The sequence below is a fragment of the Zosterops lateralis genome, assembly GCF_965231275.1.
Source record: "Zosterops lateralis genome assembly, chromosome: 10".
Lineage (NCBI taxonomy): Eukaryota > Metazoa > Chordata > Aves > Passeriformes > Zosteropidae > Zosterops > Zosterops lateralis.
The window spans coordinates 7,348,007-7,420,095 of NC_139770.1; the positions used below are offsets into that span (position 1 = coordinate 7,348,007).

At 39.3% G+C, this 72,089-nt stretch overlaps 2 protein-coding genes across 2 annotated transcripts; one reads left to right on the plus strand and one right to left on the minus strand.

Moving 5' to 3' along the window:
- Window positions 1-3,988: 3,988 nt before the first annotated feature.
- Window positions 3,989-12,971, plus strand: TTC14 (tetratricopeptide repeat domain 14; the record flags this gene model as incomplete). The annotated part of the gene is made up of 12 exons (XM_083868189.1): window positions 3,989-4,146; window positions 4,225-4,346; window positions 4,577-4,776; window positions 5,139-5,223; window positions 5,313-5,442; window positions 6,038-6,190; window positions 6,867-6,938; window positions 7,947-8,066; window positions 8,147-8,269; window positions 8,969-9,086; window positions 11,017-11,126; window positions 11,566-12,971. The coding sequence occupies 12 exons, from the start codon at window positions 3,989-3,991 to the stop codon at window positions 12,533-12,535; spliced, it is 2,361 nt and encodes a 786-aa protein (XP_083724315.1). The 3' UTR covers window positions 12,536-12,971.
- A 125-nt stretch (window positions 12,972-13,096) lies between these two features.
- Window positions 13,097-32,227, minus strand: CCDC39 (coiled-coil domain 39 molecular ruler complex subunit; the record flags this gene model as incomplete). The annotated part of the gene is made up of 20 exons (XM_083868188.1): window positions 13,097-13,590; window positions 14,221-14,297; window positions 14,515-14,694; window positions 14,805-14,945; window positions 16,218-16,324; window positions 16,624-16,783; window positions 17,566-17,689; window positions 18,872-19,080; window positions 20,381-20,518; window positions 21,103-21,267; window positions 21,945-22,139; window positions 25,058-25,190; window positions 25,515-25,618; window positions 27,252-27,443; window positions 27,985-28,113; window positions 28,200-28,292; window positions 29,212-29,370; window positions 30,434-30,580; window positions 31,600-31,719; window positions 32,117-32,227. 20 exons carry the CDS (start codon window positions 32,225-32,227, stop codon window positions 13,431-13,433), a joined length of 2,844 nt encoding a protein of 947 aa, XP_083724314.1. The 3' UTR covers window positions 13,097-13,430.
- Between the last annotated feature and the right edge of the window lie 39,862 nt (window positions 32,228-72,089).

A 72,089-nucleotide genomic window follows, 5' to 3' on the forward strand; every position in this document is an offset into this window, starting at 1 on the left:
AGTGTACTCTCTTACAGAGACAATGAACTAGTTACAAAGGGAAATGCTTGAATGGCCATGGGTTGGGTTGCTCCATCACTCTGAGTTTGGAGTTGTCTTTACATGTCTTCCATCATATTCTGTGATTATATCTACAGATATCTTGTTTTCCTCACAGTAGGGCTATTAACTGGCCAGCAGCTATTCTGTGCTGAAGATCTCTTCATCAGTCTTGTGCTAAAATGATATCTTGCATATTGGACAGTGTCTTTGCTGCTTCATAAATTAGCAAGTCTAGGCAGCAGGACTGCTTTTGGCAGAATTTTCCATAAGTCTAACACAGCTGGAAGTACAACTCTTCATGTTCATTTTCATTACTACTATTAGCTTCCTCTTTCATAGCCCAAAGGACATATTTAGTTGAATATTTCACTCCTGTTTGCAACAGACTAAAATTTATCTTCAAGTGTGCCCACAATTTACAGAGAATAATACTTCAACCTGTATGATCTTGGAGAATCTAATCTTTTTGTCAGTGATAAAATGTGGCTCTGGGCACAAAATCCTTTCCTGCCTGAGATTTTCTTGTAAGCTTCACCAGTGATATTGAGTACTTGGAAATATTTAAGAAGCAGCTTGACCTTGTCGCATTCAAGCTGTGCTCACTGGATTTGGATGAAAATCTGCTTAGTATTTCACATACCCACTTTGAAGTTCTATCATGCCTACCAGTGTTTGGGTTGTTCAGGGGCAATATCACTGCGAGTTTGACCCTGGGTTCAAAGCTGGTGTGGTGTAAATTCATCATCTTTTTACTGTGGGAGTTAAAGGCTGCAGGATGGATTTTGTGAGCTGCTTTTTGGTATGCACTGACCTGAACTGTCAGCAGATCTACATTGAGCCTGCTCAGACACGTCTGGTTTCAAAGTATCTGGAGTGTTCCTCCTCCAGCAGGGTGAGATGTTGATTTGTATCCCTTTCTTCTGCAGAAGCAGGACACTCCTGCCCACCCTGTGTTTACTTAGCAGATGGGATCAGGCACTACTCATCCAGGCAGTTCCTAAATCAATGGAACAGAGGATTGACAGCATATGGAGCATGCCCCATCCTCAGCCTGGCATCTCCTGAGCAGTATATACACCCCTGGCTTTATTCCAAATTCTTCCATTTATCATTATTCCTGTATGAACTGTGGTGGCTGCTATTCTCTTTTATCAAAATGATTTCCTGCCGGGCAACTGAAGTAAAACAAGCAAATGAAAAGCAGAAAACTTCCACCACTGAAAAGATGGAGAGATATTTTTAAAATCACAGTGAATATCCAGGAAGCATCTTGCGAGAGAAAAGGATGCAAAAGGCTGTGTGTGCCCTGGATGAGGTGGAACAATGTACAGTATGTCACAGTCTTACAATACTTCTCGGTTCATTACTATAACCTGAAAAATAGGAACAAAAATTACAAGTTCATGGCCACATACTCTGCTCTGGGAAAGCCATTTCTGAAGATGGAATTATTTGGGGTAATTTAGTTTGCTTGATTAAGATAATTTCAGGATGTGTTTGGCGCAGATAAAGAATGGATCACTTTAAATATACGAAGTTAGCCCTTGTGTTCAGCGGCAATTAATCTACCTTCTGTGTATTAATGTGTTATAAATTACTGAATTTCCTGAAACGCAATTGGTTTTATACAAAGAAGAAAATGTCTGTAAGAAGAATCTGTTGTTGTAGGTGGTTGTGCTTTCACAGTGATTTTTTTTGCTGCTGTTTCAAGTCCAAAAGTTGTAACACACTGGAAGTCTTTACTCATAATGCCTAATTTCTTGTACACTGTGTGTGTGTATCTGCATATGAGACTGGAGAAATGCTTACACAAGCAGAGTTCATGCTTCAAACAACATTTTTTTTTTAGCTCTTGTATTTGCTAAGCAACACCAATTAACTCTTACTCAAAATACCATTCCCTCAAATAAAACTGCCACTATTTGCAGTTGTGCCACACGGCTCAGGACACTGCACTTGGCACATAACTCATCCAGGAAAGGCTCCTGTTTGCACTGGATCCATGCAGGTGCATTAACCTTCCCATGTCAAACTGTGTCTAATCAGTCTTAATGTCTAGAAATTTCCATCTGGTGTTGATGCTGTTTCCCCACCATGGTAACCAGCAATCTAAGAGCACACCTGGTCTCATACAGATCAGGAAGACTTTAAATCAAAATCTTGGCAGCTCTTTGGTACACAGTAACTGTTGTGCCTCCTCTATCTTCTTTTGTATTAAAATAGAGGGACATTAAATAAAACTAAAATATAAATTTGCCCTTCCAGTGTCTTCCCCAAGTCTGCTACACCAGTGATATCCGTGCTGGCTTTGAACTGAGCTTCTGAGACCAGAGTCTTTGATATGATCCTTGCCCTCTCAGTCATGCTGCTTCCTAGAGGAGCCCGTGTCCCTGATCTGCTGACAGCCAGATTGCTATTTTTTCTTCAGCATTGTACTGAGGGGAGAAGTGACATTATGCTGTTTGCAGTGGGTTTACTCCCCCACCCACCTCCCCTTTTAAAATTAATTATTAAATATGATGCCAGGGACAAATTATTCTTGGGAAGCTGAAAAACTGTGATCCTTCTAATAGGCTTGGATTATTTCCAGCTGGTTTTAAGCACCTTTCTCCATTAGCTGGAGAGGTGATTAGCATGAAGAGCCTCCTGAATGAAGAGTCTTTTTAGCATCTAAAGTTAGCTCTGGGGAGCAGGGCGGCCGAGCCTGGCGCCAGGCCCGTGGCAGCAGTTTGGTTGTGCCCTCAGCCCATCACCTTCTCCCAAGGAATGGTCTGTATTCCCAGTTTGAGCAAAGCCAGGACGTCCCTGCCTGCACAGTGTCACCTGTGGGCTGTGCCCAGGGGACCCTGCCCAGGGACAGCCCCAGGAATAGGGATTGGGAACACTGAGCCCCAGCCCCGTGCTGCTGGCTCATCCTCTCTCCTTTATTCACAGAATTCACGGAACCAGTTGGGTTGGAAAAGGTTTCTGAGATTATGGAGTCCAGCCTGTGGCCCAACACCACCTTGTCAATTAGACCATGGAACCAAGTGCCACATCCAATCCTTCCCATGTCACCTCCAGGAACGGCGACTCCACCACCTCCCGGGACAGCCCGTTCCCATGTCCGACCACCCTTTCTATGAAGAAATTCTCTCAAGTGTCCAACATAGACCTCCCCTGGAGCAGCTTGAGGCCCTTTCCCCTCGCCCTGTGGCTGGTTCCCTGGGAGCAGAGCCTGACCCACCTGGGCTCCTGTCAGGGAGCTGCAGAAAGTGAGAAGTTCCCCCCCGAGCCTGCTGTTCTCCAGCTGAGCTCCCCCAGCTCCCTCAGCATCTCCTCCCTGCACTTGTGCTCCAGCCCCTTCCCCAGCTCCGTGTCCTTTCTCTGCACTCGATCGCCGTAACTCGGTGCTGGCCGGGCCCGGGCCGAGAGCCGCCTGTGCTGCCCCAGGGTCTCTCCCTCGGAACCGAACGCGCTCCAGGCAGCGCCTCCTCCAGCGGCTCCGGTTGAGGCGGCGCTGCCGGGACCGGGACCCCCCCCGGTTCGGGCTCGGGATATCCCCTGTTTGGGCCCGTGACACACCTCCGGTTCGGGCCCGGGACATCCCCGGTTCGGGCCCCTCTTCTATGGGAGCTCCGGTCTGGGGCTGGCGAGGGCGCAGCGCCCCCTGCCGGCAGCGCCGCGGCGGGCACTGCCTACACGGGCTCCGCTGCCGAGCTGGGCAGGATTCCCGTGGGGAAAATCTGTGTAATTAGATCTGTGTGTTTTAATTATTTTATTTTTAATTACTCTCTGCTTATAAACTAGAGAAGGGCTCCCGAACAGGGCGGGCAGTGCCGCCGGCGCTCAGCGCGGTCCTCCCGCCCGCCGGGGGGCGCTGTGCCCGCCCGGTCCCGCCCTGCCCTGCCGCCGTTGCCCGAGCGGCGGTTCCCGTTCCGGGCGAGGCGGCGGCGTTGGCGCCGGGATGGATCGGGAGCTGCTCCGGCAGGCGCTGAGCCACCACGGCCCCGCGCTGCTGTCGCTGCTCCGCGCCGAGCAGCACGACAACCCCGACTTCCGCGGGCTGCTGCCGCCGCCCGGGGCCGCCCCGGAGCCGCCTCGCGGGGCCCCGCCGGCCGCCTGGTGAGGGGCGCCGGGGCAGCGGCCGGGCGGGCCCTGAGGGGCCGCGGGGCGCCACTCACCGCCTTCTCCTTCCCCCAGGAAAGAGAGGGCGAGCCTCGACACCGAGATAAAGCGCTTCATCGCCAAGAAGGCGGATCTGCTGTTCGCGCACTCGTGGAAACCCAACGGGCCGATCGAGGACAACATCGAGGAGAATGAGGGTGTGTGGGTTAGGGGGGGGGTGTCGCTCTGTAAGGACAGCACTTGAATTTGTGGTATCTTTAAAAACAGGCTTAAAAATTCTGCCGTTGATTTTTATAGGCTATGTGTAACCTCTCTGTTAACACAAAAAAAAAGGAATTCATATTTTCACTTGTTTTGCTGTCGTCAGATATTTAGTGATCTCAGGGTGTAGCTTGGCCGTTTGTAAGTGGCTGTGCCCTCGTTGCAGAGTGTTATGCTGTCATGCCGCCCCTGGAGAGGTTCTTGGAGGTGCCCAGGGAGGAGAGGAGAGAGCTGTTCTTCCGTGACATCGAGCGCGGCGATATCGTGATTGGGAGGATTACGTCTATCCGTGAATTTGGCTTTTTCATGGTGTTGATTTGTCTGGGAAGTGGTGTCATACGGGAAATTGCAGATTTGGAAATCACTGTAAGATACAGCTTTGGTCAATGCTTCATTTTTGACATCTGTTTGTTGGCTCTTGCATCTCTTAATGGAGTGGAAGGTGTAAAGGTGAAACAGCTTTGGGATGATGGGTAGTGTCTGACTTTGTGGGCAGCTTGTGATACTGTGCTCAGCCAGTGTACACATCCTGCTGTAACCCACATTACTGGGTTGAAAAGTCCATAATTTGTGGATGCATGAGGTTTTACTTGAACCAAGCCATGTTTTAAGAATCGCAGTTCTGATGTGCATTAAGCTTAAAATTAGTTTTTTTTGGGCATGATCTTGAGGAGGAAAAAAAAAGCCTATGGCTTTATTTATGACATTCCTGCTCTGTTCTGTTGCAGGCCCTGTGTCCTGTGAGGGATGTGCCTCCTCAAAGCAACCATGGAGATCCTCTGTCATATTATCAAACTGGAGACCTCATTCGAGGTGAGCAGCTGCAGGAGCTGTCAGGAGTTGGTTTGTCTTCGGTTTGAGCCATTTCAGTGATTTTACCCTGCCCTGTTTTATTCCTGCAGCTGCTCTCAAGGACGTTGACCGTTACCACGAGAAGCTGGCGGTGTCACTTTACAGCTCAGCTCTTCCACCCAACCTTTCCAGCACAAAACTGGGCGTGATCACCTCTGATGACTTCCCACTGCATTATAAGTAAGGATGTGCTCCTTGGCTGCACTGCCTGGGTGATGTCAGGGTGTCTGAAGAGCATCCCTGACAGCCTCGCTGTCCCTTAAACTCCTCAGTGGGCTTTCTGATTTTATTGGGTGATCACATCCTCCTTGCTGTTCTCTCTAGCATGCTTGTGTCTGGATATGTAGATGTAGTTGGCTTTTTAGGTTCTTTCCAAAAATAGAAGGAAAGCAAAAGGCGGGGTGAGATATCTGTTGCTTTTCGACTGTGTTAACAAACAAATAAAAAAACCCTCAAAACCTTGGGAGACTGGAAAAGGAATTTTTAGCATTTTAAAATTCCCTTTAGAAGATGGGGACACAGCTGTCTGTAATATTTGTAATTTTTTTGTATATCCTGGCAATAGGAGAGGGGGTGCCCAAATAGTCTTCAGAAGCTCACCTGGGGTTAAGGACATGAGGGTCAGTAAATAGCAGGGAAATACATACCTGTAGAAGAGAACAGTTTGTGAGCAGTAATACAAATGCCATATAGGCATTTTTTTTCTAAACATAAGCTGATGAAATACTGTAGAGAGCCTGAGGTCTCATTTGTGTACGTTGGTGCTGTTTTCAAGGCGAAGCCTGGAAGTTGCCAACACAGGAGAGACATTTGAAGAGGTTTTGCATCGTTCCCCAGGATTTGCTAATCCATCATTAGTTGAATATTTAGCAGAAAAACTGGGACTAAGTGAGTCAAATCCACCGTCTTTGCTGAGAAGTCTTCAAATGTAAGTGATTTTTACATTGTTCCTCTCCTGTAGCTCTGTGGAGATTATTCTAATCCATTGAAATAGACTTGTGAGTGGGAGTCCTAGACTACTTATACTTAAAATTTTACATTTTGACTTGCATGACTGCAGGGTACATGTGCTTAAATATTTAAAAGCAAACTCCTCTAGAGTAAGAAATTTGCATTTGAAATCCTACTGCTCTGAATAAGCAAGACACCTTACCACACACAATGTTTGATGTGTTATGGAATTTATTGTGTAGCTCTTGTGAGCATCTATGGATTGAAATCCAGGGTGCTGAGATTTTAATGTCTTCTGACAGATGTTTATTTTAGAAAAAGGTTTGACTCCTTTTGTAAAATAAAAGTCAAATATATGCAATGATTGATGTTGTAACCCCTACGTATATTAGGCTCAAAGCAGGTATGGACTTTGCATTTTTTTGTTATATGCACTGCAGTTGTACATCCTACAGTTGTAGAAGTTCAGCACTTTTAGAATGGTTTGGGAAAAATTGGTTTCAGAAATATGAAAGAACAGACCTGACTGAGGGAGAGCAGAAAGGCATGGACAAAAAATATTTCAGCTTATTTCAACTGCACTGCATACTGTAAACTTAACTTTGTAGACTTAGACATCCAGCTTGATGTTTTTATTTGTTTGTTCCTTTAAGTAAAAATTTTAGTGAAGAAGATTTTGCCCCTGCCTTGAGGAAAAAGCAGTCTGCATCTTGGGCCTTGAAATGGTATGTGATACTTCTTGTCAAAGCTTGTTGGGTTGCAGATTATATTTCTGCAAAGAAAACACACATTGAAGCAGTTCTTCCACTGCGTGTGTAGCAATGTAACCAGGATCTTACTGAAAATAAACCTTGCTGCCAAGTGGGAATGTGACAGATAAAGTCCTGAGATTCAGTTACAAAGTGTGTGTCAGGTTTCAGGGAGTTGTTCTTAGAATACTTTTAATATCTTGACCCATGCTAGAGTTGAGAGCAAGATTTGTGATAACACCAAGCACACAATTTTCTGTTTTATAACGGAGTGTTGAATGACCTCATACCTGTTAAGTCATTTAAGCCTCAGACTGTAGATGTAACAAGTGCACTTGCTGTCTTTGGAGCAGCAGCCCTGGATATTTACTTTTAGCTTTTACACTATACAGTGTATTTGCAACATTGATTAATTGCAGAAAAGGTTGCTTATAATGTTAAATTAAATTTTGATTGTTTAGAGAAGTCTGTAATAAATTGTTCTGATGATCAACTTACATCAATCCTCTTCTAATAAGTTAATCTCTTGGAAAATGTGCAAGAAATATTCAGGTGATATGAAATGTAAAACCTCAGGATATTTGTGTGAGATGAGCTGGTTTGAGTGTGCACCATCTGCCCAAATCACTTTGTGCCGTTGCTCTAAAGGGGATTTTTAGCTTTGGATATAATTAAGCTTGTTCAAGGTTAATGGTGGTAGGTCACACACAGTGTTGTGCAGAAAATCTATTAAGCAATGATTCCATAAATGAAGAACAATGTAATATAGTAGTACTGTCTGCAGAAATGCTCACAAGTGCCTTAAGATACTGGATTAAAGAAATACATTTTTGTGGAATTAAGTCATTATCACCTAACTGAAGTGCCAGTGTGAAGTACCCTAACAAGATCACGTTTTAACCTGTCCCTTATTTGGAATTTGTGAGTAACAGAACAATCTGTATAGACTAACTGTACATGCTATTTTCTAAATATTTTTTCCAGTGTAAAGGCTGGGGTGGATTATTTTAAGCTTGGGCGCCATGTGGAAGCCATGAATGAGTACAACAAGGCTTTGGAAATTGATCCACAAAATGTTGAAGCTTTGGTGGCACGTGGAGCTCTGTAAGTCTGCTCATTTCACTTTTTTCCCCTTTTGTGAAAGAGAAGCATCACTACTTCATATGCAACTTTCTGTTGTCCAGGTATGCAACCAAAGGAAGTCTGAACAAAGCCATAGGAGATTTTGAAATTGCTTTAGAAAATTGTCCTACCCATAGAAATGCGAGGAAATACCTGTGCCAGACCCTTGTGGAAAGAGGAGGGCAGTAAGTGTTGGGGTTATGAGTTTGGTTGGTTGTTAACAAGTTTTCTCATAATATTTTTTACTACCATTCTAGTGAGGACACAGAATGGCATCTTTCCTTCCTGGCTATGTGTTAAAAAAAAAAATGAAAGTCCTTGAAAATATCCATCCTTGTGTAATTGGTTTACACTTTGTCCTCTATCCCAGTTAAAATCCTGGCAAAATATTTGAGATTTAATCCTTGAAATCCTTTTTAATCTGTGATACCCTTTCACTGGTAGGATACCAGGCTTCCATAAAGTCCTGTGAATTGTTTGAATATATTCCAAAAGGTTGAGGATTGTTGTTTTTTTTAAAAAAAATAAAGTTTTGTAACAAAATTATGTTCTGTTACTCTGCTGAAATGTTGGTGACCTACTGTAATGCAAAATTTTAGTTTTGAATATTCAGGGAATAGGTTTCTTTTAAGCTCTGTGTTAAGAAGAGAGAGAGACAGTATTTTTGAACCTGGAATTGATATTCCAAAGTGGTACAGGTCAGAATTAGGAGATGATAAGGTCAGAAATACCGTTTTGTGTTATTAGTGAGGTGAGCTGAGATGATAGAGAGGGTCTCAGAGGAATGGTGGTACTGTCATAGTGCAAATAAGAAAGCCCTAAAGTAAGAAATAGCTGTCAAAATCTGTGTCCTAACTGTATATGAATTATCACTTGAATTTTAGGTTGGAAGAGGAAGAGAAACTGCTAAATGCTGAAAGTTACTATAAAAAAGCCTTAAGCTTGGATGAGACTTTTCAGGAAGCAGAAGAGGCCTTAACAAAACTCCGTAAGCACATGCAGGTGATTCTTTACTTTCTTTACATATGGTGCTCTTGGTGACAATAAATGAACATGTAAAACCATATTCAATCCTTTGAACAGGGAGGGGTTAAATTAATGGTTTGTCTTATTTTCTGCTTCCCTACTCGACAGTAAATGTTTTCTAGTGAGCATTATGGCTGTACCTACCAGAAGAAAGGTACCCCTTGGTGACTTCACTGTTTTGGGATAGTAAAGAAATGCCAGACAGTGGAGACAGGGAAAGAGCAAAACAGGGATAAGAATGTCCCATCACACAGTGTGATTAATGAAGTTAATTTAAAACAATGTTCAAAGTGTAAAACACTTCCACAAGCCAAATAAAAATTGTTACCCTAAGTCTGGCCAGACCCTTGGTCCTTGGGGTAATTAGAAAGAGTAACACCAGGCAAAGCTGAGGCACAGGGAGCTCACATGAGAGGGAAATTAAAAGGTAATTTAAAGGAGAGCGAGCAGCAGGAGCTGGAGGATGGGTGGGCAGACAGTTTGGGTATCTCAGCTTTCTCCTCTGCTGTCTGGTGGTTTTTTCTCTCTTCCCTTGCACGCAGCATGTTTCCCAGGTGAGCCTGCTGGGTCTCTGTGCTAATCTGAGTTGTCATCTTTTCCCTTTCATTTACCTCCTTTGCTTGTGTTGTCTTCCAGAGTGGGTCAAAGGGTAAAATAGAGCACTGAGGAGTAGGCTTGTGTTGTTCTGTGCTTCTGCATGTGAGGATGTACACAGGCTGGGGTAGATGGCCTTAGTCAGCACTTCTTCAGTTGGTGGAGCCATAATGCTGACAGGATGTGTGGAAACGAGGGGGAAGAGGAGATGGGACAATCTGACAAAACTGAGCAACACCAGAGATAAAGAGGTGTATGTTATTTGAGCAGTACCTGCATTTGGGTGCTTTAGAAAGAGGTACCAGTTAAAACGATGAATATTCTCAGCAAGTAGGAGATGAATCTTGCTCCTTTAACATTCTTCTGCAGTCATTGATGCAGCAGATAAAGAATATGACAGCTGTTGTTTGTTGCTGTGCATGGCCTTGGCTGCGGTGAAGGGTTTCCTTTATTATAGCTGTTAAAATAGTTGCTGAGTTTTGAAAACTACAATCAGACTTCCTGTTCAGTCTGAATAGAGCAACTCTGTAGAGCTGTAAGTGGCAGAAGTCTGATCTCTTATGGACTTAAGTAGTTTAAGGATTATTTATCTGCTTAGATGCTCTCCTGCATTTACCTGTAACTTAGTACTTAAATCTGATACTGTCCCTGCTGTGTTGAATGGCTGAAACAACTGCAGTGTGTTTTCCTGTAATACTGATTATGTGTTTTTCTCCAATGCATTTCCCTCTGAACGGAACTCTTGTTGCTGTGCCTGCTGCCTGGTGCTGCTCATCACCACCAAACCCCTGGAACTTGATTTCTTACGTAAACTATGCATCAAACTGCTCTGTGAAATTGTTACAAAACGGTTTGTATTCAAACATGGCCAACTTGAATTCATCTTCAACTGGGTTCTGCCGTGTTCCCCTTGTAAACTACAATAATGATGACACTTCCCTCAAACTCTTCTCTGTGTTTTGGTTGTTTGGGGGGTTTTTCCTTATTTTTCTACACGTTGGTAATATTGGGGATTTTTTGCATATTCTATCTATAACTTTTGGGCTCTATGCTTCCTGGTGTGCTGGATCATGGGTACCACTGCAATGACTGGTCAAATATATTTTTTAATGGAATAAAAACTGCAATATGGTCCTTAAATATAAACCTGTTACGATGGCCAATATCAAATTCCTGAACTATATTCATTTTTGGTCTGGGAATCCTGGTAAAACATTTCTGGTGTATACATTTGGATGGGGTTGAATGGGGGTTAATACCCATGTTAACACTACTAATGTAATCTTTTTTATGATGCTTGGGTTCAAAAAAGAAATCTTTGGAAATGAGGGAGAAACAAGCTGCCAAAGAAGAGAGACAGAAAGCAAAGAAAATAGAAACAAGTGCAGAAAAATTGCGTAAGCTCTTAAAAGAAGAAAAAAGGTAACTGTTACATTCAGTGTACTGGGTATGTATGGCAGTAAGTGCAGATGAGACTGTGAGCAGTCCATTTCAACAAACAGTAAGCTGGGGAAAACTCCCTGGGTAAGCTGCTTTTCCCTCAGGAGGTTTTTGTGGAGAGTGTCCTTTAGTGCATATAACCTTTAATGGACAAGTGTGTGGAAGAGAAGTTGTTTAAGCAATACTTTGCAATGTGACATTGCAAAGCATAATGCCATGTGAAACTGGGAAAGAGGTCTTTTATAACAAATAGTTCAGTAGATTTAATCTTAATTTTTTGATGAAGAAATGACATTTGAAATTGTCTTGCCAGTCAGGCTCAGTTTCTGTTCCCACCTTACAGTCCAAGCTGGGTTGTGCAGATTTCTTTCTATGTGTAGTTCTTGCCTGACATTATCTCACAGGTTAATTGGTTTTTTAGGTTGAAGAAGAAAAGGAAAGTATCGACTTCCTCCTCCTCCTCTTCTTCTTCTTCATCCTCCTCCTCCTCCTCCTCCTCCTCATCATCATCAAGCGATTCATCATCAGATGTATCAGCTTCTTCTTCCTCCTCTTCCTCTGATCACAAGAAACGTAGAAAAAAGCGTCGGCATAGATCCGAGTCTGCTCGCAGCTCCAAAAAAAGCTCCTCTAGAGCTTCTTCCCATTACAAAGATCAGAATAAGAAAGAGGAGTGGTATTCCCCTCCAGCTGATACCTCTGCTTCCTTTCTTTACCAAAGTTTTGAAGTGGAAAAGCTGCTGGAAAGGCAGGACAGCGTAGCGTGCCCAAAAACGGAGGTAAAAGAGAAAGACAGACACTGTTCTTTTTCGAGGACTTCAGGTGATGATGAAGACACTTTTGGAGGTAGGTCTGAAGATTCAAGAGATTCTTACAGTAGCTCCAGAAGTCAGCCAAGTCATAGCAAAAGTGAAAAATACAATAAACCAGAGAGATTCTTCTCCAGTTGGAGGGGTCCTTCAGGTTCGTATCATAAATCGGATTATAAACCCAGGATGCATTATTACAGGAGATTTGAAAGGGATGGGGAGTGGAGAAGAGAGCAGTTTAAGAGACATGGCTCAGGCCAGGACAGGTATTACACGTCCCCAGGGTCTGATTATTCTGGCAGGTCAGGGGGGAAATACCGGTCACATTCTAGCAGCTGCTCACATGAAGGTGACAAAGGCTATGATAGTGACAGGCAGCATAAAAATGAAAGTGAGTCTAAGAATAGGAAAAGAAGTTACGAAGAGGCTGAAAAAACAAAGGAACCAGAGGAAGAAGTGTCGTTAAATGGTACAGAACAAGCAGAAAGTGGTGTTAAAAGAAACCTGCCTCAGAACTTAGTTAACATATTCAATCAGATAGCTGAGTTTGAGAGGGAAAAAGGAAGTAAGCAGAAGAAATAGTGAAGTACCTGAGAATACACTACTTGGATGAGTGTATTTATGTGAACTTTTAACTTAGTATCTTGTGAGGAAATACACACAAAGAGTGAGAGACGCAGTTTTTCTGCATTTCAGAATGTTAAAAGAATTCTAAAAATCATATGGTGAAAAGAGATGGAAGAATATCTTACATAAAATATCAGTTATTTAAAATACAAGTTTCCTGTGCTCTTAATTTGAGGTGTTCCTGTACAATATTCTGTCTGATGGGCTGAAATCCCTTGATACCCCTGGGTGTAGTTAGCTGTGCTCACATCAAACACACACTTTAACAATTGGTTTTCCTTGTCCCTGGGGTACTACTGACTGTTGATATTCTTCTATCAAACTTAACTTGCAGCTATAGAAAAGGGATAACAGAAAGAAGTCATGTGCCATTGATGTATATAGCCCATTTGATCATTAAATTTTCTTAATTTTTCTTAATTTTTGGTGTCTGGGTTTTTGTGAATGTTGCTGGGATGTTTCATCCTGGTGCACTGTTACCATGTGCTGTCCACTCTATTTAACCCTGCCGTGTCTGTGAAGGCAAGTGTATTGCATGTTCTCTAAGAGTAATGTAAAAAACACCCAAAAGCACAACTTGAAGTAGAAGAGCAAGGTTTACAACACCATTTATTGTCTAGGTAAGCTCAAGTGGGGTTGAGCTTTGGTGGGGACTTGCTTTAAAAGCTCTTGGAGGCAGCAGTTGTGTTGCTGAAGAAAAGGTTAAACAGTTCACAGGGAGATCTGCCAAGGTGGATGGCGGAACTACACAAGGATAACTGTACTTCAGCTGCAAGTTTTCCAGGTAATTCCATGGATATTAGTTGAAAAAACTGAAAAATCTCAACTAGTGTGGCCTTCAAAAAATAACTTAAGGCTTCTTGTGTTTAGAAATGCCAGAGGTGCTGCCTCTGCTGTGTGGCTTTGAGCCAAAAGCTGCTGCTTCCTCAGGGGTGGGCATAGGCAAGGTCAGCTGCACGACTCTGGCTGATGAAGCCGGACTGAAGGCTGAAGCTGTTCTATGGAAGCATCTGAAAGACAAAAATTTACTAATTAGGATACAGAAATCCCTGCATCTCACACAGAGCTGCCAAGGGTGGCTCACAAGGAAGTGACACAGCAGCCATGTTGATTCCAGGTGAAACCCCCTAAAAGATCCCTGCAGCCACCACCAATAAATGGCTTCAGTGACCCCAGGGAATGCTGGATCATGACTGGGTCAGCACGGCACAAACTCTGTTTGAACATACCTTGAACAGGGAAGATGGTACCAATAAAAGCATCAATATCTTCTCTAATTAGGAAAGAGTGTTCACACTACCAAGTGTAAAATGTTGCTCAAAGTTGTGCTTTTATAACATCTAACATCAAACCACCTTTTTTTTTTTTTAGTTAGAGCACAGTAAACAAAAGTAAATGTAATTATTCTGTAATTATTGGGTTTGCTAAACTGTGATGGCAGCTGAAGTAAACTTCCTTATGTGCTAGAAAAATGTAGTAAGCTTAAAGGACAGAGTAAGGAGAAAGTTTTTCTAGAGTTCAGTGAAAAGACAAATGAGATGACCTTCAAGAGTAAAGAATTCCTTCAGTTAGGGACTAATTTTGCTGTTTAAACTTGATCTTTAAAAACCTCAAAGCAACCCAAGAATGTTAGAACTTACCTGGTAGAAGGTAGTGAGCTCTGTAGGGACTGAGGAGTTTTACTGGGAGTAGTAGGTGTAGGAAGCTCCAAATTGTACTAGAAAATTCAAAAAGAAAACAAGTTGACCTGATGGTTGTATAATAGGATTGCGATATCAGGAGTCTTTATAGTTCTTGGCATTTGAAGAGATGTTGAAAGCAGGTGAACACTTCCTTGTTTTCCCATATTGTGTGTTGTCCTTGAGAGACACTCAGTAATAGGCTGGATGGAGCTCTCACTCAAGATTTTGGTAGCAGTTAACTGGGAAGCTCACCTTGGCAAAGTACATTTGGAAGGCTGCAGTTAAACCAGGATTTGCTTCCAGAACATCAACAATCACTTGGTCGATGGTTTTGTTGAAGACTTTCAGTTCACGAATGTGAAGGTCTTTCTCTTCCTCTGTTTCTATTCCATCTTCCCTCTGAGCCTCAATTTGTCTGGACAGTTTGGAACACTTAACACAAATATTATTAAAGCGTTATTCTTATGAAAATACAACACTTTTTCAGAAACCTGCTAAGTTAAAACCACACAGTTTAACCCACAGAGATAACCCACACCAACCTGTTTTAAAACCCTCACTAGTTTTGGCCTCTGTTCTTTAATGTCTTTCTTCAGCTGAAAAACAAGAGCTTCTTTTGCCTTCTTTTGCTCTTCAAAGAGGGCCTGCTGCTTCTGTATTATATCAAAGTGTTGTTGCATGGTCTGGAAATTCATTTGAACAGTAATATTAGTTTATGAAGCAGGTTTGGTATCCTTTCACTTTTTGTATTTGTGGAAGGGTCTCTTGTCATTACTACTTGTTTCTAAATGTAGCTCTAGCAATAAGTGCTAATCTTAACTCAAAACTTTCTGCCAATCCAACTGTTTGTTGGATATAGACCTGGACAAAGAAACTTCCAGGTAATTTATGTCTCTTTAAAAGGTACTGTTAATGAATTTACAGGTATGTCTTTTCAGATGTATCTCAGTGGCTACAAACTATTTACTTGGCATCCTACCAACTTACCAGTGGAAGCTATCCTGAAAAAAAACATTGTTTCCTGTGGGAGAAGTAGTATATCTTTGACTGGAATGAATAAAATCAACTCCATAAGGGCAGCTGAGTTTTTAAACTAAACAGATAAAACTTTAAAAAAAATTAAAAGGCAGGAATGGGTTTGCTGTAACAGCTCATTATATCCCAGGACATACTCCCTGATGAAGATCTGTGTCCCTTTACCTTAAGAAATAACATTTCTGAAATAATAGCTACGTCCTGTGGTGGTAGGAAAAGCAATAGGAATGATGGTTGACTGTAGGCAGTGACTCAGGGCTTAGAACAACCATGTAGAATAGGACCATGTGCCTTTGCTTTCTTCTGCCCAATAAAATTATAACTGAAACATCACATATCAGAAATAAGTGTTCCTCTTTCTTAAGGTCCAAGTGGCTTTTTGATAACCAGGGGAACCATGAGTGACTCCTTGCTATGGAGCCTGAAAACAAGTTTTTGTTTGCCTGCATTTAGTGCTCAGCCTGCTAAGTTGCAAGTCAGCCAATTTAATCCTGTTTAACTGAGGCACCCTCAGTGCTAATAAAAACGAATCTGTTCCAGAAAAATCCTGGGTGTAGATGCCAGAGGTCCCCAACTGTGTGGATTTAAATCTGCAGTGCTGGCCAGGATGGTACAATAGTGGAGTGTGCTGCACATGAACACAGCTGCTTTAGTGGCTGCCAGAACAGCAGCTGTCAGTGCATGTGGGATTCTGAAACTTCCAGCTGGGTGTGACTAAACACCTGAAGTTTTGGTGTGATTTAAAAAGATTCAAATAATCACTTTTAAAAAGGGGATGTAGAGCCTTCTAAGAATCATATCTTAATAAAAGAGCAGGAAAAAAATTGTACCACAATTCCCAGTTACTCCTCTAGGATGACTTGCATGGATTTAGCTGCATGCTGCAGTCTTGTCTGACTGGAACTTTACTTGTATTTTACCTGGACATTTTCCTGAAGTTCCTTGATCCGTCTTTGTTTTTTTCTGTATTTTTCATCAGCATCCCTTTTGTTCTGTTCTAGTTTCAATTTTTCCTCAAGTTCCTCACCTGTGATCCCAAACAATGAAGCAGCATTATTGCTGTGCATAAAACCCAATTTTCATTTGAAAATAACTGCATCTCAGAATATTACTATATTGCTGTTGGCATTATTTCAGTGCCTCAAGGTCTGAGGGGTTTTAAAATACTCCTACTAATTCCAAATCACTGTGAAAAAGTAACAGACTTCATGGGGGAGAATGATTTAAGAGCTACTGGTTTCAGAGCCAGCAGAGGGCACAAAAGTTAAATAATAAGTATTATTTAGAATTAAAGTCTATTTTCTATCTAATTTCTATTTCACATACTTGTCTCAGGGCCTGCCTTGAAAGAGTTTTTGTAGTTTTTGTTCCAGTTTTTAACTACACACAAACTGTTTTCCATAGCTATGATTTCTTTTTGAGCTTTGCAGATCTTTGCATCCAAATCATCACCTTCTTGTTGAAGTGCTTGCTTTTCCTGTGCAGCCTGAAAGCAAACCCAATATTTCAGGTGACTGCAGACATACTGAAAATATTAAGATAATTATACAGAAAGTATTTATTATACAGCAATATTTAGGGGTTATTTTATATACCCACAGTGACCACATGGCTTCTGCAGAGGGTCTTCTCTTGTCCTGGATCTCACAGTAGCACAAATAGCATCATTAAGAAATTTAACATTTAAGAGTAACAAAAAAAAAGAACTTCAGAGCCAAGCTCTCAGCTGGAAGTGTGTTGATTTAACGGGAAATCAGAGAATTTGTGGAGATCAAAATAAACAGATTTTTGTTCAAGAACCAGGGTACTGCATTTTGGATAAAGACTGATTTTCTCTTTTTTTCTAGTGAAAAGCTGAAGTATACATAGGTGATTGGTAAATGAAAGGGAAAAGCAGACATTCTTCAAGGTATAAACCCCTTATGGTAAAATGAATACCTGGAAATAACCTTGACAGTTAGAAGAACTTAAGGTCATGTGAGATTCCAACTAAGTTGTTTCCAGTTGATAGTGGATTATCACTTGACCAGTAATTCTTGTGTATTTTTAAATTAAGGAGCACTGAAGTGAATTTTTCAAACTGCTCAGAATTAAGGCTCCACATAAATTCTTGTGAAATTACTTTTATTACATTTAAATAACCAATGGTGTCAGATAACATGAAACAATTAGACTCAAAGTAGACAGCAGGCAAGGAGGTTGTCTAAGAGCCCAGGGAAATCTACAGCTTAAATAATTAAATTAAAATGAATGATGTTGATAAAATACCTTAATTGCATAGTAGGCCTGACTTTTCATCTCCTCTCCTTCAGGTGGCATCATGGAAAGAGTAAAAATTTCATATCTGCGCTTCAGTTTATCAATTGTCCACAGGCGATCTTGAAATTCAGCACTGATTTGTTTGGGGAGAAAAGAAATGGGTTGAGAAGGTGTTTGTCTGGTAGTGTTTTGTGGGCAGTTTAAATTCCGGGTGTTATTCCAGCAGCCTGTACCAGGACTTGTGCTGCTACAGGTCTTGGTGGTTTTTCCTGTGTTCTCCCAGCCACAAACATCCCTCGCTCTGGTTACCTGTGTGCCTTCTAAATGGAGTCACATCTGCTTGCACATCCCAGATCACTGCATCCTGGGAGGCTGTGCCACACTCCTTTCCCCATAGTTACAGGTTTGGCATTTCACTCTCAGAGCAGCCCCAGCTGCCCCCTACTGATCGTACCTCAACATTCCCCCTGCGGGATGAGTGTGAGGAGCAGCTGGGAACAGCCCCAGATCAGACTCTGTGGAAGTATCCAGCAGCTGGGTGATACCAAAGGCCACAGTTTGTGCTCTCAGCCACAGTAAATCACTCCAATTCCCACTGTGAGGGGTGTGGGCAGCAGGGCAGTTCAGGTGCCTGAAGTGCTCATTTTTGGCTGAGTTTAGATACTGGGGTTTCAGGGCTAAAACCATCCCAGATACTTTGGACTGATTATTACAGGAGGAAAATGTTATTTCTATGTCATTGCTTTATAAGAGGGTGCATATGTAATTAATAAGATGTAATTTGTTATATAGGATACATAATGGAAAGCTCATTAGTTAAAAAGAAGAAAAAACCCAACCAAACAAAATACACCACAAAGCAAGCCAGTCTTACTGTTTGAATCAAAGAAATTAAAGTTTTATCAAGCAGCTGGGAGTAAACCCTCTTTAAAAGCAACTTTTCTGTTTCATATACTTTGGTATACCTCCAGACACATGGTTTCACATGTCCAGATTATTTTTTAAAAGGCAGAGTCACACACACAGTGTTTACTGTAAGAAGCAGCCTGTGGCTGAGGTTTCTCTCACTTCTGCTGAGGCTCCTCACTCACAGCAAGGCCACTGATCTCCTGTTCACCAAGGGGTTAAAGCCTGGGGGTCATGGATGGAGTCTCTTGCTGGCCTCAGATGTCTTGCTAGATAACTTTGAGCAAGATTTATTTAATCTTCCATTTCTCTAATGGTGAAGCTGGGTAAAATGCTTCTCTTTTTAGAAAGTCCCCATAAAAATGCACTCAGTCAAAACTACAAGTTTAATTTCTGTAAGAACAGTTACCTCAAGCGATGTCGTTCTTGATCCAGCAGTCTTATCTGGGAATCCAGCATTGCCTTGTGGATCCTGATTTCCTCAGATCTTTCTGCTATAACTTTCTTTAACTCCAATTGTTGTTTTTCCAGTGTTAGAACTTTCTCTGCTTTATTACACAGAGTATTTTGAAGGCGCTTCAGTTCTAGTTTTAAGAGATTATCTTCAACCATCATCTCCTAATAAGTGCCAAATTGTATTGAAATAAGAAATCATTGTTCTAATTAAGATTGTTTATAATTTAGTAAGTTAATATTTATTCATTATTTTACCTTTAATATATATTCAACTGTAAAATTCATTTTGCTCCACATTTAAAAATCTTGTCATTTTCTCATTTGCCAACATATGGTGACTGTGACAGGAGTAGATTGTTTCCCAAATGGTTTTGTATAAATTCATCACAATTTCTAATCCAAGCTGAGTTTTGGGTCATTAGACTTTTCCTTCTACAACTTTTTCAGTTTAGGTGGTTTCAAATAAAATAAGAGACCTTAGAAGGAGCTTTGTGGAGCAGGTAATATCTCACTCGAACCATTAAAAAACCTATCTTGGAGTATATTCTAGATTCTGTAGATTCTGTCTGCAAATCACGTTGTTACATGAGCAAATACTGAACATACCAAAGTTTATGAAAAGCAGCAAGTGGTGAATCTCACTAGCATGCAAATATGTTAAATCATTCTTTTAAATTCTCATGATTCCAACTCAACCAATTTTTATCCGAGTACTTTTAGGTCATCAGCTTCTTTTGTTCCCCTGAATTTCATCCCCACAAGTTCCATGTTTAGGGAAAGGCTTTTCATGGAGGAGGAAGTGCACCAGTTAAGTCAAAGGCAAAACTCTTTCCCCTGCTACTTAGACTCTGCTTTTTTCTACTATGTTAGTGCTTCCTTTAGGAAGGCTAAAGCTTACTGCAGAAAAAAACCCTGTGTAATAATTGGAGGAGTGTGAACTGCATTTTTCTGCTTATCAAAATGTGAAGAAAGGATTTACATTTTGTTTCTAATTCCTTAAACTTGAATATAAATTGAATCAAACCATCTGTTAGAAAAAAACTGCTCACAGTTTAATAGCAATTCTGTGCCAACTTTCTCAGTAGGCATCACAGATTGAGAGTAAAAACTCACTGTTATGTAAAGACATCCTAGAACAGTAAATATATTTTCTATTTTAAAGGTAATTGTTTCTTAGGGGAAAAAACTCAACATCCACTGATCTGGTGGATATTGTGATATAACTAATGTGGGATTAAACTGATACTTTATCAAACTTTATGCTGTGTAGAGGGGAGAAACAACACTGCCTAGTAAGATGATAGTGAGGAAGATGATGACTTCAAAGTTTGGGAAAGAAGTGTAAATTAGAACACTACAGAAAGTGTACTTATGGATGTAATGATGTAACACTGTGGAAGGCAGATGACATCCCAAACAAACAAGTGTCCTGTATTAGTAAAGCTGCAAAGTAATACTGTACCTGCTTAAGGTGTTTTGCTTTTTTTAACTCCTGAAGTGATCTCTCATTGAAAAGAGTTAGTTCTTCTATCTTCACTATTAAACCACTTGTTTCTTCTCTTGTCTTATCAATTGTTCTCTTGGTGATTTGGATATCATTCTGTTTCAAAATAAGTTACATTGAACTTATTTCAGTGAATGTAAATTGCAACAAAAGCTACCAGTTAATTTTAAATGAGATGTATTTAAGTCCTGGAACCAGGAACCATCATCATGATGCGTCCAATATGCTGCTCTGCAATCTGAATGGCATGACCTCATGCAGAGTGCTGCATGGGAACTTTGGACAACTTTAAATGCAACTGTACTTAGGAATTTATGAAAACTATAAAAATAATAGCTTTACAAAACAGCATTCTCCTATTTCTGCATGGGCATTATGACAAACTCAGACACTTGCAAGCAGTGAGTCACATATTGATGAAAGCTCAGCTTGTCTTTCCAACAATTCAATGCTTATCTTTCCAACATTCAAAGCTTGTCTTCATGCTAAGGTGTCTCACTTGGGGAGTAATAATCCATTTTTCCAGAGGTTATAGGGAATTTATGAAGTTTTCCACATGGGTTACACAAAGGTCAGATTCCCTTTAGTCTAATGGCAAATTCTTAATTACTAAGACTCAATCTACTTAATTCTCTGAAGTTTCTAAATGATACACAATCAAAATGTTCTAAGGAAGCTACCTGAAGTTTCTTGTACAGTGACTGTAGAACATCATATGCCTTTTTCTTTTCTTCTAAGGTTTTCTTAAGTTCAGCAACTTTTCCTTCCAAAACTTCTTTTTCATCTGAATTAACCTCCCCTTCTAACCGTGACAGCCGTCTCTGTATTTGCTGAATATAAAAATCCTGTTAAAATAAATTTGAAGAGAATTAATAGTCTGAGATAAGCAATAAACTTGGATCTAAATGTTGGCTTTAGGACAGTCACCCAATTAAGCTATTGTTTTTATAATAGTTTCTGGCTTTTAGACCTCATTAGCAAAATATCTTAGATGACTGATGAGCAGTGATGGTTTGAGGTAATCTTCTAGAAAAGTAACAAAGCACACTCAGCACAGGCTGCTGGAGGGAGGCTTACAATGGAGTTGCCATCTTGTTGCTACCAGTGGATGCTGATATAAAAGAGCAAATTTTCAAAGTGGTGCATAGGAAATATGCAGATAATCCAATTAGTAAATAACAGGATTTTGGCATGTACCTCTTGTATTGCTTTAAAAATATACCCTGAGGTGTCTGTGGTTCAGAGGGATCAAAGTAAAGAATGGATTTTAGGAATTAGTGGGAAAAGCAGCAGATCCAAAAAAATAATGAAACACACAAGTGCAAAATGTACGTGATACTTCGGCAAGTTTCAGTAATTTCAACTGTATCTGTACATCTAGAAACAGAAATAAATGCAGACTTCAAATGATACTGCAAAACATTTCCAAAATGGAAAACTATTAAAGATTACAGAATTTAAGCAATGTGCTATCAGTGGACTCAAGAAACAATCACAGTGTGACTATACAGTAACCTTTTACCTGGCTGTATATTAATTCTTGTTGTTTTAACAGCTCTGTGTCCAGTTTGCGCAGTCGACTCTTGAGATTTTTAAGGGATTTTTGGCCCCCTTCAATTTCTGCCAGAACAATCTTCTCCTTTTCACTCTGCACTTTTAACTCCTGAGTCTTCTTGAAAAGTAGTTCCTTTAACTGTCTCATTTCGTTTTCTTTTTCCTGGTGGCAAATTGATCAAGTAAAAGAAAGAAGTAATTAATCACATCAGAATTAATTTCTGAGGCATCATTTGTTTTTATTAATCATATAGAAAAATATATATAGTTACTATGTCCATTAATATGAACATGGAATTTCGTAAGTCTTCAAAATCGTTGGCAAAAAAAAGTATTTGACTTAAAGAGAAAGTAATACTTTTTATTAATTTTTAAAAAATCTAATCCTACCCTACAATTACATTACTTTTTTTCCCAGTTATAGGAATGTTACCCTTTTCAGCCTTTCAGAAAACTAAATTCCTGTCATTCTTTTCAAAAAACCTCCTTCCTGCCTCCAGCATCTGTGAATATTTGAGGACTATAATACAAAGCTTTGCAATGGTTTATTAGATCTTGTAACACTGTGTGTGTACATATATGTACATGTGTGTTTATCTAAGATGGAATACCTCTGAAAAATTACACTTTCTCAAATCACTTCCTTTTTCTCAGAGTAAGTTGCCATTGACATCTAAATCAGTGCAGGAAATTAGGTTTTACTAGGATAAAAAACAATGCTGAACATTTCAGGCAAACTGAAATAGACTGAAAACAATGAAAATTGAGATTATTTTCTTTCTATAATCCCAATAAGGAAAACAATTTTGTTCCTTTTCTCCCTCCTTCCACTTCTCCCATTCAAGTAGCCAACGACCTTCCATAGCTTAGGCCATTTAGCATGCCAGCTTCCTGTGAGGCACATCCTAAAACAAGTGATGTGATTTCCCCTTCCTGTTCCAAAGGACTCATTTACATTTAGCTCAAGTTTGGTACAGAATTTGAAGATGTACATTTAAATTAATATGCAAAACACCTGAGAACTCACTTCTCTACACTGATTAACAGTGTGTTTATTCTGGATTTAATGTGTATGTAACCATCTTGCTGGCTTAAATAATGGTGAAAGATAATTTAATGCCTTCTCTAAGGGTTTGTAGTCACATTGCACATTCTACCAACAGAATTTTTTTGTAGTTGAACTTGCTGTAAGTGCAATTCCAAATTCAAAACTCAGGATGTAAAAGGCAAGTGTAAATTTAATATGAAATTATAATGGGCTGTGGCACATGTCAGGGGCTTTGCATCATGCTTGAACAAAGGAACTTTCTTCTGGAAGCAAACTGGTTTTTAAGCATGTGCCGAATGCTGAGCTGTATTTCTGAAGCTAATGACAATGATAAATTTATCCACTGACACTGGATCATGATTTGATCTTCATGATTCTTACTGAATAGTTAAATTAATTTATTTAACAGAAATTGTTATTCTCCCTTTAAGTGAGGTTGTTAACAGAGATAAGATAGTCAATAAACCTCACTGTGCAACAGTGTTTTGCCACAAACTGAAGAGGAAGAAGTACCACAGAACTAGAGAGCAAAACAGTGACATTTTATCCACATTGTTCCTGTAAATATCTCTTCACAGTAAATTAACAGATGCAGCAAATAGCCATGTGTGTCTAATGGTGATGGAAGGGAGGCTTCTGACTAATACATTACAGACATTGTTCAAGAACAGTTCATCCTAGCTAAAATATTCCCCTGCAGCTGTGGAGCTGCCAAGCTCAATGTCATCTTAGGTTATCCGCCACAGACACGGGTAAAGAAACCCTGCTAAGGCTTCTGCCACCCTGGAAACTGTCTTAAGGGGAAGCAAAGAAGGTTTTCATTTTAATGAAATGCTACACCATTACTTGTTTTCAAATTATCTGAAAAGCCAAAACAGTAAGGCCTGTAATTTAAGAAATTCTCTATAAAGGAAAGACATCCCCTCTCTAGTTTCTGGAAGTATATTTAAAATGTGTCATTAATGCCTGTGGAGTTAAAAAGTTTGAAAAATGACATTCAATCAACTGCAAGGCATTATTTCAAATGCATGCTCTAGGAAACACAAAATAGAGAAGAAAAAGCAGTGGTATGAAATAGCAGGCAGAAGTACAGCTTTGTTGTCAGTCCTGTGGGACACCTGCTGTCACATTAATTTAACCTGGTCATTCTAGAGCAATGAAAGCTTCTGCACATCCAGTGCTCAGTTGTCCAGCAAAAGGTAAAAGAATATTTCTGTCATGTTCAGTCAGAAGCTAAGTAGTGAAAATACTTTAAGAGAATTAGTAGCAAAATGACAAAGCAGTATAAGCATTTCCTGAAATGCAGGAAAGTTCAGAACATTGCATTACAACACTGCATTTATTCAAAAGCTCTTTACAGCTAAGCAGATGATAATGATTTTTTTTTCTAGACTTAATTTGGAACCTAAGAAGTGGGGTTTAATTTTATATAAGTATTATTAGGCATGTTAAAAAAATAGTCACCTTTTAATAGCTTGTATGTGCCATTTCCCAGATCAAAATCTTCATTCATAAAAATGAATCTAAAGTGAACCAGTAATTATTTAACAGTCCACAAGTTAGATGTGTCAGAATAACTTGTAGTAGAATTAAAACAATGAAGAACAGACCAGGCCAGCCAAATCTGATTAAAAGATTTCTAAATATATTTTTAACTGTTTGCCAAAATCACAGCTCTTTGCAGGTTTATAAATTTTGGTGGTGTTTTACTAGAGCCAAGGTTTTGGTGGCAGTGATACTGAAAAGGCATCCTGACAAGATTCTCATCTTTAAAAACCTTATTGATGGGTATCAGTATCCTGAACTAATACAGCTGGAATTACTAGGATCATTTATTTTCCTCCAGAGTTTTCTCAGCACAGACATATCTCCATGCACACTTGCTTCAGTATTTGATGAAATAGCTACATGTCATATCAATACTTTCATTCCATTTTAATAGAAAATTTTAAAATTAAAGAGATAATTTTAAAATATAAAGCTTGCAAAAACAAACGACTCCGCATTTCTAGAAACCATGAAAAACATTTTACCTCAACACTTCTTTCTTCTTCTTTCAATATTTCTTCCAACCTCAAAGCTTTCTCTTCTGCACTGAGTGTCTCCTCAATTGCAAGCTTCAGTTTATTAGAAAGACTTGCATTTTTTTCATTAAGAAGTTTTAAGCTAAACAAAATGACAGAAATTAAATGTAGGTTGCCTGGACAAAGCTGCCAAAAGGAAGCAGCAAATCTGACAGAACAGTTGCCCCAGTCTAAAATTCAACCTATGATAAGCAAGGCCCTGATTTTTTATCCCCCACCCTTTAAAAACAAGGATTACCAGGAGTATTTTGCCTAAATTACCCAGTGCCAAGTCTATGCAGTTCGTGAAGTAACCAGAAAGTTGGAGGTTTCAGTCATTAACATTATTTAAGGTACTTTTCTATCTCAAGGATTTGGTTGTATTATTAATCCTTACAAATGTTATCTTTAAAGGTCTGTTTCTTACTTGGCTTGTTTTTCCTGAATTTCTTTCTTCAGAATGGTTATTTCTGTTCTCAAAGACTCTAGATCAGAAGCAGTTCTGCTCACGACGGATTTCAAAGCCTGCAGCTAATAAATTACAAAATCGAGCAAGCAAGCTCTTATTTACTTTGGTACATGTTAAGATAATTAAAATTATATTTTCCTATTTATTAGAAAGTATTCCATTACTTTTAAACAGTGCTCTCCAAATGAGGAGTGTTGCAAATTCTGAGGAACTGTAAATTTGCCCAGGTAGTAAATTCAATAGACTAATTACACAGTGTGAGTACTGGGAAAAAAAATAATAATAATTAAGAGCATAGAATGAATTACAGAGGTGTTATGAGCTGCAATTCTTGTCCAACAGCATCTGTATGAGTGGAACCATGGTTTATAGTGCACAGTTGACTTTGCTGAGGTTCTTTGTTTACATGGATAACCTTATATATCTAATAAACATTTCCATGTCAAACTTTGCTGGATACATAAAATTATTTTGATTAAGATGTCACTGTGGCAAAAATACACAGATATTTAATTTGGTAAAAAAATACATGACAGCATACACTCATTAAATAGGATATGAATACTTTACAATCAGTAGCTCTTTCATCTTTACAGTATCACTTAACAGCATAAGTTCAATTGTTTTCACTTTCACAGATGAAGAAAACTGATCAAGGGCATGTATAGCAGGTTTCTTAGAGGTCAAAAGTTGTTGGCTGAACTGTTTCCTTCTTTCCTTGTTTCTCACATGCATCCCACAGATGTTGTAATTAGGGGAGGCTGTTCTATTGTGCCATCATGGAGTATTAATTGTGAAAAACTTCAAGCCAGAATCTCACAGCTTGAGATGAAAACCAACCAATTCTACAAACCCTCAAGCTTGCATGAATTATAGGGTAATCTAATAGCCTACACCTTGTTTGAGGTACCTACAGTTTAATTAGGAGATCAGTCTATGAACCACCTGCTAGAGAAAAGCTATCCAAAGTTAAGGCAACAGCAGATGCAGGGTTTTTAAAAAATCACTGAGCTTGCTGAGTACCCCAGTGTTACCATTTTCTTGTTAAGAAAAAACTTAGGTAATACAAGTGTCTCCCTTCTCAGCAGAGCCATGAAACTTGAATTACTTTTTAGAAATACTTCTACAGGCAGTTAAGTAATTAAGCAGTGCAGCCCATTCCCAGATTTAAGTCCAGATTCAGTATGGACAGCATCAAGCATGGCTTGCCCACAGGGCAGCCCTGTCCCACTGGCTCTTGATTAGAAAGCCAGGGGAAAGCACTGGGTGTTTTCCCCAGGAATTGTAACCTAAATACCAGGCCATCAACATGCACTTCTGAGAGCACAGGACAGGAACTGTTTGGAATCTGGAAGAGATTTCTCTCATCTTTGTACAAACCTGCAGTCTATATGCTAAAGGAAAGAAGCCTCCTGTGGCATCTAACAGTGTTAGACTATTTAAGAGAAAATTCATCCATTTTACACCTACACAACAGAGAATACATTCCAATCTTTTCATCACTCTCAATGACAGGATCAAGCTGAGGGTTCAGATCCCAATAAACAGCATTTGGCTGCGAAAAGCAACATTTTGTTGAATTATGAAGAGCCTAGTATAAAACCAGAGAAAAGGAAATGCTATTCCTGTATTTCCTCCATCTGGTCCTCAGTTACAGTTTCAGTCTGTTTTCCTGAACTCTTTGGTCCCCCTTACCTCATCCTGCAGTTGAGTCCTGCGAGCATCCTGAGCCTGGAACTGCTCTCGGAGGTTGTTTGCTTCCCGCTCAGCAGAAAGGATTTTCTTTTCATACTCCATGTTATTAACAGTTTCATTTACCAGAAAGGTAGTCTTCTCTCTCAGCAAAATTTCTTTGTTTCGGATCTCCTGTTTTATCTCTGCAATTAGCTATAAGGATAAAAACCTTTTTATATTTGCTCGGATTATTTAAGATGTGTTTGATTAATCAAGGGTACAACCAGAAGATCAATTCCTATTATGATTACTATTTGCTCTGAGACAGCCCAATTATGATTCTTAAAATTACTTTATTCCATGGATCCATCATACCAAACACTACAGTGGTTTTGGACCATAAACTTCCAAAATATTCCAATAATTTAAAAACAAAAAGACACTGTAAAATCTTACAAAAATAAAATAATTCTTCATTGATTGAACCGGGGGGGAGGCGGGGAGAAACTAAGCAAAACTTCAGGTAGACTTGAAAGAGATAAAATTAAACAGGGAAAATTACCAGCATTAATGATACTTACTTTACCTGACAAATTCATAGCTACTCAGTGAAAATTGTGCATTTTGAAAGGTTAAATAAAACATTAACTACCCAGAAAATTATACTGCAGTTTTGAAGGTAAAAAACAACAACCCCAAAAAAACCCCATATCAAACCCAAACCCCAGATTTGGATCAGTTACAGCAGTTTTACCAAAGCACATTGATCAATCTCCTGATCTCTTTTTTGCATCTGATGAATTGCATCCTCCCACTGCCTGATGACTCCTTGCCTTTCTTGATGAACCCTGCGAAAATCTTCAGCTGCTCTGTCAAGCTCCATCTGTTTAAAAGAAAGCACCTCCATGATTTCTGAAGTTAAAAATGTCACAAATAAACATGGGATCTTTGAGAACCTTAAGCACAAACCTGAGCTGTGATGGTTTCTGTAAGTTCATTATCCAGAGCTCTGCGCTTCTGGTTTACTTCCATGGTCAACTTTTCTATTTGAACAGTTAATGTCTAAAATGAAAGGATATGAAAATATTTGAAAATGAAGTATTTGAAAATAAATAGATCACATCTTATAAAGTCTTAGAGCCCTGCTACAATCAGGGGTTAAATTAATGAGGCCATCAATTTTATTGTGTTTTAGAAAACAAAACATTGACAGTGCAGCCTCCCAGATTTTCAGTCAACACAAGTGGCCATAAAACCAAACTGCAGCAAGGCCAAAATAACCCTCCACTGCGTGTAAATGTGTGTGTGGTGTCCTTGGCATAGAGCAGCGACAGTGTTTGTGTAAACCAAGGTTTTTGGGTAAACTATTTAATAAGTAAAAATCAAATTTCTCCTCACTCTATTTAAAGGCTAAAAAGAATAATAACCAGGGTTACTTATCTCTACATTAATAATTTACTTGGAAACTCACCCTTATGAACTCAGAACTTTTGGAATTCCTCTTTATTCAGATATAAATGTTTATGTCTTCCATTATTCCAGGTAGCTTTACTGAAGTAGCTGTAATTTTTTTCTCAGCAATATTAATAAATTCAATTCTAAAGGGAAATCCCACACTATTCACCCATACTTGGTGTGAATTTTTGAACAAATTCCTCTTGACTCAGTGGCACTGTTTTCCAGACTTTATTATCTATTTGTGCACCCTCTCAAAAAATCTTAACTTAAATCATACCCACATGAATAAGCAAATAAATGTCTTCAATTATGTCTCTTATTATTGTAAAACCTGTTCTTTCAACTTCAAAATGAGCCTCATATAGAATTGCACTGTTGTGCTAAATGGAAACCAGTTTCAAAGCAGTGTTGTACAAAATCTTCTCTTCATTTTATCTGACTTGATAACATAACAAGGTATTCAAGTGGTTCTTCAAAATGGTTCTTCCTTTGGTTTCTGAAAATTGCTGTGATTTCTACTTACTCCTAGTTTCCCTTCATCTTGCAGTGTGTACTTCTGGATTGCAATAGCATCATTATCTGTACGATTTAATTCCTTTAGCCAGCTCTCCAGAAGCTCCTCATCCAAGTTCATCTGTTGTTTTAAGTTTTCCAGCTTCTTAGTGGTTTTATTTATAGTATTCTAATAAAAGAAGAGAAAATTAAAAGGTTCAATATCAAATGTCTAATATCCATTGAATAGTAATTGAAGCAACCAGTTAAAGCTACTGTAACAAGTCTACCCACATCTTGTCCACAGAATTGATAGTTTTCTTTGTATTGATTGTGTGTTATACTTGAGGAAAGCTGTTGCACATCCTAGTCTTAAAGAAGAAACAGGACAGTAGGTTGCCCCAAATTTAAAATGCAAATAATTTTAAACAGAAAAATCCGCCTCTGGCAAGATGTGGCCATCTGCAGGGTGTTTGTTGCATATAATAAACTGATCTGAGGCTTCCAAAGGTGAAGTTTCTCCCTCATTCATTAAGGCCCAGTCGTTAGGCCCTGATCCTACATATCAATTTTCAAATGTGACCTCTTCACATGACTGTGAAGAGACTTCCTGACACAAAAATGAGACAATCTAGATCTAGCTGAGCAGTGTGAATATCTTCATCCTGCTGCCCATTCTGAGAGACTGGAGACTACAAACAGACTTTAAAAAAAGAGTAAATTAAAAGCAATATAATTAAATAATGAATATAATTAAATAATTAAATATAATTAAATAATTTAATAATGAATAGAAAAAAAAGGCGACAGTTCCAAACCCAGAAGACCAGCTGTTATTGAGTAGCATTAGATTACTTTGTAACTTAAACCAAATCTTTGATCTTGAAATCATGACCCAAGCTTATTTTATGTAGAGAAGATTTGCCACCAACCATTTGATTTTTAAACCATTAAGAAAATACCTATGAGAACTACAAATACAGTGATATGGATGTGTGGCTGTGTATCTGGCACTATGAACAGAATTCTATCAATATCTAATTAATATTTGCTAATTCTTGACCAGTCTATGCAGTAACATCCTCAGTGTCACTCTACTTGCCTACACAGGGTAAAGCCCATCCAGATCATCTACGACAGTTTATAAGCTTTAATTATAATTAGCTATTCTTGACTTATACTACTGTAGCTGTATGTGCAAGCCAAGAATTTTTGCAATATAAGTGTTCCCTTCTAAAAATTTCAAACCTTACTTCTTGACTGTTTTTCTTTTGTCTCAAGGAAGCAATCTCATCTTTCAGTCGTTTAATGTCGTTTTTCAGACGTCCATATTCTCTCTCCGCAAGGGCTTTAAAGTGATGTTCAGTTTCAATTTCATTCTCTTTGGCTTTGTAAAGAGACTGCAGAATAATAAAGTTCAGTATTTTACAATAAACAAAAGGCAGACATCAACAAACTTTTCAATATAATCGAATCCCAAGTCAGAGATGGTTTCACCGTGTAAATGAAGGAATTTTTAGAGAAAATTTCTTGGTTTGATTTTAGTATCTCAAATACACATATTCTTTTATATATAAAAAATTATTGAGTATCCACAGATCAACCTTTTGTAGCCCTAAAACCTCAATTCTAAGATTTTTCACCCAAGATTCAGAATCTTAACATTTCAATATCAAAATCTTAAGTCTTTTGATCAGCAGTGACTTTATGTCAGATCCAGGAAGCACAGCAAAAAAAAATATTTTATTGTTTTATGCTGAGACAGACCTCCCCTGCCAGCCTACAGCTGTATCTGGAGATTGCCTAACTTTTCTTTCCTTTAATTCAAATTAACACTTGAATCTGGCCAAAAAATTAAGAAGTTGTTCAGCTGCAGGGAAGTTTCTTAAGACTTTTTCACCTAGGATATTTTAACTGAAAGGCGTAAATCTTTGTCTCGAGAGTCTTTAGAAATCTAAAGCAGCCCTTTTGGTCAGCTAATTCAGAGTGTAGGCAAAGACTTAGATCTTGACCATCTCACTTCATTTTTCATGTCTGTGAATTAAGTCTTCACCAGCATTTCACAACTAATTATTCACTATTATAATGATTATAGGTTTTTTTCCTCTTACACTGGTGTTTTCCTTGGCCTTTTTTTTTTATTATTAATATCTACAAAAGTCTCCATTCAGGAAGAATTCTAAAGTGTACCCTTTTTCCTAGGTACAGTAATTTGAATTTGGATGGTCTTAATGGCCAAATAATCAAATAATTTCACTAAGGTACATTGTTTAACTTTGGTTTCCCGTGGAGATCCTGGAATAAAGGCCTAACAAATTTCTAACAAAGCTGGCAGAATAGACAGGGATACCTGCCACAGAGAGATGCTCAGGTTACAGGTCTGTCTGACAAAAAGGACCTGCTAGAGGTGCTGATTTACCTGAGAGAAGCTTATCTCTTGTCTCACGTTTTTCAAATGAGACGTCATTGCTTCTATGCGCTCCTGAAAGTTGGTCAGCTCATTCTGCAGGTTCTCTTTTTCCTTCTGCATCTTCCGCAGCTGTTTGAGAGTCAAAATCGCCAAGTTACTGTTTGCGTTTGAGCGCTTATTACCTGCAATTACCTAAAAACAGCCACTGCAATTAATGAAAAAAAAAAAAAAAAAAAAAAAAAAAACCACGTAAGAAGTGGCTGCTACATCCCTCCAAAGGAGTGAAATGAGGGATTTCAGGAGAAAACGCGGAGCTTTGCTATGGGAACGGACAACTGGCAGCGCTCCTCCTGCGGGGCTCGGGGGCCGCGGGTCCGCCGGTCCAAGGGAAGGTGGGGATGGCCCTCCCGATTCCCCATGAGGAACCCGGGAGGTTTCCCTCCATCCCTCCATCCCTCATCCCTCCCTGCCCGGCCCCGGGGGCACGCCGGGCTCCTCTCGCCGCCGGCCGCGGCCCCGCGCTCACTTCGTCCTCCAGCGCCTTGTTCTCGGCGTTGGCCACGGGCACGGCGTAGCCGGGCTCCCACTGCAGCTCGGCCAGCACCGAGGCGGCCGAGGGGCCGTGCAGGCTGTCCATGGCTGCGGAGGGGCTCACACGGGCCGGGGCTCACACGGGCCGGGGCTCACACGGGCCGGGGCTGAGGCGGCTCCGAGCGCTCGGCAACGGCGGCAACGGCCGGGAGGGGCCGGGAGGGGCCTCGGGCGGCACCGCCCCCGCTGTCCCTGAGGGCCGGGCCCGGGGTGCGGCCTGGGGCAGCCGGGGCTGCTGCCGTGGTCGAGGCTCTTTGCGGGTCAGCGGGCCGGGCACGGGGCTGTGCCGGTCGTGGCCGTGCTGCAGAGGAGAGTGTCAGCCCCAGAGCCCCTCAGAGCCCCCCGGAGCCGCTGATCCGGGTCTGGGCCCGGCAGAGCGGCGGCTCATCTGGCGCCGGGGACACCAAATCGGGCCGGGGCTGGCAGCGCCTGCCACTGGTGGCACCCACAGGTGTCTGGGACGGCGCACTGTACATGTCCTGTTCCACCTTTGGCGTTATTTCCACAGCTAACGGGTGGGTTTCCTGAGCCACGCTGCGTTCAGGTCACCACAAACACTAAGGCCACGTCCTTGTGAACTTGCCCGTCACCTTTTGGAACCCCCTGTGCTGCTGGGCTGCAAATACCCCGTGCCACCGAGTGACACCATCGCGCGCCAAGACACACACAACACTCTCGGCAGGAACCATCGAGTCCTGTATAGAATGGTTTGGGTTGGAAGGGACATTAAAGATCATCCGGCTCCAGCCCCTGCCGTGGGCAAGGACACCTTGTACTAAACCGGGTTGCTCAGAGCCCCATCCAGCCTGGCCTTGAACTGTTCCAGGGATGGGGAATCCACAGCTGCTCTGGACAGTGTGTGTGTCTCACCACCCGCACTGAAAAGAACTTCCTCCCAATATCTAATCTAATCCTACTCTCTTTAAGTTTGGATCCATTCCTCCTTGTCCTGTCACTACATGCTCTTGTAAAAAGTCTCTAAAATAAAAAGAGTAGCCTTGATGCAGAAATCCTCAGTTGGTGACAATTGTCTGGCTAAAGCATCTGAAAAGACTTTAAAGGAATTAATGAAAGTGTGATTCAAAGATGCCTGAGCCAAACAGCAATAAGCACTGACAAATGTTTGGGAGGTGGTTTGGAGTAGCAAGGAGTTTGCAGTGAGGTTTCTTACAAACATGGGCCCATGGCAGACAACCAACACAGACCACAGAGGACATTGTTCTTGCTACATACCTATAAATGTATTTTTACATTGGGATGCTTTTAGAGAAGAAAAGTTTGCTGAAGGACAGTGAAAAGTCAGGCCTGATGAGGACACACCAAAAGTGTGACTTGAATGTTCTCCAGATTATTTATTGCTAGTCATTTCACTCATCATCCTCTGAGAACAGTCCTGCATTATTCTTGAAGTACTGAAAGAAAAAGAAACAAAAAAATGTGGGGGGCAAGAGTTTCTTTTTTTTTAAAAAAAAGGAATGGTACAGGGCTCAGTGCCTCAATCTACCAGTGGAAAAAAAATAGATGTCATGAGGAAGATCTTTTTTGCCTTTTGTCTTGCCTGGTATGGTTGGCTGTGGATGCCTCTATGGTGGGCTGAATAATACTTTTGAAGAATCAAGGAAAACATAGTGTCTTGAGACAGCAGTTGGCAGCAAGCAGCCTGCTGCCACCTTCCTGTTTGCCCTCTGGGATGTACCAAGTTGTGATGGGCAGTGTCCTGTGTTTTGATCTTGCTGTACACTTTCCCAGTCTGCAGCTCAGTGATGATGTGTCTGCTTGTGAGAATGATGTGCTGAGTCCAGTTAGTGTCTTCCAGAGGAACGTGGGATCATTGCACCTTCATTACTAATGTGGGCAAGACAAAGATGCAGATGATGCAGAAAGATAGCTGAGCTATATGGCCATTAAGAAGAAAGGAAACTTCTATAGGCAGAAAATTCAGACTAAAGATATATATATATATATATATATATATTCCTGATTCTAGCATACATGGAGGTGACTTCTAGAAGCTGGACATGTGTAGCCAGGTGTCTTTTCAAACTGAAATCTTAGACCAGCAGCTCTCAGCCCTGTGTCAGAAATGGGGATCAGCACAAAGGGATCAGTGCAGAGGTGAGGCAGGGGTGTGAGGACAAGGAGGGAGCCTCAGCTGAGCCTCAGCTGCTTGGGCAGTGTCAGGTGAGTGCGTGGCCTGCAGAGGACTGAGCCTTTTGACCCCCTCAAGGGTCGTGTGCCAAGAGCCACCTATTGCAGAGTGCACTGAGGTGACCTGGCTCAATGGGAAGATGGAATTCCAAAAACACTACAAGCTACTAGAGAGACAGCAGAGACTACAATGGCACATCCCTGTGTACATATTAGGGACCTCTTCCTTTCCTATCCAAAATGAGAAGCTTCTTTACTCACTATGTGTGAAGAATAAATGCAATTTGCCTTGTAGGTGTTTTAAAGTGACACCTGTAAATTCATTGTGGCTTTGCAGTGATGAGCACCTGATAATCTTGTATTATTCAAGCTGAGTTTGTGTGTGAAAGAACATGAGACCATATAGTGCCTGAGAAGAAGAAAGAAAATTGTTGGAAAACTGTTATTAGGTGAGCAATCAGTCCTGTGCACTAAGCAAAGCTTCCAGTGAAAAAATGGTAATTTATAAACACATGCCTTAATGCATGCGTGAAAGAAATCAAATTCAATAAATCTTGATGCAGTTAGTTAAATTACATACCAAACTTTTGAATTTTTGTCATCATAAGTGTACTGTTCACATTTTTTGAGTCCAGATTTATACACAGTGTCTGAAAAATATAAAGTGTTATATGAGTAGGGAGTATTATTTCACAATTTTCATGAAAATTCCACCCTCCTCACTTTCTCTTGCCTGAGGCTGACTAAACAAATCTCTATGATATGCTTTTGTTCGTATGGTTTCTTCCTTCTCCTGCCTGTGGAAATGTGTTCAGTAAATGCAGAACTGTTTGCCAGAAGTGCTAATCCACCAGATGGTGCTGCGTGTCTGTGGATTCAGGGGGGTTTTGTTGGTGTCTCTTTTTAAAATAGCACCAGTCAGTTATCGACTCTTCAGTTAAAAGGGAATATGAAATTCCTGTTCTTATATATATATACACACCACATACACAGAAGGTTGTTTTGTTTTATTTTTTTTTTAATTATATCTCTTATTTTTAAATGTATTAGAAGAACTGGAGTATTTGCAACATGACAAACTGTTTTTCTGTTAACATTCCTTTTGGGTTGAATTTTCACTTATGTATATCACTGTACCCATTTATTCAAAAGACTTAAACGTAAACCCACTGTTTCTGGCCTTCAAAAGAACTTAAAGCTCCTCTTGTAGCTGTTAAAAAAAACACATCATTTTTGTTTGCTTATGCCCAAGCTTTTAAAAAAGTTATATGTGTGAAAATAAAGATTTCAGTTATGGATTTCTTTCTAATACATGACACTTCTTCTATATAAAATATGAGAGAATAATACTCCTGACTGTACATCTAAGTCATCCTCTGAAAAAAGACTCATTTAAGGGATTATTGGATTATTTGTAACTAACCCAGTTGGTGTCAGTTAATCATTGTTGATAATCAATTTCCCATGTGAACCTGTAAGTGGCAGGGTGTTTGATAATGGGATGTAATGGCCCACACTGTATCTTCTCTTTCAGATGGGTGCACTAAGGCTGCTGGCACAATGGGAGAAGCAAAAATAGGAAGAGAGATTGAGGGGACCACACAAGTGAGTGTGAGATCAGGACACGCGGGAAGTCTGAAGGATGGAGGATCTGGCATGATAATGACTGAAGTATTGACTAAAAGCCCAATGTCTTTATTGAAACCTGGACCTCCTGACTTGGGAAGGAGAAGCACAACTGCATTAAAAGGAGAATTGCTCATAATTCAGGTCTGATGTGTTATCAGTTATGTTTACTCCATCACTAATCGGTGAATGATATAAATTAACAGCAATTTAATACATTGGTCTTGGGGAAAGAAAAAAAGGCAAATATGAGCCAAAATCAAATAGTTTTGAAGTTTAAGGAAGCTTAAATTTGTTCCTTTTATCCTGTTTTACACTTTTTGCATACTTGTCCTGGCGAAGGCTGCAACATTGCTGGTACAGTGCAGTGGCTTTTGTGTGCTGGAGGTGGGTGTGAATGACAAAAAACCCCATCCTTTTGCTGCAATATCCATTTGAAAAGTTACTGTAAGACACTGTGCCATAGGGTAATTTATTTTACTCGTAGGTGCCGAGTTTCAGCGAGCACTGGGAGGGCAGCAATGAGAGCAGTGCCTTTGGTGAGGCGGGAGCGATTTGTGCAGGGGCAGAGCAGCCCCTCCGTGCCCCGCCCGGCAAAGGCGCTGCCCGGCGGGGCGGGGTGTGCCTTCTCCAAACACTGCTCAGAAAACGTTCATGTAAAACCATTACCAGGTTTTATTTAATAACCTCCTAACCCTCTCTCTCTCTCCTCCTCCTCCCCTCTGTTCCTCTAATGCCTTTTACAGCTCTTGCTGCACAGCGTGAAGCCTCAGAGCTGTATTCATCAATGACTCACACCCTTGCTTAGGGGCCAATTTTCATGGAAGCTATACAGGGAAATTTTGAAATGCACCTATCTCATGCAGGGCACAAGATGATTTCTCTATTCATTACTATTCCAAAAGGACTTGTTGTCCTTTGGAAATGTTCACATATTACTTACATTTGTGTGTGCATGCATGCATGTGCAGAGCTAACTCGCCTTTAGATTTGAGTGGTCGGAAAAATAAAAATGTATTGTTATTATCATTGACACTAGTCAGCTGAAGGGTCACTGAGGGCCTGCTTACACTGGGTGAAAGCAGACAAATGCTAAGGAAAAATGCAGCATTGTGTGTTAGGTGAGAAAATTCTACAGACTCAGGCACAAAACTTGTTAAAAACCACCCTTTTGTTTGATGCTATGAGTAGCAGCTTTCTGAGGAATTTGGGAGTAAAGCCAAGGACTTACTCTGAGAAACAAAACTACAATTTTGCCCCTGAAAGCTTTTTATGTTGGTCAAGGTTATAATACCTTTTGAAAACACTCCAATAAAACATTTTCCTTTTCCATAAGACGCCATGAGTTAACTCAAGTTTGAACTTTGAGGGGAAAGAGAGGTAATATCATAGAAATTATTATCCAAAATGACCTTTCAGTTTAAAACCCATTTGACAGGAGAGGAATTGTTACTGAAAAATTGCCAGTCATAGACTAATTGCATTCTCAGGGGTTACTAATTATATCCAAAATTACTTTAAACAGTTTTGGGGAAGAGACTGAGACTTACTGCTGAGCATAAAGCAGTTTATTTACGCACGTACCAAGTAGCTTACATCCCTAAAGGATTAAACCAATTTCAATATCTTACTGTAAGTTCTAAAAATTGTGTCATGCAATGATGAATCAGAAGTGGTACAAAAAAAGAGGGGAAAATATACTTTTGCTTTCCATAATTTTTCCAACAGGCATTTCAAATTGTAATTCTAAAAATAGCTTTTCCCTTCATTTTGTTACTTAAACAGAATGGAAAAATCTCTTTCTGCAGATCAGGTCCATCCACTGACATTAATTTCTACTTTGTGTCTATGCAGGTAAGTTCCTCAAGAATGTGTTGAAGATCAGATTTGGGTTTTCCTTGTTTGTTGATGTTGTTTTGCTAAATGAATTTTGCCAACAAAACTTTTTGCTTGACAGATGAGCTTTGTCCATGGCCTAACAAGAGAGTGTTGTCTTACAGGAATGCACAGAATTACCAAGCTCCACATGTGTGTTACACAGATCAGAAAAATTCACAGCCCTGTCAGAGCCAAAAATACCAGTGTGTCCTGTGAAGGAAATAATGTGATCCTTGTTCTAGAGGTGACAAAACAGAGGCATGAAGAGGTTAATTCCCTCATATTGCCCAGAATACCAAGTAGGAAATTAGAATTTTTTTATTTGTGTTTTATTTCCAGGCATTGCTTTAGCACCTCTGGGGAAGTAATGGCTGTTTTGTTTGCAATTGGTAGTCTGTATCCAGTTCTCCCTTCCCAAAGTCCATTTGTGCTGTAGAGAATGTTCAGGGATTGTGAATGTACTCGTAAGTAGCATTCCACAGTTGAACTAATTGCCAGGCCAAGCGAGGGACCACAGTAAATGGGTGAATAATTTGATCCAAGATGGATTTGTACTCTACTAACACAGCCTGAAATCTTCTAATGCTTTTGGATTTGACTGTGAGCTGTTCATTGTTGTTTGAGCCTGTTCTTTTCTATTACCATATTTTCTCTGGATATCATTTCTGTGTACCTTATCTTTGTATAAAAGGCCACATCTTTACCATATTTCCAGGGAGTAGTCAGTAGAGGCATACAAAATTTACTGCTGTAGACCAAAATATGACAGATAAAGGTAGTGCATTACAAAGTTCTTGCCCTCAATCATGCAGAAGGCTCTCTATGCTTCTGTGAGCAGTGGCACAAATGTGGCTGCACTGTAATGGGAGAAGGGTTAACAGGAAACCAAGACATTTTCTGCAGCAAAAAGAGATGGAATCTTCTCCAAGGAATTACCTTTTATGTAATAAACAATGTCAGTGGTCAACAGAGGGAGTTTTCTTACCCTAATCCCCTTCCATTTAGCTTAAAATAGAAGTGCTATTAGTTTGACTAGCAGGTTGGTGTATCATGAAGCCTGGTCATACCTGGTTGCATGTTAAATTTAACTGCTAGCAGAAAGGTTGCTCCAGTAGCTTTTGTCTATGTTTTCCTTGAATAAAATACAATAATGCATGCTAGAGCTTCAGTGGTGTTAAGTGCTTTAGTCAGATGTTTGTATTGATGTGCTGCAGCTTTTTGGAATACAGAGAGCGTTGCTTTTTATTACAGATTTTGTTGGCATCATGAAGTTGTAAGGAGCTTCTCCTGTACTTTTAGCTTCTATTGGCTCTGAAAATCTAGCTCTAATTACTAATGGATTCTTTCCAAAATAATTTCTTTCTGGTAAAGGATGCACATAATCTGTTCTCATTAGGTATCTGCTGGCAGTACACACAGCTTGTACTTTGGCTAAGCCTTGAAGGAGGGGAAGGTTTGATAAATGACAAAAGCCAAAAGCTTTTGTCCTTATATGTGCTTCAGGTAAGGAGGAATTTAAAGATTACAACAACATATCTGTCCTTCTGCATATGAGCTGTGTCGTTCAATGAGTGTGATGTTCCTCATGGATGCAGTGAGATGTGACAGAATGGTCACACAGCTGAGTATTCCATGGCTGAGTAGCCCTCAGCTCAGTTACAGGACACAGAAAAGCAGAGCTTCAAGGCACCATGTTTCCTTTGTGCTACATACAAACAGCACCTCTGTCTGCTGTCCTTTCTAGGGGGTGCAGCTACTGTGATCGCTTTCCTGAGCATCAGTTTTCTTGTTTCTTCTTTTTTGCCTCAAAAATATGCTTATTTGAAGTAGAATTGAAGTAAAAAAATAAAAATGTGGCACAAAATTAGAAATAAAGGAAGTTACTCCTACTTAATATTATGGAAGGTTATATGTTAAAGCATCGCAAACTGCAAACCTTTGAAAATTCCTTTTAGTGTTGTTTTTATTCTGATTTCATTTTTCTTTTTATCACCTTCTTTATAAAGAGTGTAATGGTAAAACAAGGGCAGTGCCATGGAAGGCCAGAGGCCTTCCAGCTACAGAAGGGTGATCAAAGAGGAGCCTTAGCCTGACCTGAGCCACAGCCATTCCCAGCTCTTTGCTGAAATCTCAAGCAACTGCAATTTCTTCTGTTCCCTACTTGTATTTGTGAATTCTCAGTGCTTGAATCCTGCTGCTTCTAGCTTATAAAATCCCGTGTCTGTAGCAAGTTTCTTCATTTTCTTTCTGGTTTTGGCACTACTGAAGAAATCAGAACACTTCTAATTGTTTATTCCTTAATAGTTCTGTATTTTGTGGAAGGAAATTGGCCTTCCTCCTGCCAGCATCTGTGGAGCCAGAGAATACCCCAGAGTTGTCAAGGCAACAGCTTTTGCTTGGGGAGCTGCAAAAGAGAAAGGGACAGGAACATCCTCTGGAGAACCAAGGACTTTTTTGCAGGGCACAGAAACATGTATGTGTTCCCTTTACTGCAAACACCATCTATGGGTGGGTCAGGGAAAGCTGAAGTCACTCACAATGCAACATAATGAGGTGGAGCTTCTGAGAGCAGCATCCTGATGTACCCTCAGGTCTGGAATCACAGCCCCAGCTAGGCTTCTCTTCAGTGTGTTTGTTCTGTTGTGCAGGGCCATACTGAAATACTGGCATGAATCAAGTGGGTTTAGGCTTTTGGGAGGGAAAGGGAGCTTGGTTCTCTCTACTACCTGGACTTTTAGCAAGAAAAGCTTTCTATTTAAAAATTTTATCACTATTCAGTGCTCCAGAAGGGTGTCTATTGGTCTGATTACTGATTAGATCCCTGTGATGATCTTGCTTGCCTCTGCTAGGAGATTTGCTCCTCATTCTGGACAAACCTTACAGTGCACAAATCCTTAGCCAGGATAAGGCACAGGGCTCACCGGAGTCAACAGACCTATGCTAAAATTTACCTGGTGCAGACTGTGAGCGGCATGATTTCAACACAGAACATGCCACTGCAAGAGCTCTAGAAATTCATATAACCTAGAAAAAGTTCCTTCATTCTGTCCCAAGGACAGGATCAAAGGATACTGTCTGCATTGTAGTATTCCTGGTATTTCTTCTGCTTCAAGAGCCAAGAGTTAGGAAATCTTACACCTGTATATTATAGTTGGAATACTCAATGCATATTTCTATGGAGGCATGAAAAATTATGCATTTCCCATTAGATGTACAATGAGGCTCTCAAGGGTTTAACAAATTTTGTGTGGGGACATCAGATGGCCCCAAGACTTGTTGCTGTGCTTAGTATTTAGCACTCAATGTCACCCTCCTCATGCAGTAGCTACTTGATATCTCTGAAGTGCATATTTGCTGTCATGTTACTGCTATGTGCATAGTAAAATGCTATATAGGACATAGCATAATCTTGTTTGATATTATGATCCCGTAATTTACTTTAAAAAGATTAATCTTGTAAATACTGTAAAGTTATATTAGTAGTTGCAGTAAGCTGTTTAAGATTTATGCAGCAGCATTATTTATATTTATAGTCAGTGACCTTGATACCTTCTACTTAGAGTTGAGAGATTTTTATGTTACTTTGTTTCTTTATTTTCTTGGCCTTGGTTAAAAAAAGAAAAGTGCCCCCCAAAAATAAACAAAAACACTGTTAGATTTTTGATTTTCAAAAGATCTCCCAAACTTCTACAAACTGTGATATGCAGAGATTTTGGAGGTTATTTTACCACTTATTGCCATTTCATATAGTCATTTAAGTCTTTAGGGAGTGAGTAAGGTACACTTAGAGAGACAGGACATTATCTGTGTATTAGCCTCTTTGAAGTGCATTTTATTGTTGTATCAGTCATTCCAGAAAAAGGTTCTGAGCCTAAGAGCACAGATGAAAATATATACAATCCCTTTAAAAGGTGGAATATTTGAATTTAGCTTGCAACATAGTTGCATGAAATTATCACTCCTGTCATGTCAGCTGAAATATCAGAAATCCTATTTCTAATCCCCTCCATGTAATGTGGCACAGGGACACAGATACATATCAGCCACAAAGGGAGCCAGCACAGCTTTTCTGACAGACTCTGCAGGCTGCCTGGAATTCAATTCCACTTCTCCAGCCCCTCCACCCACTGGTTGAGCCTGTTGTTGCCCTTCCAGCACCTAATGCACTGCTGACACAATGGAGGGAGGGCAGGAGCAGTGTGGTGAAAAATCAGACACTGCAGACAAAAACTTGACAGACTGTCTTCCTGCCAGAGCCACAATATGAACTGGCCAAGTGAAAAGGGATGGCCATTATCCCGTCTCACTGAGTGACTTAAATGACTTACAGCCACATGCAGAGAAAGTTCTCTGGACTATTTCCATGGGGGTTTTTAGTTTAATTTGCATGATAAGATGTACCAGGTATGTTTTTACCATTTGAGGCAGCTTCATTTTTCTCTGACTCCTGTGTAAAATAAGGATAATTTCACCGAAGTCATTGGAGTAACTTCATTATCAAATGGATGTTGGGAGAGCACTTTCATAGTCCTTAGGCAACTTTCCAGTCGTTGCTCCTCAATGCTCACCATTAGCTCCAATTTACATCTCCCCTGAGGCTGAGGGTTCTGGGCATGCTGGGCACTGATCCTGCACAGCACATCTCAGGAAAGGTGGCTCCTGATGGACTGCTCAGTGTTGTACAGCACATAACTGAGTCAACTGCCAGGAGCCTCATGCACCTGAGCAACTTCTGTATTGACAACAATCTGGAAAATGTAGATGCTCTAATGAGCACAGTGTTGTATTTACAACTTTACAAATGCTGCCTCAGGTTCACTTGAGTGTTTTGTCTTTGACATTCCAGGCTGGTGCCTCTGTCCTGGGATGCTGGCCATGCATCTCTTTCTTTGCTTTGTCACAAATCTTGACCTGAGATACTTTCCTCTCTGAAAGTTTTGCTAAAATGGATAAACTCTGGTGAAAAGTTTCAGAGAATCAGAGAGCTGATCCCTTGAAGAATTCCCAGCAAGTTCTTGACAAAAACTCTGACAAAAGCAACTGCTCTCTGCCTCCCTGTCCAGGGACTCCTCCTAACTCAAAAGCATATCCATGGGCTTCAAAAGAGCAGCTGTAAGAGCAGAAGCAGCCAGAGACTAAATGTAAGCAGAGAGGAGATGGACCAAGATCTACTTCTGTAATTGTTGTATCACATGGGAACTTGAGGCACCAAGCCTGGCTATTCCCTGTTGTGTGCTTCAGCTTCTGGAGCCTGAACTGACCAGTAAATCCTTTAATTATTTACAGTTGGGCCATGCTTTTATCCCTGTCCAAAACCCAGGAGAAGGCTGCTTGGACCCACTCACCAGTTGCTGTCATAGTACACAGCTGTTAGAAGGCACACATGGAGCAGACAGGAAATATGACTTGAGAGGCAACAAAAGATGTTGCTTGTATTGTATTTATCCCTAATGTAGATAAGATACTGTGAATAATGGCAAGCCAAAAAAAAAAAATTCTGATTTTTGCAAATGCAACATACCAGAAACTGCTTTTTTCACTTTGCAGTGGAAATTCATTTAGCAATCTCTTCCCATTTATTATTTCTGATGGAAGGAAAATCTTACCACATAATAAGACAATATTTCATATACCTGAATCCACGTTCATCCATCCAGCAGCATCGTCCATCTTTTCTCTCTTCCTTTTCTTCTTTTGGAATTTGTGGTTAGGCAGCATTTATAGTAAAATAACATTTTTATGAATTATTACTTGCAGAAAATCACATAATAATGTGTGCTCTTTTTAGGTTTTTTCCACCTTTGTTCTGATGTGCTAAAATCACGTTTTTTGGCAGTTGAGCACTCTGTTGATGAAGCCTGAAGTACATGACAATATGAGTGAAATTCATTATCAAGCAAAGAGTGTTGTGAACTTTGCAGCAAATCATCACAAAGTAATCTTGCTTTTCTCTCTGGTCTTAGTCTAAATGTGATTTGCACTCTTATGGAAAGGACTTTGTGCTGGTTTTGATGTTACATACAAATAGTCTTGCTTTGTAAAATTCCCATTATGCCTGTTTACGTTTAGCAGCAGGGCTATTGAGTCAAGCTGCACTGATTGGGAAGCAGAAGTCTTTAACGCTAAGCCCCATCAAAGTTTTTCATAAATTTGTGGCATTTTTCCAGCATTGCTCCCAAAACAGCATAGAGCTGCTGGAAGGAAATGCTCCAGCTGCAGGGATAAGTGGAGCCAAAAAGTAACATCCAAACAGAAATTATCCAGTTCGTGATTTCACTTTGATCACCAGATGTTTGCCATGTGACTTCAGCATTGGAGAACACAAGAGAGGAGAATGTGATGGTGTGGTACTTAGCTTAAATCTAACACAAGGGCTCATAGCTCAGCAACAGATACACACAAACAGTTACTGGCTTTTTCCATTTTTTGAGAAATTCCTCGCTTTATCATGATATTGATTCCAGCAAACTATGTCCTCATACCAGGTTTTGCTTTGGTTTTTAAATTCTTTAAACTCTGAAAGACTGTGCAAGCAGAGCAAGATACACTCCAGATTAATTCTATAGTTTACTCTGGTTTGGTTGGTAATTTGTCTCTCTGAGGACCCTGGTTAGTGATGTTAGCAAATCATAAAGAGCATTATCCTCCACCTCTAAGGGTTTCAGATTTAGATTTGTATCCTTTTCCTTAGTTTTAGCACTAGATGTCATTTAACTGCCTCCAAAACAATGTAATTCAGGGAGATTCTTCAGCTTTTAGTTAAGAATTAGTTGAAGCATTTCGAAATGCACAGAATTGGAAGGACAATTTGGAGTTTTCTAGTTGTAACCCTATATCACCTTTGTCAACCTTCTCATACAGTCCAAAGCTTCATCTAAAATCTTCTTACAATTTTTGCTCTTATTAACCTCACAAGATGGCTGATGCAAATTTTGAGTGCTTCAGATGTTAAAAAGTCTCTTGAAATGTCCATTCTAAACTTATCCAGAGTCTGCTTATAGCCCCTTGTTCTCATAAGTGAAAAATTATGTGATGCATGCCATAGAATTTCCAAGTGAATTTGGATAAATGATTCAATCTCTATGTATGATTTATCCCAAAGCAGGAGCTTTTACCCCTCCATCCTCTCCCATTTGGACACACATTTTTCTCTTGCTGCCTCAGGTATTTGCCAGTTCCTTTACTGATCTATGTCAGTACCTTGCTGTGCCTAGTTTTGAAGGGATATTTTTATGCTGGAATAGTGAATTAGGACAGCTCAGCAAGTGGCCTGAGGAGCACAGAGAGAGGCAGGGCCTGGCAGTTACACTTCTGGTTTAGCTTGCTCTGGAACTTCAACCTCAATTCCAGATTGATTACAGTATGAAAATTTTTTCCTTTCCAACACTTTGAATGATAATTCTTCCTTTTCCAACATTTTTACCAAATTATCTGTTTAGATTTTAAGTTCTGCAGATCAAAGACTGTCATTTAGTCACTTGCACAGTGACAACCACAGTGGATCCCCACAGTTGGATATCAAGACAGTGCAGATACAAGACCACCACAGAGCATTTTTATTGCTGCAAATGTACCCAGCTTCACTGGAAACAGATTATATTCTCTGTCATTTGCTTCCAGCTTAATATTTATCATTACATATGATATCATGTGACTTTTTAATTAAGTCGACTTCATTTTTCATTAGTGCAACAGCATCGATTTCATTAACCATATAAATTCCCACTTTTCTTTATTACATGAAATTTTCTTACTTGTGAACTTCCTTGACCTACTTAGCAGTCCTAACAGTGAACAGCATTGATCCTCTTTATCTATTAACCTCTGAAATGTGTGATATTGACTTACAACATAGGTTTTAATGTAAGATGAAATAATGCCACCTATTATTTTGGAATCTGGACAAAAAAATGTATTTTAAAATAGGTTCTTTTATGTGAAACAAAGTGTTCTTAACATTTTTAACAATTTCTGAATGTACTGTCTCCACCCTTCACTATAGTATTTTGCATATATCTAGGATTTCTGGGTCTGTTTCTCACAGCAGTGTTGAGAAAATTTCATGCTTTCACATTTTTCAGCTGTAATACTATTTACTCTGAAGAGAACTGAATATCCTCTAGTATTCTGCCAGGTCCCTCTCTAGACTTCCACACTGAGGTAGTTTTATTTGATCCTTTTATGTGAAAGATTAAATTTCCTTGTGTTGTATGGTGAGATACCAGTGCATATTTCCAGGGAATTATCTCGTGGAATGTTCTGTGTTCTAAATTATTTGCACCTGAATCCAAAATGCCAGGAGCCTTTGTTTCAGTAACAGAACATCTGATTTTCTCTTGCAGTTCCAGGGGAAGTTCATTCTCCAGTATTTACATATGTTCTCCATCTTCCATTAAGGAGTCAACCTTTTAATTCTTATTTAGAAAAAAATACAAATAATTATAGTTATTAATGTTCCAAAGATAAATGGATAAACTTACATTGAGTCGATTTTGGGAAGGAATTCACTGAGGAATTTTGAATGTTCATTGATTTTCAGGTATATGAGCTTAAACTGAACTTAAAGCACTTATTCCAAAACTTTATACAATTTAGTAATTCTTCACCTTCTGAAATGTTCATTTAATTTACTGTATGGATGCCATGGGTATTTCAGAGCCTGATCACACTTTCTGTCTTCAGACAAATATCCACTGTCTCCAATGAGGAATTTTACATTGTGATGTAAAGGAGTTTTGACTGAGGAGAGGCAGCTGGATCAGTCCCACATGTTGTAGAGACTTACAATCAGGAATTAATATGCAGCAGAGCTATGACACTGGCTTTAATTCTACTCACATTAATTTTCACTGTTATTATTAATTAAACCCTGAAAATCAGGGATTTAATGGAAACTCTGACAGACCTTTAATTATAGCATTTCAACAGACTTAGAGCATAGGATGTCCTCTACTAGTGCACAGGACATTCTGTACTTGAGAGGGTATAAAAAGAAGTCATAGTTTTTGGTGTACTTTATGTTCAGAACATTTTTAAATTCTTGATTGGCTTTTACTCAGTGTTGTCTGCTGCATCTGGGTAAGTTATACAGAGTGAATATTTTAACTGTTGTGTTCAAGAACAGTTTGGAAACAGAATTTTAAATCTTTCTAATGCAATTGCTCCTGATTGTTCAAAACCATCTCTCATTGTTTTAGGAGAATGGGTTTCGCACCAGCTATTTGTGTAGCAGAGTGCATTATGCTCATAGATACATCTACAAGTTAAATTGTTTGGATTGCAGATTTCTGACAGGAAGGATGGCCTTTTTTTTTTTTTTTCCCTCTTTGTGTGCCATCTATCATAGTGGAGTCCTGACCAGAATTCTTATGTGTACTCATAAAATAAGCCATAAATTCCAGTCATTTATCCCACATAATTTGTACCCCTGTGTCTCAAGTCTTTGCATTGTGTGTGTTACATTGAAGTCTCACGGTGAAGAGTTTAGGCCTTGTCTGTGCAGGGTGAGAGTTCTAGCAAAGTGATTTACAGATAGGGAATTGTCAGGAGGGAGAGGTAGCTGTCAGATATTGTGGGCAGCAGTGTTCTGTAATGTTTAGTACATCACATTTCAATTTTTCCAAGAATACAACCATATAATAAGAATTTTTGTGTGTGAGAATCAGTATTATACACTACTGGCTAATTTTTACAATTTTGCAACATATACTTTCCAACAAAGAATGTTCCTGAATTCACAGGGATCTATGATAATTGAAAATGTCATTGAAGAGTGGAGAGAAATGGATATAAAGCTTTAACCCTGGAAGAGGTACAGTCTAAAAATGAAGGAGGTATATTCTAAAAATCTCAATATTAGATATAGATTTGAAGTATTTGTAGCTATTTGCAATAATTACAGCTAAAACAATGAATTATTTTAGAGAAGCTGAGTAATGATTTTTTAAAAATTTTTGATACTGGTAAAAACTGGTGTTTAATCAGTTAGCCACCTGTTCTCTTGATTAGATAACTGAACCATAAGAAATAAGTAAAAATGTATATGTTCTAAAATTAATAGGGAAAGGAATTTAAGGAAGTTCCATAATAGAAAGAATTTCAACTTTTCTTGACTAATTCTGAGATTTCTAAATTTGTATAGTCTACAATAAAATTTAGATTCATATGTTTGCTTTTGCATGAACCACTTCTAGAAACATTTTAGGCAGCTAAAAAAAGTACTTTTTGCTAGGAATGTAGTGAAAATGTGTGTATTTGCATTGCATGTTCTATACAAATGTACCATGCAGGAGGTCTGCTCAATTTAGTTCACTTTTATAGATCTACATAAGGATTGTGAATCACTGAATAGAACCAGTGATTCACTCTGCATTGAAAAGCACTACTGAGAGGAAACACTCCTAAGAATTAGAAACTGGATTACCTTAGGGGTTAGAAACACATGAGTGGCTGTGACCAGAAGTTCTGCTCTGAGATCCCCAAGCACTCTTGGTTGGCTCTTCTCACATGATTACCCTGAGTGAGGCAAAAGTTACTGATGTGAATAAAGCTTAAACAGACACATGAAGGCAGAACTATTCTCTTCTCCACAAGCAGAACTTCTGCTGACCATGACAGAAATGGCTTAAAGCTCAGCTGAAGTTCTTGAGTGCTGGCCCAGGGGCTCACACCAGCACAGTCCAGAAACCAAAGAGGGATCACCATGCTCTGTGCCACCTGCCGGGGGAGAACCCAGTGCTGAGCACCTCCTGCTCACCCTGTGTTCACGTGAAATTTAGAACCATAATCCAAATTTACATAAATTATTCAGTTGATTCTTTTCTTCTCTCCTCAGCTTTGTAATGAACCCAGCAGAGTTTCAGAGCTGTGCAGTTTGTCTGCAATCTATGACTATTTTTACCCCACTGATGGTTTTTCATTCTGCTAACTATCCGTAACCCTTTTATTTTTCATGAATGGTCTTTTAACATACCTCATTGTGAAACCATTTGTTCTTTAATGACAGCCACATGCTCTCTCTGCTTTTGTTATCCCACTCTGGCATCTTCCCAATTAGATAAGGAACCTCAATTCTCAGAAAACTAACCTTACCAAAAAAAATGGATGGTTTTCTCCTGGTTTATTTCTGTGAACTGAAACCTGGAGGTAGAGGAAGAGCAGGCGGGCTCCCCATGGTGGCAGGGAGCTGATGGGTTTTCAGTGCTGTAGTGTGAAACATCAGCCTGACAGTGGCCAGCATTGTGTGTCTCTATGTCCCTCCTGAGAATGCAGTGGGAAATAAAATAATACCTATGGCAGAAAACAAATAAATATGCATTTTACGTAAATTTAGGGGAAAACTCCTCAAAAAATAATTGTTTTGAATCATTAGGAAAGCTGCTTTAGTGTAAGGGCTACAGAGACTTCTTAGAAGGACCAGCATTGACTGGCTGGGTTTAGCCAAGCACTGGGGATGTCAGCTCTGGGCCAAGTTGTTGTTAGCATTAGGAAATTGCCTGCTGTGTGGATGGGCTTAATGCAATATTATACGGTGTGGATGCAAATTTAATGGGCTTGAGAATAGAGAAATTGAGCCTGAAACCTGTAGGGCAAGTCCTTGGCCCAAACTAACCCACACCACCTCTCAGTAGAGTCAGCCTAGTCAGAGAAGTGGAAGGTATTAAACCAGTGGCTGATTAGAATCGGGACCCTGTTACTTAAGAAGGAGCTTTGCCTGAGCAGGTGACCACAAAGGCTTTTTGATTTTTTTATTTAAAAAAAATTTTTTTTTTTTCAAGGAGCAGAGCAGCCATCCATTTAAATGCACATGAAATACAAACCCAAAGTGTTAAAGTGACATTTAGAAATAGCATAACAGTACAGACAATGTTAAAAGAATGCAATTTGAGAAGGTGTCCTTCCTTACGCAGTAATGGGATTGCTGCTGTTGCTCAGCACATCACAAGAAAGTTTTATCTTGAAAGAGCAAAATAATATCATTAACAGAAAATTAAACTTAAAGTCACCATGAACTATGGACTTAAAAGACCCTCAAGAAATGAAAACCAATTGTCTGTTGGAAAACCAGGAGGTCAAGTAGTCATTGACCAACCAAAAGCTGCACCGATTGCTGAAACGTACAGTACTTTCAAATCCAATTAACTGTTTCAAGCAGACAGTCCTCATTTTCTCTTTCATCAGGAAGGGAAATTTGCAATCATATATTCCAATGAAAGTTAAGTTGTTTTGATCTGATAATTGTCAGATGTATTTATCTTAATTTGTAAGTTTTTAATGCTAAAGCTCCAAGCTGTTCAGATATAACAGAAGTACTGGGAAATGAGGTACAAAATGCTGGAATTCAAATTAACCAATAAATATATTTTAATATATATCAGCAGGACTCTAGAGGATTCCATTAATGTTGAAAAATAGAAAGGATTTAGGTTAATTTGGTAAGAAGGCAGGTCAGAACGTTTACAACAGTGGCATAGAATTGTATAGAGATGCAAAATTTTTCAAGAGAGCAGAATTTTTTCAAAAACGCTGACTCTAGCTGTCACAGCCCTGCCTTGGTTAAATCCAGTGGAGAGATATGAGGACTTTCTAATTTGCTTTCCCTCTATTTTAATAATAGCTGTGCATAAGTAATTTATGAAAGGCCAACCAGGCAGTGGGCAACAGAAAATTAAACTCATTTTATCTGAAAGCAGGTGGATTTCTATATATCATTAGCATGCATAGAATTCTCACAATGTTATTTCTCATACTGATGGAATGTAACCAAATAATATATGAGTTTTTTGCTTATGCACGAGTGAAATTTTTAGATAAAAGTGCCAGCCCCAATGGCAATTTTCTGCAAAACGAAAACTAATTCTGCGAAGCTTCTTATTACTGGGAAGACTCATTTGGCTTGCATTAGAGACTGACATAAGTGACTTTAGGATTTTACTAACAGATTAGATGAGATGTGCTATATGCAGTAATATCATTAGAGAATGTAGCAGCAGAAGCAGAAGAGTTTGTGGCACTTAAGGACACTGGCACAAGTAAATTGTTTTCATTTATGACAAGCTTTTAAATGATTTTTTTTTCTCCTGATGAGAATATGTTTTAGTTTTATGTTTCCCTCACCCTTCCCCGAGACTGAAAAAAAGCGCTTCTGCCTGAATTACTGCTCGTATTATTTCAACCCCTGATACCAAATCTATTGTATGTGCCTTTCTTATCACATGTATCACCTTGAGAGGGGTTAGATTTTTATGAAGAAAACAATACTAAAACTAAATAAATGTATTGCAGTGTTATTATAATCTAAATAAGGAGAGAGAAGCAAATCACGTATTTCTCTATGTGCTGTATTTTCACTATTTGTTAACAGAAATGTATTTGGAATCTCTCCACATATCATTCAAACTATTTTAAACAGCAACAGATATGCTGCAAACATTTGACTTAAACAAATGCAGCTTTCTTTTTCTTACCTCATAGAAGCCTGTTAGGAGTTTGGTTGTTTTTAATTATGATACCCAAAGGTTCATCCTGCATAAGACTTTTTCCACTTTTACATCTTGTTTTACAATAAATGGCATTGGCCAAGCAGTATTTTTCTCTGAGGTGAGAAACAGCAAAAGGCCATGATAATTCCTATCCCATGTAATATTTTTTATGATATAGATGAAAGTGAAACTTTCCATTTCTTTTTATTTTTTTTATTCAAGAAGCAGTAGTAGCAGCTACTGGGTGTTAGCAGTCACTACTCTTCAATGGTTGTATTGGCTTGTACTGCCAACTTTGTAGTTTGCAATATATTTTGTTCACATTTGAATTTCAAAAAAGAGGGAAGATACGACTGTGTTGTTGGAACCAATAGCACTGACCCAAATCGTATGACAGAGATAGTCCTTTGTAACCCTGGCCCATGTGAGGTGACTGTGTCCAGCTGTTCTTGAGCTGTTTGTTCAGCTTCTTCTATCAGCACTCATGTATGTCACACTTACATGACTTTTTTATATTACATGACAATTTTATTGGCTTACTTAGATAGCAAAGTTTATATTGTCCTCCACAGTCAGTACTTTTACAGAGCTATCTTGACTACCAAAGGCCCTGAGGAACAGGAAAATAAAATCCTGAGGTAAACTGCACAGCTGTAAATGTAGAATGACTATGTTTACCTCAGTAAAAAGTATGTAGTGCTCTGCTAAAAAAGCTGAGTTTGACCCGGGGTAACCAATATTGAAAACAGACTTGATACTAAAGAGAACTATAAGTTCTTTTCTCAGGGGAAATGCTGGTGTTGTCCATGGTGAGGCAGACACAAAATACTTCTGCTGGAGTCAATGGTCAGCACAAACAGGGACAGAACTTGGCTCTGCTGTGCCATGGACTCAGCCACTGTATTAATCATAAGGATTAGAATTCCAGGGGTAATATTCAAATGGCTCATCACAAGGCTCTTTATGTACTCTGGTTCATTAAGTCCCTCCCTGTTGCACTTGCCACTATCAGGAAATGTGTAAAAGAGACAGAGGAAATAACTGAAGAAATAAAAATCCCCCTGGAACTTCTGTAGTGAGTGTGTATGGACACCTTGCCAGCGTCTGCTGAGATCTGGCTCCTGCTGGCACAGGAGAGCTGAAATACAGGGACAGGAGTATGTCCCTGTTCCAGACCAGTCCTTCCCCATTCTGTGCCATCCCTCCTAACAAATGAACTGACCAGTGGTAGTTTGTATGTGATGCTAACACCTAGAACAGAAACTTAGGTCAAGACTTTCTGGAGGATCTTAGACCACTAAATCTGTTTCTTGCAGGAAGTTGAAGTTGTGTCACATAGTTCTGACCATAAATATCGGAAAGTCTATCTTAAAGCAAGTTGGGTTCTCTGCCCCCACATTCTCAACTGGAAAGCTGATCCAGAACATCTCTCCATGAAAAATTTTGACCAACCAAATATAACAGCAAGTTTGTTCCAGTGCTATCTCCTTCCTTTTTTAACTTTGCTCCAAGCCAATTTTTATAGAAGACCTGCACAATAGATCCTCATCTCTGCCCTGCTATTCCATAGACTGTCCAGATACTTCCTGAGGCTTCAACACTATCCAATTGTACATTCACACAAATATCTCTTAGAAAAGCCAGTTCAACTCCTTCAGTGCTAGGAAATGCTTTTTTCCTATATAGTATTTCCATTTTCTAACAGCCTTCTGATAAATACAAGACAGTCAGAGAGGGATTTTTGACAAGGACATGTAGTGATAGGACACAGGGGAATGGCTTTAAACTGACAGAGGGCAGATTTAGATCAGGTATTAGGAAGAAATTCTTGACTGAGAGTGGGGAGGTCCTGGCACAGGTTGCCCAAAGAAGCAGCTGCTTCATTCCTGGAATTGTTCAAGGCCAGGTTGGATGGGGCTCTCAGAAACCTGCTCTGATGGAAGGTGTCCCTGCCCATGGGAGGCTGTTGGAATGAGATGATCTTTAAAGTCCCTTCCAAACCAAACAGTGCTCTGGTTTTGTGATGTACCTGTGATGCTTTACAGTTCTGCCTAATGAGGGCTTCAGCACTTACAGCCTTAACTGTGAGACTTCTGTAGGGTAGAACCAAAGTATTTAACTTGATTTTAACAGTGATCAGAGAATCAACAAAAGACAGAAATGAGAACAGATTAAGTAGCTAATATGGTGGAAGAACATCAGAATAAGTTTCCATTGCAAATGGACTAAAAGAAGGTGTACATTTTTCTCAGTTTGCATCTTCTTTTCTATTGTCATATTTTATTCCCTACTCAGAACATCAAAGTCAAAACAAGCACATGGATATATGTCTTTATTTTCCCCCATTTTCATTTAATATACAATATTTGAGTGCATTCGACTTTCTGCTTTTTATTTGCAGCCAGCAATCAAAAAGTATTTTCACTGTATTATTAAAAACTGAAAAATAAATACTATATTTTTAATCTTAAGCGTTTTAAAAATGGAAGGAGATACCAGTGAGTGTCAGTAAGTCTAGCTCTAAGTTGCTTGTGTTGACATACTGCTGAAGGCTAAAAACAGCTTATACAGATTTTATTTGTTTATAGGGCAAATTATAAAATGTTCCACTGAAATAAGTAATGACAATTTTTGTCTACATAAATGTGCATGTAAATGTAATGATGTTTGTTGTCATTTCAACATGACTGCCATTATTGAAATAGAAGAGCCAGTACTAATTCTTGCTGTCATATTTCTTAAAAAATGAAAATAAGGCATTTAAAGAAGCGTCAAGGTTTTCAGTGTAGATCATTCATCTCCTGCATGCTCTTAGAATAACACCCTCAGCAAAACAGCCAGACAAAAGCTAACTAGAGTTCTGCTCTCTAATCTTTTTAAGAAACATACATTTGAAGATATTTTCCAACTTCAGAGTGTTCTGGAACTCAGCGAGACCTTAATGAATAAGATGTGAAGTTCTGTCATTGTCTTAGAGGTTGTGTAACCTGGGCACAGGGTAAAATCCTGCAAAAAGCTGCCTTTGATCTCATCAGCCAGAAGAAACCCTTGTCTTTTTTTAGCTGAATACTTGGATGTGCCATGCTGAGCTCTCAAGGTGCCCACTCTCCTGTGGGACTCTACAGGGTAATAATTGACAGCAAAATGCAGGCCAAAAATCCCCTCAACACTGAGCTTCTGTGTGATTTGAACATAACAGTTTTTAAAAATCCTTGGAATTTGTTCTTTTTTTTCTCCTTTCCTCATCAGTCCTTGCCCATGGCCAGTTGGCTTCAGCATGATAAAGGACAGAACTGAAAAGTATCATTACTAGATAATAATGACTACTTTGAGTAGGTTATATGGCTGAGAAGATTTTAAGAGTTGAGAAATCTTGAATTCTAATCTTCCTTCTTCCACCAAAGTGGCACAAGACCCCAGGCAGAGGTGGCGGGGAGGATGGTGTCACCCGTTTTTTGAAGCATCGTCCTAATTTTTTGTGCCTAAGCAGCTATGAGGCCTGAGTACTCACATAGCTTGAAAATAATTTCAGTTTAAAACTGCAAGCATGCAAAGTCTTTGAAAGGAGATGCCTCACATTTTCCAGAAATGACAAGCTGAGTTTGAAGCATTTCCTTTTCTCCATGCCTCAGTTTCCCCCAGGTTCCAGCAGAATGAGAGACAGAACCTGTGACAGGAGGGTAAGAGGGATACTAATTTCCTAATATCTGTGAGAAGCTTTGAATATGTGAATGATATTAAATATTACCATGTGCTTTTCTGTTCCAGGGGCTCACAAAGTGCTGTGCAGTGGGACAGGCAGCAGTCCCTCCCTGCACCACACTAGATCACATTCAATGACAGTTCCTGCAAGGTAGGGGCTCCCTCTGTCCAGTGACTTCCTGGAGCACCACAGCACAGTCAGGGACACAACGCTGTGTCCCTCGTGGAGCAGAAAGATGGCAGATGAAATTGTAGGTTCAGCTGAACCCAAGAGCTCTGTGCTGTGTTCTCTCTAGGTTAATTCAACAGAGCTTTCTAACTATAAAAAAAATCTCTGAGAGATAAGCAAACGCAAAACCAGCAATCCACACAAAGTTATGAGTCTTATTTTGGGGAAATCGTTCTGATAGAGGTCCTAGACATAGCTCTGATCATAAAACTCAGGAAAAATATTGGAGAAGTTTTATTCTCCCCTTTTAAATTGATTGACTCCCCAGACAGTGCTTTAATTATTCATGCAGATGATGCGGTGTTTTGTGCAGCAGTTTCTGGGAATGCAGCACCAGGGAGTGCTCCCTGATTGTTACTGTCATCACAAACTGCCCACCATCCTTCGTCTTATGTAAATTTAATTCCAAACACACCACTTCATGCTTTATTATCTCACAACAGCAATTGCATTTGGCCCTTTGATTCATCTGTGGAGAATGCATTATGAAGCAAAGCATAAATATCATAAAATGGTTAGTTCATGGGGCTTCTAATTTCAGGAACATCACAAAATGCTAATTCATAGACTTCATACTAGCTCAAAAAATATATTTCAGTGGATGTCGTGAGGGTAAATCCCTGCTTTCGTCCTTCACTTGGAAAATGCTGCAGCTTAAAGAAACTTAAAAGCTCTAATAAAACTTAGAGCAAACAAAACTTGCTGGAGTGTTCAGCTACACTTCATTGTATTCTGAGTTTAAAAAAATAATGTAAAGAGGCTTCAAAATAGTCCAGAAGGGAACTAAAATAAAGAAAGAACAGGTTGCATTTTCTTCTCTTTTACCTGTCAGATATTATGGAGTGCAGTTGTTTCCTTGTTGGTGCAGTTCGTCTTAAAAAGTGGTGAGACTGCACCTACCTGGTCATTTGCTAAAGGTAATGGTACTGAACCACAGCAAAATCAACTCAATTTTACCAAGTGTTGTTCAAGAAAGAGAAAAGGCAGTGCCTTTAGGCAGAAGCCTCTGTGTGCATTTCCGTGTGGGGACTGTGTGGCCAAAGCAGAAAGTCTGGGCTGGGAGAAAAGAGTACATTGAGTAGAAAACAAGAAGTACACTGTTTACAAACACCACTCTTGTTCAGTGCTTTTTCACTTTATGATGCGTGTGTGAAAACTTCATCCACAGATGTTGCTCTGTCGATTTGTCTCTGTTTTCAGAAATAATCCATTTTGAAGATGCATGGGCTAGCCAGATCCATAGGGTTTTTTTGGCTGGAATGTAACACCATAAGTAGCAGAAAAAGTTTAGGCAAAATTTCCAGGTGCTTGAGGGGAGTGTGGGGTGAGCCTGTGTGAAGGAACAGGGGATTGAGGCAGGCTGCAAAGGTGGCTGGGCTGGATCTGGGCCAGCACTTACACAGCCCATCAATAGGTGTTAGTGCCTTGTTAGAATTTATGAAGTGATCTTTGCAGAAGACCATTTCCTTTTCAACAGTTACCAACCCAGGATGTTGAATGCTATTTTTCAATTTTCTATTTACACTTAATACCTCTTTTTCTGCATTTTAACAATTATGTAATGATATTTAGTGTTGTTTGTACCATCCCAGCAGCAACCAAAGGTCATTTCTGTGACCATGAAAAGCCCTGTCCATACTGAACAGCTCAGTGTGAGCTAAGAGAATTTAGTTCATTGGAGAAAGCCTGAATCCCTGAGACTCCTGCCTGCTGCCCTGAAGGAGCAATCCCCAAACATGTCACACTCCTCATGCCTCCTTTGGTCCATTCACCTGCCTTGTGAGGATGGAGGTTGCATTTTAGTCCTGCTGGCCATGGCAATTTGGAGCCTAAAGATCCTTCACAAACAGCAAAGGACTTGTTAGCTTCTGCTTTTCTTGTCCATTAATTATAAAATTTTTTCTCAAATCAGAATGAAATCATTTTGTTACACAACAAAAATTTGTAAAGTGTTTTTGTGTCACTTTCCATGTCTGGTAACTAGCACAGCAAGTTCATCCTGTAGATGTGTGAATGGATGAGGTTCTTCCAGAAAAAAAATAAAGCAAATTTACCTAATTTGTTCATATTTCTGGAAGTAAAAATATGAAGTAATCTACTCTAAACCATAATTTTAACATTAAACCCTGCATTGTTTCCTAGCCCATGCTCAGAATTACTTGAAAATTAATTGTTAGATGATTGACCGGGGCAGATTGAACCTCCTTTTGCTGGGGTGCATAGAGATCTATTGATTTGCCTTAGTGAGGATATAGTTCATTGTCTCTCAAGACTGTTTATGAAGCAGGGCCATTGTATTCCTCAGCAGGAATTCTGATAAAAAGCACATGTACTCCTGCTCTCCTGCAGTCAGTTGTATTTATATATGTAAGTAGGAAAACACTTGATAATCAAATTTTTTAATATATTTTTAAGTGGAGATGATAGCAATTGGAATGGGGCAGAAATTGAATCCTGCACCTAGCAGAGACAGCATTATTTTTTTTAGATTTTGGATCATGCTTGCTTAGGATCAGAACATTTCTTTGTGTAATGTGGCAACCTTGATTTTTGTACTGGCTATCAAAACTGTTGAGTTTGTAATTTTAGTCTCTACAAATCGTCATCATTATTTACTCTTAGATGAATAATTTAGATATGTTACTTTTACGAAGACTGGAAGGAAAATTGAGTCTGTATCTCCAACACCAGCAGAGACTTTGTAAATTGTATTAGGATGGAGTTTCTGAAATCCGGTCAGTGCTGTAGATTATTTTATAAATGAATGGGAAAAGGTGAAGTATATTTATTGCAAGGTGCATTTAAATTTTCAAACCTGTAGGTAAACTTTCACTTCTTAATATTAATAACATTGCATTGGTAGGAAAACACTCTTGCTCACCTTGTGTTTTTTATATTTTCTTTAATTTTGGATATTGCAAACAACATAGGCATGGAAAGCCATAATAGCCCATGATTTCTAATATTGGGTAAAGCACAAATATAAAATATACTTGAAGCTCAGCTCTAAGTAGATTATAAACATTTAATATAGAATGTTATCATAATATTCAGAGCACCAAATTGCAGACTTCTGTCACCCACTTTCAGGCATGCTTCTGAAGATCATAGTTAATTCTGCTGATTTATGGTAATGCTGTAGCACTATCATATGCAGCATCAGAAACCACTAACAAGCTTAGTATAAGCTTGGACTGAAATGGTTTGAGGTTTAAATTTCTGTAACGATTATAAACTAGAGGGAGTGAAATCCCACTTCAGCAAAAAAATAAAAGTGTCTTGTTACAATTCAATATTGCATCCTCTCTCTCTCCCCCCCCCTCTCATTCCAACCCCCCTTACTTTCTCTTCTCTCTTTAGCTTCTCTGAGGAGCCATATTTGAGAAAAGTAATTTTAAATTGTGACTGGCATTTTTAAATTTAAAAATAATCCTTTTTGTATGGTAATGCGCTTTATAATTAGGAGACACAATGCCAGCATTTATTAGAAGTAGAAAAAAAGCTCAGCTGAAAAGTATTAAAATCAACTAGATTTTTTGCCTGTTTCATTTGAAATGATAGCTATTTATAAAACAAATCTGATGACTTTGCCAACCCTTTCCATAAACATTTTAATAACATGTGTCATATTTGACTGTCTCAGGGATGCTATGGACTGCAATTACCATAAATCTGTTTCAAAACTCACTTTGAACACAGGGTTAATAGGAAGGTGTGCAAAGAGAAAACATCATCAGCCAGAACTTTAAAGAATGTAAATCACAGTGCTGTGGCCCCAAAATCCAGTCAAAGGAACTGCATGAACTTGGAGCTGTTGGGAATTTACCTCTGGTTGTTCTCTGCACACCCTGGGCCCCTCTCTCCTGTGCCTTTGTGAGAGCTGTGCTCAGGGGCCATTTCTGGCAAAGAGTGATGCCCTACAGCAAATACAGAACTTCAGGAACCTTGGCATTGGTTTGGACAATGTACTACCATTTTCAAATTCCAGATCCCCCACTGCCATCAGCCAGGATTGCTTTTTCTCTCTCTAGCTACATGAAAATGTAAAAATTTCCCAATGTGTTGAAAGGATTTGAAATGTTTATGTTGTGGACATCAGATTTGATAAAAACAATGAAATAATGATTTCTGGGTATCAAATCTTAAATTTGGGTTTAGGTTGTTATCTCAGTTTGGGCAGGTAAAAAGGTTACAAACCACCACTGCCATCCTTCCCATCCCCCATTCATCAAAATTAAGGTCGAGTAAAACATTGAAAGGAGAATCAGCTACATTTCTCCTATTTTTTGTGAAGCTTGTACTGAACTGATTGTTCTACCTTGGTGCAACCTATTTGATCTTGTAGAGTTCTGTTAATTGTTTTTTATCTATTAGAAAACAAATCATTAGGAAACAGCAGTAATAGCTTTATTATATTGGGTCAAATTCAGGCATAGCTATTGACATCAACGGGAAATTTGTGAAGGCAAGGAAAAAATCCTTATCAGCTCTTTGTAATTCATGGAAGCTGAGCCACATCTTGTTTTCAGTAATCCTAATTGTACCTCTATATTGCCAAATGCTTAAAAAGAGCTAACATGAGTTAAACAAAACTCCTAGTCATGTGTAATCATTACCTTTTTCCAGGTAAATTGTAGAATTTTTCAGCTGAATCCAACAGTGGCTGACTCTGTGGCACTGAGTTTTGCCCTCATCATGGGGAAATTGTTGCAGCCACCAAAACACATCATACATTCTGAGTCCATAAGAACCATGGGCTCACATGTTTCAGCACATCTCCTGTTTAAAGAGGCACATGGAATCCACTGCCTGTCTGCTGAACAGCTGGGAAAGGGAGTCAGCTCTTCTGGGATCTGAACCTGTGTCTCAAAGTTGTTCAGTTGCACCTCCTGCCAAAGCTACTAATGCATCCAATGGTCAAAGATTTTACTGTAAAAACAGTCACAGATTTTACTGTAAAAACAGATCTAATGGGTCCTGTTTCTTTCTCTCCATCAGCCTAGCAGAGATGTGAGAAGGAAGCCACCAGGTTCTGCTAAGATTTGGGAGGGCTCATCATCTGGTGCTGAAACACTGACTCCACATGCTACAGCTTTCTTTTCAGGATGTCACTCTCCCGCCTCCACACTCACCACCAAACAAACATAGAAATCTACTACTGTTCTCCCCATGCACTCCATTTTCTTCCAATCTGAGAGCCATTTGTGTGTATAATTGAAAATTAGCAGTGCAGCTGTTTGAAGAGAGTAATTTATCACAGCACATTGTTCGCTCCTGACACTTTAGACCTGGCTCTAACAAGGCAGTGGTTGCTGGGGGTTGAGCTGCAGAAAGTGATTCGGCTGTAATGCCGCGTTTCCCCTGCTTTGTTGCTAATTGTAGCCTCTTTTTCTCCATTGAATTGGGAGTTGAGTAAAAGAGCTTGTTTGCTCTGTGCGACGAGGCTGCCAGGGCCGCTTGGGCTATTATCACAAGATACTCTTGATCTTTTGAAAAGCAGGAAATAGAATTTTTCTCCAACAGGGAAAGTAATTTGCGATGCGTCCATTAGTTCTTCATTAAAGCAAGATTAAATTGCACGGCAAATCACATCTGTGTTTGGATGATTAAAGGGTGGCATTTTAGAGGCCAAAACTAATTACTAGCCAAAATGAATGGGAGTGAAAAAACAGTCATGTTTTTACATTAGATAGTGTGGCTTGTAATTAGATTCAAGCTAATTCCACTATTTCTTCTCATTTAATGAGATGAGCCTGTCCTCATCTTTTTCTAGGCCATGCTAACAGCCCCAAATGTATAATTTTGATAATACTGAGAGTTTACTTTATTGAAATTTCTTAGCTACCTGCCACAAGTGACTGTTCTGTCTAGTGGTGCTTCATTATACATCAACACGAGCCACTGTGCATGGCCCAAGCAATATCTCAGGCAATCCCTGTACATTTATATACGTGTACATTTACACAGCTATGAGGTTTTGTGTCTGTATATGCACACACATATAAATATCATGCCCATTATATGTGCACATATTCTTGTTAGATGATTACAGAAATGTTTGAGAAGAGTATGGAAGAAAGGAAGGGAGCTCTTTCTCAACCCAGAAAGTACAAATCTCCACATAAAATTCCTTTAATTATGGAGGTTTGTGGAGGTAGTTTTACTTTAGGCATGAGGAGAAGGAGGTAAATAGGGGCATCAAGTGGTGAGTGATTGAAATAACACAATTATTTCCTAAATTTAAAACAAAATGAGGTTTTGCTTGTTATTACAGCAAAAACTCTCAGTAGATCATTGGAACTGATAGCTAATTCTAAATGGCCAAGGAATTCATTGACTTTAGTGTATATTTTGTTCCTAAGATCAACATTTCTTTTTTCTCATAAAGAGATGCTGCCAATGAAATGTGGTGCTATTTTTTTTCTCTTTTTGGGTTCCTGTATTGAGAAGGAAGGAGGTGTAATGGGCCACAAATTGGATGAATATGAAGCTCAGAGTAAGATATTATCCCTTGATTCTTCTCCTTGGGGATTCTCTAGAAAACAATAGGTTTTTAACAACAGGGTTTTTTAACAATAGTTACCTGTTCCATAAAGTTTCATTGCAGTTGCTTCCTGAGAGAGACCCAGACATGGCCAAGTGTCTGTTCACAGACTTCAGGTAAACACACTGCTGGGGGTGTGGAGAGGTACCTGGAGCAGGGCAGAGGAGGAGGAAAAGTTCAAAGACTAATTAATAGTAGGCCTGTTCTACAAAATCTTCTGGCTGTTGGTTTATTTTTGTGAGCTAATTATGGGTGTGTTAATACCTTTAGTGTAAGTGTGTAATCAGTCAATTGCAGGGACTTAAGTACCCTCTTTTGAGCATATATTTGATGAATAAGTGGAGTGTGTATTTCCTTTTTCTTCCTGTTCCCAAACTGGGTTGGTTTTTTTTAGAGATCACTAACGCCATTCTAAAGGGAATTTGCCTTTGTCTATCCTTACTACTCCCTGAACTTCTGCTGTTGGCCAGAGTCAGGAGACAGAACTACAGAAGAGACCTTTCATTCAGTCCAGGCTGGCAATTCTTATGTTCTTGGCACTTTCTGGTGGATTAGTCACTGCAGGATGCCCCAAATATACCATCATGGTGGACTGGTGAAAAGGCAATAAACTGATTTATAATGTAGAGCTGTACTTTGATAAAATACCCACTTGAGCAATATCAAAGAATTTCTACTACCTTCTTTCCATCCTCACTAATATATTAGGGATTTTTTTCTAATTTTCCTTTCCATGCCTTACTGTCTCATGTGAAACTTAGAGGAATCAACTGTGGTCCATTTGTTGTCTCCATTATTTTCACTGGATCATTGATTTATATTCATTATATCAGATTTCCATTAAAGATGTTATTTCTAAATAAGAGCCATGAAACTGCCTCCTGGCAGAATACCACAGAGGCCATTAAGCTCACATCTGATTAATTTTTAGAGATTTGGGGTTTCTTCTAGAGAAGCAATGATCTATTCCAGGATTGCCAGTTTCATCTGAATTTACTATGGACATTATGCAAAACAGATTGTGGAAGTAATGCAGAAGTTCCAGGAAAGGAGAGGGTGAGCTTCTTGACTGCAAATTGAAAATACAGTTACAGAGCAGTCAAGTTCCCCTTGACCATGGAGTCCTTCTTCTCACTTAGGAACTCTCCAACAACTCAGCCAAAGGGACTTCATTGTGTTTTGCTCCATGACAGTTCTTTTCAAAGATTACTTGTAGTTGCATCCCCAGTCTGCTAGTGGTTGCTTTTGTCTCCTGAGATTTCCAACATGATTTTGGGTTATTTTCTTAAATTATTTTGCTTGTTTGTTTGTTTGTTTGATTTTAGTCTGACTCAAATGAGATTTTAGTGACTCAGGTCTCCACTATGTATTAGTTCTGTTTCCCTGGAGATTGGCTTTGTGTTCTTGACTAATGAACATGAGACTCATGGCTTAGTTTTAAAGATTATTTAATATCAATGGAATAATCAGGAGTTACACTTGGCAGAGTTTTAAACAACATTTTAAAGTTATAGTACTATTTTATTACATGCATAACATATTATCCACATTACACCTTTCTGCTGCAGTCCACATAGATCAATAGCAGATGAAAAGCTTGGTATTTTGAGTGTTTCATCCAAAATACTTTCATCTATTCTTTTAGGGACCCATGCCATTGCACCTGCATTTGAATTCTCCTGATTATAGGGAACCTTGCTTGCTAAAACAATGAGATAAATGTGTTCATTTATCATTGCTTGTACCCAGAATAACTATGACTGACATTCCTGCAGGTATTCTGGCAAGCTGAAAGGTTTCTTACAGCTAACAGGAGGGACTAAGATTCACTAGAAGACAGAAGGGTTCTATTTTGCTCTAAAGACAACTTATATTTTCTGAATTTGGGATTGCAGATTTCAAAACTTTTCTAAGCCCTCTGCTGACCTTGAACATTTCCTTCAATAATAGAACCAAAGTCTGCAATAAGGGAACCAAAGTCTGCAATAAGAAGCCTTACATACTGCTTCAAAATCATTTACATATTCTGTAGTTCTGGCTTTCTAACATATTCCTTTAACACAGTGTTTGCAGCTGTGATGGTTTAACCCCAGCCAGCAACTCGGCCCACACAGGTGCTCATTCACTCCCCTGCAGTGTGATGGGGGAGAGAATCAGAGGGTAAAGGTGACATAAACCCATGGGTTGAGATAAAGACAATTTAAAAGGTAAAACAAAAGTTGCACTCTAAAGCAAAGCAAAACAAGAATGAATTCTCCACTTCCCATGGAGAGGTGTTCAGCCATCTCCAGGAGAGCATCAACTGTGACCCAGGGAGGCAAATGCCATCACTCTGAACATCCCCTGTTCCTTCTCCTCCCCCAGATTTACATGGAGCCACATGGGCTGGGATATCCCCTGGGTCAGTTGGGATCAGCTGTCCCAGCTTTGTCCCCTCCCAATCTCTTGTGCCCCCCTTGCTGTTGGGATGGGGTGAGGAGCAGGAAGGGCCTTGGCTCTGTGCAGGCCCTGCCCAGCCAGAACTAAAATATCCCTGTATCGCCTGCACTGTTTCCAGCACAAACCCCAAACACAGCCCTATACTCACTATATGGTTTGCTAATCAATCATCCAACTCTATGCATGCAAATAATTGTCCAACTTCACTACAGAGGCTGAAAAGTTAAAGAGAGGATAAAATACAAGTAATAATTTTTTATCCATAAACAGAGGATCCATTAAAAGTTACAATTAAAGCAAATAATAGTAAAAGGCCAGATGATCTTCCTTTTCCATATATATAAAGGTCAATCATTCAAAGTCTCCAGTTGTTTCTCATTGTTTTCCAGAGAAAGAAGAATAACTGTTGAGATGTTGACATCACTACATATCACTGTGTGTATACACATATAATTATAGAAATCATTGTATATGAAGACCTTACAGCCTAAGGGAAGATAAATATATGCAAGATTAGTAAATCACTTGATTTATTCAAAAGGTTATCAAATCACATGAAGTTACCACATTTCTGATAGGAGGTACAATATAATAATAGAATATACTGAGGTAAAAGGGAAATAGCCAACAGAGGAATTGGTAACAGTGACTTCTTAATCTTTCTCATTATCATAAGTATTTGTATGATTGTGTCTGTAGGATGGTGAGAAGTTTGGCCATAGCCCAAGAAATACTGTGAGTTATGAAGAGGAAATTGTAAGAAAAGAGGGTTTATGGCCTACAGCAGAAGGAAAGGATCTCTGGGCAAAGACAGCAGGAGTGGTAGGAAGAGGTATAGATCATGAGGGAAGGGAATAGATCATGAGGACTGCAGCTTTAGCAAGACAGAGACAAGATTTAACTGGAAGCAAGGAGGGGGAGCCAGCACCGTGTGACTCTCCAGTCAGTGTTTGCTGCCACTGGTATTGCAAAAGAAATCTCAGGAATAAAATTTTATTTGAGGCAGAATAATTTATCTAAGTCATGATCTTGGCATTTGGTGGAGATACTATAATTATAAAAACTTGATCAGATCTTCCAGTAAGAAATCCTGTAGATGGCAAGTAATATTCAGGTCACACTTCTCCTTTGAAGTTTTAATGGCCACTACAATTTTATGTTAGTCACTCACTCATGTTTGAAGTAGGCGTGCAAAGCCTTGGCTGTCTCCATTTGTCTATAACTACTTTAGAAGCTTCTGAAGGCACTGAACTCATAAAACTGCAGGCTTCAAAGAGCTTATTCAAAGATTCCATTCTGCTGCTGCCATTTATCAAAGGGACACTTTTAAAATATATAGCTCTTTATAATAATTTTTTTTTTAAATATAAACCTGACAGTGGAGATGATTAAAACAAAATCTCCATTGGCTTCAATAGCAGCAGAATTGAGTTCCATTGCTTTAAATATAATATTTATGTTTCTACAAATAATATTATAGTAAAGCAAGTTCCTAATATAATGAAGCACAATTAATTTTCGCCTCTTTGTTCACTACCCCCACCTCTCCAAATAATTGTTTGGAACTTCACTGTGTGTTTAACTTTGAACTTTAAATCAAATTTTAAATTTAACCCCACAATACAGAAAAGGACTGTCTCTCCTAAAGAAAATAGAAGCTCACTGTTTCTAAGTAGAATTAATTCCATTTTCTGATGCAAACCTGAAGGATCAGTAGAATGTTAATGTTAGATTATAATTAATTTAAAAAATAAATCCTAATCTATTTTATTTTCTTCTGTCATTTATCAATTCCATGATAGATCTTCCTGATTTCTAGTCCATGATTCTAGATAAATCACATGACATTGAGTTATTTTTTATCCTATTTAAACAAGAATAACAATTCTTACCTACATGACATTCACAGGACATGGTCTCCTGCCCAATCTTCTTCCTCAAAACACAGCAAGAGACTTGCCATTGACTTTATCAGATGAGCCCTTTAACTCCTCATCTTCTGTGAGGAATCATGGTCTGTGGGGAAAGCTGTAGTTGATGTCTATGGAATGGGTATGATATCAGCTAAAAATGATTTTAGAAGTGCATCTTTAGGGTTATAAAGTGCTCCTACTCATTCCTTAATCCAGCTCGGTTTCTTGTTTTGTTTGCTTCAGGAGAGGACATCATAACATCACATCTGTTGCCATGGGAATGGCTGTGATTTTGCAAATTCAGCTTTGTGTCTTCATGAGATCAGGCAGAACAAAAGAAATGGGAAATAGGGGAAAAGCCATTGTTTAAGAACAAGAGCAATTTGATTCTAAATTCAGGCCTAAACCCTTTGTCTTTATTGGGGTAACTCCCCATCCAGCACCTTTTGAAGTTATTCCTTTTCTGTTGTTACTTACAAGGTTTCCCTGGTTGCCTTGGGAAGGGAATTCCACATCCAGTCTGCTTGAGCACTGCCTGGCAGAGTGGCCTGATTTGAGTCTCTGGACTCACAGTACGAGTGAACAAAGATAAAATAATGATATTGTAAACACAGGTTATAGCACTTTGCTTTTCTTAGTTTGGAGTAATTCCCCCATCTTTCTAATCACAAATTACTTTATTGTGGACTAATTTCTCTGGTTTGGACAAGAATTATTTTTTTGTTCCTAAAATGAAATTATTACTATTTTAGACTAAAATTCCCTATTACAGAAAATGTACTGGAATATCTAAATGACAAGTATCTGGTAGATGGCCTGTTCACACAAAACTTCAGAATCTGGGCTTTTTTAATAACTGCACCAAGCTTTTTAAAAAAATTTGCAGTAGCATTGTTGCTTTCTCTAATTTAACAGGGGAAGAAATTTGAGGGTTGCACTACATCTACCAATCATTTTTTCCAATGTGTTATTTTTAATTCCCAGCTATTCCTGGAATACATACTCCTGCTTGGAAAAGCATGACTCTGTTAATGGGCTGCTTTAGAAGTAAAACAATTGCCAATCAATAAAAATTGGCATTGATGATATTTGAGAAATACAGACAATCCATGGTCTCCATAGTGCAGTTCTGAAATATCAGGGTAAATTATGGGCTTTCTCGGAGTGTTGTACAAATTTCTGTTTCATTTTTGCAGAACCATTTAGGAAGGTCAAAATACTGAAATAGTCCTGCACCTCATGTTTTTGACTGGACTTGTGTAGCAGTTAAAGAGTTTACCACTCTCTGGAGACAGATTTGACTGATTTTAATTTTTTTTTTTTTTTCTGGATAGACAAAACTAAATTCCCTGAGACTTACAGTCTTAGTTTCAAAATAATTTTGACAAATTACTGGAAGTCTAGGCCTTTTTCCTACACACATGGTGAGACCCTTTATAGTAAAATTGAGGTATTTATTTGAAAATCCAAAGTTTTTATATTCTGTAGTAAGACCTTGTTTGGGAGTCTGACAGTATTGTGAATGCTGAATATTCTTCCCTACTCTCCACATGTTAAATACTCTCATGTGGAATTCATCTCTACACGTGGAATACTCTCCACATGTTAAATTGAAGATGTGCAACTTCGTTAAACTCTGGGGTACAAGCTCTCGTTGAAAAAATCTGAGGTGTAATTTATTATCTATTTTTTTACAGAATTTGATGACAAAGGTGCTCGTTTTTAAAGTGGGACTTACCCAGATTTCCTCAGATGTCTCCAGATGTTCCATGTGGCTGCAGTGTGATATTGGAGATGTGGATGTGCCATAGCTGTGCACGATTTCAAGTTCTCCAAGTTCCTGAAGTCCTGTCTGACAATCAGCCTCTGCCTTGTGCTGCCTCAGGTAAGACCAGGAGGAGACATGGGCTGGTTCCTTCTCTGGAGGCTGTTGCAGTTTAGACCTTCACAGAGCCAGAGAAAGAACAGGATTGTGATTTTTTATTAATTTCCACCCCATTGCAGCCAACAATGTCTTCTTCAACCATCAGTCACAGGATAAAGTACTGAAACAATCCCAGGGGTGGGAGGTGGCACCTTTTTTGTTTGCTGTACAGTGGTTTTAAAGGGAATTGTACTTCAAGGCACCTCTGATCAGCGTTATTACTTGAAAAAAATATTTTTCCTCTATGATAAACTGTTGAATAAGAGCATTGATTCTTATGGCTTGAACCTGGCTCATGAATTTGTGAAATGTGAGGTTGATCAGACCAAATATTTATGGTAGACAGAATAAAGAGGTCAAAGCAATTATTGCAGTAAATTGACTAAATATTTTGAGAGCTACTGAAAAAATCTTTTGTCCAAAAGATGGTAGTAGCAAACAGCTACAGACTTGAACTGCACTCCTCAGAAGTGTGCACCTTGGCACAACTGTAGAAAACAAAAAGGTAAAAAGAATGACAAATAGGTTTTTAAAAATATGGAGCAACTCTAAAATATTTCAAAACTGCTCCATGAAAAGGGGTGCAATAGTGTGTCTAGCTAAACTGGCATAATTGTATCAAAAATTCAGCTTTAGTTTTGCTGTTTATTTCAAGTCCAGAAACACTGTAAAGCTGGTCTTTCCCATTTATAGCATTCTTTTCTAACAAATTGTACCACCTTTCTTCACTTTATATGACTTACTTATGTAAAGCAAACATGCACCACACAGGAAAAATTGTTGAAGTATAAGAGCAAAGCCACATCTGAAGAAACAGCTTGAGGACAAAGCTGTGATCACATGGGAGCAGACCTCACTGAGCCTCTGAATATATTTTCAAAGCTGGATTTTGTACCTGATGAGTTGCTATATTTAAATTTCCAAATAAATATCGGTATTCAGTGAAAGGTAATTACTAGAGGCATTATGAGTCTGAACACTGTGTCAAAAGTAAATGCTATGATTCTTTAATAATGTGAACAGAATGGGAACTTTTATGTCTGAAACACTTCTAATCACATCACAAGAAGATGAAAATAGCAGCTAAAATGATGCAATGGGGCTCCAGTGTGAATCTGGGTGGAATCTTTGATGCAGAATCAAACTATCAACTCTGTGCATTGGGTAGACCTTCTCTGCTGATCAGGATTGGAATGCTTTTCTCAAATCTCATAAGCACTCTCTGAAGTTCTTTGTGAGTTTTTAGCAAAAGATAGCACATTGACGTAAATTCCATTGTGCTGAACTGTTAACACCAAGAAAAAGCTAGGTTGTCAAAATCATAGTTACTCAGTAAGTTCAGACTTCTCCTATGGGAAAAATAACTCACTGTTGAAAAAACAAGATGAAGTCACAAAGATAGTGGGAGATACCCTGAATGCATTCTGAAATGCAGAAACATTGTTATTGAAATAATTAATAAAAACAGCATTACTCTGAGTAGAACCAACTCAATAAAGTAGATCCACAAGTGTTACATCCATTCCTAGTAGTAATTTTTTCACATTTTTCTCTTCGACCTTAACTGAGCCCAACTGTTAAAAGCCATCAAAATGCCCTGATGTGAATATTTAGAAGAAGTGATTATCTCTGCCTGCTTCTGTGAAGCAAAACTTAATATTCTCATAATTTGAGAGACAGCCTGTACTACACATCTCAGGGACCAAATGTCATGAAAGGATTAACAAACTACATAGAAGTTGAATTCACTGGAAAATTTAGCAGAGCACCAAAAGGAAGTTGCAGAAAAAGTGAGCCTTTAAAAAGAACCATTCCATGCTGAGGTACCTGGGCAGCTGCTGGTTTCACATTCCTGTCAGGCTGAACCTTAGGGACAATGCAACGGGCATGGAAAAAAACTTTCTGGATGTTACAGAAACAAATTATTGATTATTTTTTAAATCTGAAAAAGAACAAAACTCCCTCAATAAGTTTGTATAGGATGAATCTTTCTACCAGTGATGCAATCTTCTGATCAATCCTCATCTTAAATACTGAGTTAGAATGGAATATGCTGAATAACAAAGGCTCATCATAATTTGGCCAAGATGGGATTCCATGAAAGGTCATAGATAATGGATCACAAGTTGCAACTGCCCCAATTTTTAAATTGTCTATTATATCAATGCAAGTATAACACACCCTGGCTTTTTTGGTCACAAGTACTTGGAGAAAATGCAGCCTAAATCCCAGAGAAATTGTTTTTTTAAAAAAACATCAACAACATAACAGCTTTTTCTTAAAGACACTGTCACTTTATTAGAATTACCAGGCCCGAGACCTGTGGATGAACAAAAACAAGAGGTCCCCAAATGTCATCACCACAGACCTAAAAAGGAGTGATAATAATGACCCATATGTCTAACTGGAAACTCCCCCCTCCCCAAGATAAATTTCAGACAGTCTTTGCTAACCCAAGGCAGACAACAGTCTGTTCTTATAAAAATCAGGTATTGGCATTCACTCCTTCTCAGTTTTAGGGGAAAGATTGAAGCTCCTCAGACAAAACTCATGACAGTCTACAAGGGCATGGGCAGGATGAGCAAGAGGTTATTACAACTACTGGAAGCAGTGATTATGTAGTTTACACACTTTTTAAAAAATATGGTTATTCAGATATAGCTAAGGTTGGAAGAGAACAACCCAATGCTTTTTGGTTGCCAATGATTTTGTTTTATCTTTAACACCAAGGCCATTTCTAAGCTTGCATGGGAATATTTTTCTTGCATAATCTCTCGTGGCAATCACTCTTCAGGGTGACAGCCACTTCAGGAGACTGCTTTTTAGGCCTTTTCTTACACTAAGTAGTTTTTATATGTGCCTATCCAGCTTACAGAGTTCCTATCCACCACTTTCCCATTCTGTTAAATTTTTTAGGAATGCCCCGAGGCTCCCCTTTCCTTCATTGTGCCAGGCACTTTGGATGTCCTCCCAATGCCCAGACATGCCCAGATCTGAGTCCTTCCAGCCCCACAGGGACTCTTTCCATGCCCACACCACTCACTCTTCATACTTTATACATGCTGGCCCCTTATGGCTTCTTCCCTCCACACTCATTTCACACCACTATTAATTCTCCTGTTTCTACAGTGGGAAGACAAGCAGAGATGAGATATTTTGTTGTCATCTGCATGCTGCTAATAGCTTTGATCTGTGGACAATTATAGATCCTAATGTAGCTCTGCCAGCTCAATATTTGAGCTTCATATATTCCCTGTTTAGCTTTTTTTTTCTCATTTGATTCTGCTTAAATCGTAAATACCTATGAATTTATGCCTAGGACATTCTTTGAGAAATGGTGGAGTTGATTGGATGTATTATTCAAAAGTTTCCATGTTACAGCCTAAAAGACAAGTGACACCAACCTGAGAATAAAACCCTGCTCCATTTGGCTCCCTGTTATCTGCAGTAGCTTTCCTGGGGTGAGCTATTTGGAGGATGTACAGAAGCATGTGTGACTTTCATGTCGCTATTAAGGTGAGGCCATTGTGCCAAGAGCTGTGACGAGTTTTCACAAAGATAGTTTGAAAAGACAAAACCAGGACACTGGCTTTGCTTCACAGGTGGGTGAAAGAAGGCAAGGGGCACAACCAGAGGAACTAGGAACCAACAGCCAGCCAGAGAAAGTTCTGTGATCAAAGTCCAAGAAAAGGGTTCTTTTTTTTTCATGAAATTTGTCATTAGAGATATTGAGGAGGCCTATGTATTAAATTCCTGAGTTTTGAGGCACTGTAATAGAGCTGTCAAACAAAGATATAGAAAGTGCCACTGTTTCCACGAGACATGACAAGCTAAGGATTCCCAACAAAGTAAGGCCACCTGAAGAGGGATAATGAAAGTGATTACATCAGCAAAGAGGAAGGAACAATCCAGGTAAAGAGTTGGTGGATGTTTGATCTTGGAGGGTTGCTGTTACCTCCAGTGCAGTCATCCAAAGCTGTCTAAAAATTAAATAGGCTAAAAGAACAAGAATGCCTAGGATTTC